Source organism: Oncorhynchus mykiss, chromosome 4 (assembly GCF_057628025.1).
Source record: "Oncorhynchus mykiss isolate SJ-2025 chromosome 4, ASM5762802v1, whole genome shotgun sequence".
In the NCBI taxonomy this organism is placed as follows: domain Eukaryota; kingdom Metazoa; phylum Chordata; class Actinopteri; order Salmoniformes; family Salmonidae; genus Oncorhynchus; species Oncorhynchus mykiss.
This window is the reverse complement of record NC_143025.1, coordinates 7,662,857-7,734,338: the sequence shown is the minus strand read 5'-3', so window position 1 is coordinate 7,734,338 and position 71,482 is coordinate 7,662,857. Positions and strand designations below refer to the sequence as shown.

Here is a 71,482-nt window from a genome sequence, read left to right as displayed (position 1 = left end):
ATTGATCTTGGTTTCATAATAAAGTGTATTCTTTTTGTTGAGTTTAGTCACATCATTTCTCAATTTGCAGTAAGTCAGCCAGTCAGATGTGCAGCCAGACTTATTAGCCACTCCTTTTGCCACATCTCTTTCAACCATACAGTTTTTCAATTCCTCATCAATCCATGGAGCCTTAATAGTTCCAACAGTCAGTTTCTTAAATCAAATCAAATTTATTTATATAGCCCTTTGTACATCAGCTGATATCTCAAAGTGCTGTACAGAAACCCAGCCTAAAACCCCAAACAGCAAGCAATGCAGGTGTAGAAGCACATAGTTCTTCCTAGGCCAAAACCTAGGAAGAAACCTAGAGAGGAACCAGGCTATGTGGGGTGGCCAGTCCTCTTCTGGCTGTGCCGGGTGGAGATTATAACAGAACATGGCCAAGATGTTCAAATGTTCATAAATTACCAGCATGGTCCAATAATAATAAGGCAGAACAGTTGAAACTGGAGCAGCAGCACGACCAGGTGGACTGGGGACAGCAAGGAGTCATCATGTCAGGTAGTCCTGAGGCATGGTCCTAGGGCTCAGGTCCTCCGAGAGAGAGAAAGAAAGAGAGAATTAGAGAGAGCACACTTAAATTCACACAGGACACCGAATAGGACAGGAGAAGTACTCCAGATATAACAAACTGACCCTAGCCCCCCGACACATAAACTACTGCAGCATAAATACTGGAGGCTGAGACAGGAGGGGTCAGGAGACACTGTGGCTCCATCCGAGGACACCCCCGGACAGGGCCAAACAGGAAGGATATAACCCTTCAGGATATACACTGATGCATATATTAATATGAACTATTTTTTCAGCCCTTTCCTGTGTAGCTTATCAGAGATAATATGTAAAAGAGCAGAGCCTATGCAGGCCCCACTACACCTGACCCTCAACTCTATACAGACATTCCCATTGTCTTTATTTCCAGGAGGAGGAAAAACTTATTAAAAAGGAACTGGAGTCTATCAAGGAGCAGGTAGCATCTCCCAACACCACCATGGTAAGTCTCACTTCGTCACCCCTTCACACAGAGCAACACAAAGAGAGAGAGGCATTGCAATGTGTCCGTAAAAAAACGATAGACACTCACTTTGTTTTTAACGACATGAATCTGTCATCACTGAGGCGGATTTATAGATGTGTTTACTTGTATTATACGTGGAGTGTGTTACCCTGGCAACGGCTTTCTTAATAATTCCACCAGAGGGGAACCAAAACACGGTATTTTAACGCCTGTGTTGAATATTTGGACATTATTCTCAGTCGAATGGTTGCCGTATGATGATGTCATTTCAGCGTCAGATGAAGGAAATAATGGTGAGAGCCATCTACTGTGAGATGCTGGGTTACCAGGCGTCCTTCAGTTACATTCACGCCATCAAGCTGGCCCAGCAGGGCAGTGTCCTGGAGAAGAGAGTGGGTACGTTCCATAGACACACACATTCACAGGATGGGTGCGTTCCATAGACACACACATTCACAGGATGGGTACGTTCCATAGACACACACATTCACAGGATGGGTGCGTTCCATACACATACACATTCACAGGGTGGGTACGTTCCATAGACATACACATTCACAGGATGGGTGCGTTCCATAGACACACACATTCACAGGATGGGTACGTTCCATACACACACACACATTCACAGGATGGGTACGTTCCATAGACACACATAGGATGGGTACGTTCCATAGACACACACAGGATGGGTACGTTCCATACACACACATTCATAGGATGGGTACGTTCCATAGACATACACATTCACAGGATGGGTACGTTCCATAGACACACACATTCATAGGATGGATACGTTCCATAGACACACATTCATAGGATGGGTACGTTCCATACACATAGGATGGGTACGTTCCATAGACACACACATTCAGAGGATGGGTACGTTCCATATTCAGAGGATGGGTACGTTCCATATTCATAGGATGGGTACGTTCCATACTCATAGGATGGGTACGTTCCATACTCATAGGATGGGTACGTTCCATAGACACACACATTCACAGGATGGGTTCGTTCCATACACATAGGATGGGTACGTTCCATAGACACACACATTCACAGGATGGGTACGTTCCATACACACACACACATTCATAGGATGGGTGCGTTCCATAGACACACACATTCACAGGATGGGTACGTTCCATACACACACACACATTCATCGGATGGGTGCGTTCCATACACACACACACATTCATAGGATGGGTACGTTCCATAGACATAGGATGGGTACGTTCCATAGACACACAGTACCAGTCAAAAGTTTGGACACGCCTACTTATTCAAGGGTTTTTCTTTATTTTTACTATTTTCTACATTGTAGAATAATAGTGAAGACATCAAAACTATGAAATAACACATATGGAATCATGTAGTAACCAAAAAAGTGTTAAACAAATCTAAATATATTTTATATTTAAGATTATTCAAAGTAGCCACCCTTTGCCTTGATGACAGCTTTGCACACTCTTGGCATTCTCTCAACCAGCTTCACCTTAAATGCTTTTCCAACAGTCTTGAAGAAGTTCCCACATATGCTGAGCACGTGTTGGCTGCTGTCGTTTCTCTTTGCTTATTTGAGCTGTTCTTGCCATAATATGGACTTGGTTGTTTACCAAATAGGGCTATCTTCTGCATACCACCCCGACCTTGTCACCACACAACTGATTGGCTCAAACGCATTAAGAAGGAAAGAAATTCCACAAATTAACTTTGGAAATGGCACACTTAATTAATTGTTAATTGAAATGCATTCCAGGTGACTACCTCATGAAACTGGTTGAGAGAATGCCAAGAGTGTGCAAATCTGTCGTTTAAGGCAAAGGGTGGCTACTTTGAAGAATCTCAAATATAAAATATATTTTGATTTGTTTAACACTTTTTTGTTTACTACATGATTCCATATGTGTTATTTCATAGTTTGATGTCTTCATTATTATTCTACAATGTAGAAAATTGTGAAAAATAAAGAAAAGCCCCTTGAATGAGTAAGTGTGTCCAAACGTTTTACTGGTACTGTACATATTCATAGGATGTTATGTGTTCATATGATATTTTATATAAATAATCAGTATGATATATTCTCCCGGAATGATCATTTTGATTTGGTAACGATTCAGAAAGCCTAGCTTTACTGTAACACATTTGATTAAAATTCTAAGTATTTAATTTTTTTCTCCTAATGTGTCCAATAGTTCTGTTGATTTAATCTGTGTCTCCAGGTTACCTCGCTGTATCGTTGTTCCTTAATGAAACCGATGAGTTTCTGCTACTCCTGGTGAACACAGTCCTAAAGGTGCATTTTCAACCCTGATTTTGTTGTCCTTGGGTTTCCACATGCAGTAGTTGAATGAATATTGCAAGACGTTGTTGTTGTTGTTGTTGTTTTTATAGACTTGGTGGTGTTGTTGTTTTGACAGGATCTGCAGAGTACCAACCTGATCGAGGTGTGCATGGCTCTAACTGTCGTCAGTCAGATGTTTCCCAAAGATATGATACCTGCCATTCTACCGGTGGTGGAGGAGAAACTCACACATCCAAAGTAAGGACTTGAATATTACATACAGATCCTTATACTTTGCTCAGTCTCACTTTATGGGCAAATGTGACTTGAAGTGCAGGTGAGTGAAGTCATTCGTTTTGGTGTGTAATCTCTGTAGGCATTGAACCCACAACATCGCTGTTGCCTGTGTTATGACAACGCTCCGACCCATTTTCAGAACCCTTTTCAGAGCCCTTTTCAGAACCCTTTTCAGAGCCCTTTTCAGAACCCATTTTCAGAACTCTTTTCAGAGCCCTTTTCAGAGCCCTTTTCAGAACCCTTTTCAAAGCCCTTTTCAGAGCCCTTTTCAAAGCCCTTTTCAGAGCCCTTTTCAGAGCCCTTTTCAGAGCCCTTTTCAGAACCCTTTTCAGAGCCCTTTTCAGAGCCCTTTTCAGAACCCTTTTCAGAGCCCTTTTCAGAGCCCTTTTCAGAGCCCTTTTCAGAGCCCTTTTCAGAACCCTTTTCAGAGCCCTTTTCAGAGCCCTTTTCAGAGCCCTTTTCAGAGCCCTTTTCAGAGCCCTTTTCAGAACCCTTTTCAGAGCCCTTTTCAGAGCCCTTTTCAGAGCCCATTTTCAGAACCCATTTTCAGAGCCCTTTTCAGAACCCTTTTCAAAGCCCTTTTCAGAACCCTTTTCAGAGCCCTTTTCAGAGCCCTTTTCAGAGCCCTTTTCAGAACCCTTTTCAGAGCCCTTTTCAGAGCCCTTTTCAGAACCCTTTTCAAAGCCCTTTTCAGAACCCTTTTCAGAACCCATTTTCAGAGCCCTTTTCAGAACCCTTTTCAGAGCCCTTTTCAGAACCCTTTTCAGAGCCCTTTTTTTGGGGGGGGGGGTTCTGAAACGTAATGTCCTCAGAGAGGCAATACATCTTGCAGCAGTCATAAAACATATCACATCTAAAAAATGTTAACTAAATAGCAAAGGATATTTACAATCAAATAGGTGGTAGGGTAAGTGCAGTTTCACAAGGCTAAGAGCAATTAGGACCAACTGTTATCTGTCCACAGGGAGATCATCCGGAGGAAAGCAGTCCTGGCTCTGTACAAGTTCTACCTGATCGCACCTAACCAGGTGCAACACATCCACAGCAAGTTTAGGAAGGCCCTGTGTGACAAAGACCCCGGAGTCATGACAGCCTCTCTACACATCTACCTACAGCTCATCAAGGTACTTCCTGTCATAATGGCATAGTTTCTTCATCCATATCACTGGGGGTAAAAAACACTTGAGATAACTAGGCTCCCGAGTGGCGCAGCGGTCTAAAGGCACTGCATCTCAGTGCAAGAGGTCATCACTACAGTCCCTGGTTTGAATCCGGGCTGTATCACATCTGGCTGTGATTGGGAGTCCCATAGGGCCGCGCACAATTGGCCCAGCGGGTTTGGCCGGGGTAGGCTGTCATTTGTAAATAAGAATGTGTTCTTACATGTTCTTAACTGACTTGCCTAGTTAAATTTAAAAACTAAAAACTTGGGTAATCAAATAGACTAACAGTGGAATTGTTCTACCAATTCATTTTCACATTGATTACATAAATCACAAACATTTTGTTTTTAGTTGTGCCACGTAAGTACAGACTACACTAGCCAATGTGGTATCCTATAAGACTATAAGCAACTTGCTGTTTCCCCAACGTCTCCAGGAGAACCCAGAGAGTTATAAGGATCTGACCGGGAGCATGGTGACCATCCTGAGGCAGGTGGTAGGAGGTAAACTCCCCCTGGACTTCAACTACCACAGTGTTCCTGCTCCCTGGCTTCAGATACAGCTGCTCAGGATACTGGCCTACCTGGGGAAGGAAGACCAGGGGTACAGTAATATATCATATCATTCTAGATATGTCCGTCCACACCCCGCCCCTTCACATTCTGGTGTCACCTGATTGGGTAGAACTCTGGGCCTGTTAGCCCTGAAATAAGAAGTACTTGGTATGTAGATTGTCCATGAAGCTTTTTTAGTTCAGCTGTTGCCTGGGAGACCGGCCCTATAATCGTTGTCTATTTAGGTGAGAGTTTGTCGTAGTCTCAGATGGGCATCTCCGTTTTCTAACTTAAGATGTTCCTCTGGGTTTTTTACAGCACTAGTGAGATGATGTATGATGTACTGGAGGAGTCGTTAAGAAGAGCAGAGATGAATCACAACATTACTTACGGTACGGTATTACTTAAGGTGTCCTCTGCGAGAGTTGTCAGAACACATCTGCCCTGCATGCACAGACATTGTTGCACCCCACCCCCCACCCCCCATTCTTTTGGTTTAACTTCCTTGTTATTTTTCAGCCATTTTATTTGAGTGTGTGAAGACCATCTATACAGTTCATCCAAAGTCACAACTGTTGGAGAAAGCAGCAGAATGTATCGGGAACTTTGTCCTATCGCCTAAGATCAACCTCAAATATCTGGGTAAGATCCCACCATGTTCAGTGTGCTCAGAAGTTGGGCCTAATCCTTTTTTTACATGATGTTAATAGTGATCATAGGACATCCATTAAAACCAGTTTACAAACCACAACTGTTTTGTACTTCCGTTGTATTGACGTAATTGAAAGAACTTGCCTGCTGGACACTCCTATGGTGAGTAATGTGTGTGTGTGTGTGTGTGTGTGTGTGTGTGTGTGTGTGATCTCAGGTCTGAAGGCTCTGACGTACGTGGTGCAGCAGGATGCTAACCTGGCCCTGCCTCACCAGATGACCATCATAGAGTGTCTGGACCACTCTGACGTCATCATTAAGCGCGAGGTGAGTCATCATGGTTTCTGGACCACTCTGACATCATCATTAAGCGCGAGGTCAGTCATAGTGTATGGACCACTGTGACATAATCATTAAGGGCGAGATAAGGCATCATAGTGTCTGGACCATTCTGACATCATCTTTAAGCGCGAGGTCCATCATCATAGTGTCTGGACCACACTGACATCATCATTAAGCGTGAGGTGAGTCAGGCAGGAGATGCCATGGTGTGGCAGGGCTTTGGGCTTTGGCATTTACTGTACTCATAGGTGGGGTTGCAAAATTCTAAACGTTATTCCCAAAGTTCCAAGGTTTTCAATAGATCTCAGTTGGAGGATTCCCGGAATAAGTAGTGAGTGAACTTGGAATCCTCCTACCGGGATTTGTGGGGGAAAACACCTGGGAACTTTGGTAACGTTTCCAGAATTTAACAACCCTTCTTGACGTGTCAATCAATATGCCCCCCCCCCCCCCCTCCCTTCCCCTCCTCTCCCCAACAGACACTAGAGTTACTCTTCCGCATCACCAATGCCCAGAACGTTACAGTGATCGTCGAGAAGATGCTGGAGTTCCTCAGGCTGACCTGTGACGACTACAGCACTATAGACCTCGTGGGGAAAGTAGCAGAACTAGCTGAAAAATATCCTTTCAGTATTGAGTCTTGACCATGGGAACTGACCGTGGGAACTGACCGTGGGAACTGACCGTGGGAACTGACCGTGGGAACTGACCGTGGGAACTGACCGTGGGAACATCATGCTATGGAAATGGGTTTCCTTAGAACTAGTAGCTAGTAGCTACAATCAAAGGCGTTCATGATATTGCTGTTGGGTTTCTCTCTGTTGATTGCAGGCCTGGCTAACAAGTGTATCAGTGAGATCTGGAGAAACCCAGAACTGCTGGACCTGAGACTATGATGATGATAATGGGACAGACAGTTTTGTATCTGTTCTTTTTTTTGGTGTGTAATTGTACCCCATTTTTCTCCCCGATTTCATGATATCCAATTGCGATCCAATTACGATCTTGTTTCATCTCCCGGGCACGGGAGAGGCGAAGGTCGAGTTCATGCGTCATCCAAAAACATAACCCTCAAGCTGCGCTTCTTAACACCCTCTCACTTAACCCGGAAGCCAGCCTCCCCAATTTGTTAGAGGGAACACCGTTCCCCCTCCTCCTCCTGGGATTGAACCGCAGGCTGTAGTGACGTCTCAAGCACTGCGCCACTCGGGAGGCCAGTTTGTATCTGTTCTGTTGTCTGCTCTTTTATTCATGGCCCCAATCCCAATGGTCTGTTGTTCCTATAAACACTCTACGTATGCCCCAGACAATGTCTGGTTCATCCAGACTATGAACTCTGTGTTCTCTCTGGGGGGAGACGTGATGCAGCCTGACATCCCTAACAACTTCCTGAGACTACTGGCTGAAGGTAAATCAACCAATGGACACGCTGAACCTGGTTCGTTGTGGTTTCAGGTGGTACTAGTGATTGACATTTAATTCCATTTGTGTCAGGTTGAGGTCTTGTCCATTTCAATTCAGGAAGCAAACTGACATTTTACGTTTTTCACATAAAAAATGTAGGAAAATTAGAATTTAAATGTGAGTTTACTTCCCAAATGGCCTTAATTGAATGGAATTGACCCCATCCATGGTTTTACATGCCGTAATTGATTCCAGGTGTTAATGCCTGCCTCTGCTGCTCCAGGTGTTGATAATGTGGAGGACAGGCAGCTGAGGCTATTTGCTGTGGACTCCTACGTGTCCTTACTACAGGGGGAGACGGCCAAGCTGCCCCAACGCTTCCTACAGGTCATCAGCTGGGTCAGTACACTGTCCTGTCCTGGATACTGCTAAAATGATTTAACTCTGTTTCCAGTTTCAATGGATGACATTTAAAGAGGCATTTTATTTAGATTGTTTCTTAAATGAATCAGGGTTGTGATTTATTCCTGACGAATAATTAATTCCTACTTTCTGATATCAACATTCAAATAGACTTACCCCAAACCACAGAAATGTAACTTCCTGATCACCTCTGTGATTTTCCCTGGTCCCTACTGTAGGTGCTGGGTGAGTATTCCTACCTGAGAGAGGAGGAATCAGACCCGGGCAGCGTGATGAGACTGCTGGCCAGACTACTGGACCAGAGACACACCTCCACTGAGACCAGGAGCTGGGTACTGGGGGCCATGACCAAGCTGTGCTCCAGCCCAGTGTCTGTGGCCCTGGCCAGGGATGTGTGTGAGAGGTACTTGTCTTCCCTGTGTCCCACAGTCTGTTCGGGCTAACATTCCACTCGGTGTCACATTTTGAGATTTTAGTCATTTAGCAGACGCTCTTATCCAGAGCGATCACGTGCCTTGCTCAAGGGCACATCGGCATGTTTTTTGTGTGTTTTTTTTAACCTTGTCAGCTCAGGGATTCGAACCAGCGACCTTTCGGTTACTGGCCCAACGCTCTAATTTCTAGGCTACCTGCCACCTCTATATGACACAGAGTAGGTAGTGGGATGTTAGCACAAAACCGGGCTGAATTTCAGGCTTATTTCCTACGCTCACACTTCTCACTAGCTGGTTTTGCTTGTAGTGGATCTTCTGAAGATGTCAGAAGATTCTTGTAATGTGATATGTGTTTTTGACCTGCTTTAGATGAATGCGCTAACTAAGTCTGTAATTTGATGTAAATGCAGGTACTCTGGGTCTCTGAATACGGTGCTCCGGCAAAAGGCCCAGGAACTGATGATCCTTAGCCAGGATGCAAAGCTCCGAGCCAGGGTACTGCCAGCCGAGGGCAGGCTAGAAAGCCTGGAGGTACACCGTCATCTCTTGGCAAAACTTGCACTGCTACCCCACGGAACGTCACTGGCTCTATAAAACAAAATGTTTATCCTCCTTATTTAAACTTTATTCAACCAGGTTGTCTCTCTGGCCAAGAGCAGACATCCCAATGTATTGAACTACTTTAATATTATATAAGTTGATCTAATCATTTCCTGTCTGAGTGGTGCATAATTTCCTGTCTGAGTTGGCTGTGGTGTTCGTTTCATTCCTCAGGTAGACTCGTCCCTGTCCTTCCTGGATGGCTATGTGTCGGAGGCGTTGGCTGCTGGGGCAGCTCCTTACAAATCGCCTCATCAGAGGCAGGAGGACCTGGTCCAGGAGAAAGGTAACAAGTTGACATCCTCCACTTTTGTTGTTTTACTATGAAAAATATTTGTAATTATTTACAATTTTTATAATTACTTCCTGTGATCATATGTTGGTAAAATAGCTGGCTGACTGTGGCTAGCTGACTAAGTCGCTTTGGAAAAAGTGTCTGCTAAATGGAGTGTGTGTGTAATATATATATATATCAATAGTTTCATGCTGTTTCGTTTTTTGACACAAAAGACATTTCACTACCCAGACACGTCAAATCCAGTCCATTTAACCCTCTACAGTGCCTTGCGAAAGTATTCATTTATTGGATATTTCAAACTTTTTTAACATATCAAAAACTGAAAAATTGGGCGTGCAAAATTATTCAGCCCCCTTAAGTTAATACTTTGTAGCGCCACCTTTTGCTGCGATTACAGCTGTAAGTCGCTTGGGGTATGTCTCTATCAGTTTTGCACATCGAGAGACTGAATTTTTTTCCCATTCCTCCTTGCAAAACAGCTCGAGCTCAGTGAGGTTGGATGGAGAGCATTTGTGAACAGCAGTTTTCAGTTCTTTCCACAGATTCTCGATTGGATTCAGGTCTGGACTTTGACTTGGCCATTCTAACACCTGGATATGTTTATTTTTGAACCATTCCATTGTAGATTTTGCTTTATGTTTTGGATCATTGTCTTGTTGGAAGACAAATCTCCGTCCCAGTCTCAGGTCTTTTGCAGACTCCATCAGGTTTTCCAGAATGGTCCTGTATTTGGCTCCATCCATCTTCCCATCAATTTTAACCATCTTCCCTGTCCCTGCTGAAGAAAAGCAGGCCCAAACCATGATGCTGCCACCACCATGTTTGACAGTGGGGATGGTGTGTTCAGCTGTGTTGCTTTTACGCCAAACATAATGTTTTGCATTGTTGCCAAAAAGTTCAATTTTGGTTTCATCTGACCAGAGCACCTTCTTCCACATGTTTGGTGTGTCTCCCAGGTGGCTTGTGGCAAACTTTAAACAACACTTTTTATGGATATCTTTAAGAAATGGCTTTCTTCTTGCCACTCTTCCATAAAGGCCAGATTTGTGCAATATACAAAGATTGTTGTCCTATGGACAGAGTCTCCCACCTTAGCTGTAGATCTCTGCAGTTCATCCAGAGTGATCATGGGTCTCTTGGCTGCATCTCTGATCAGTCTTCTCCTTGTATGAGCTGAAAGTTTAGAGGGACGGCCAGGTCTTGGTAGATTTGCAGTGGTCTGATACTCCTTCCATTTCAATATTATCGCTTGCACAGTGCTCCTTGGGATGTTTAAAGCTTGGGAAATCTTTTTGTATCCAAATCCGGCTTTAAACTTCTTCACAACAGTATCTCGGACCTGCCTGGTGTGTTCCTTGTTCTTCATGATGCTCTCTGCGCTTTTAACGGACCTCTGAGACTATCACAGTGCAGGTGCATTTATACGGAGACTTGATTACACACAGGTGGATTGTATTTATCATCATTAGTCATTTAGGTCAACATTGGATCATTCAGAGATCCTCACTGAACTTCTGGAGAGAGTTTGCTGCACTGAAAGTAAAGGGGCTGAATAATTTTGCACGCCCAATTTTTTTTTGTTAAAAAAGTTTGAAATATCCAATAAATGTCGTTCCACTTCATGATTGTGTCCCACTTGTTGTTGATTCTTCACAAAAAAATACAGTTTTATATCTTTATGTTTGAAGCCTGAAATGTGGCAAAAGGTTGCAAAGTTCAAGGGGGCCGACTACTTTCGCAAGGCACTGTACATATTCATTGTTATTGTCTGGTGTTTTTTAACATGGCTGCTGGTAACAATGGCTGCTGGTAACAATGGCTGCTGGTAACAATGGCTGCTGGTAACAATGGCTGCTGGTAACAATGGCTGCTGGTAACAATGGCTGCTGGTAACATTGGCTGCTGGTAACAATGGCTGCTGGTAACAATGGCTGCTGGTAACAATGGCTGCTGGTAACAATGGCTGCTGGTAACATTGGCTGCTGGTAACAATGGCTGCTGGTAACAATGGCTGCTGGTAACAATGGCTGCTGTATGACAAATTACTTCTCTTGAGGATACATAAAGTGTCTTCCCATCTCTTTCTCAGCTCTGAGCCTGGAGCCCTATGGTCTGTCCCTGCCGGTCAGTCTGTCGTCCTGCAGCATCACAGACAGACTGACAGACAGACGGTCTCCTACTCTGCTCTCCATGAGCTCAGGCCTGTCTGGAAATAGCACTGAGCTATCTCACCAAGAAGGGTATGTTCTCATCACTCTCAGTGTCCACTAATGATGATGAAATAAGACAACTGAATTTGGCTTCAACTATGCAAAAAAAAAAACACAAGTCTCTATGGTTGTCAGTGTGTAACTCAGACGGACTAACTCACCTTCGGGGCTTTGGGTTATATTAGTACGCCATGTTATTTTAACCAATAAGTAGCATATACACTGAGTCTACAAAACATTAGGAACACCACCTTCCTAATATAGTGTTGCACCACCTTGTGCTCTCTGAACAGCCTCAATTTGTCGGGGTCATGAACTCTACAAGATGTCGAAAGCCACTGGGATAGTGGCCCATGTTGACTCCAGTGCTTCCCACAGTTGTGTCAAGTTGGCTGGATGTCCTCTGGTTGGTGACCCATTGTTGATACACACAGGAAACTGTTGAGCGTGAAAAAACCCCAGCAGTGTTGCAGTTCTTGACTATAGAATATTGATGATTTGTTAAAGTAGTAAAAAAAAAAGCTTCCTTACCTCAGGCTGCACACCCTCTTCTCTCATCAACTGATCATATTTACACCCGTCAGACTATTCTCAATTTAATCTTGTATGTAAAATTAGTTCCGATTTTTAGAATGGGCCCATTTTATCAAATGAACAGGAACAGGAACGGGAGGAAAAAGCATGAATAGCGAAGGGAGGTCGCGCAGTCCGTTTTGTAGGCTACTTTGGTTTTATAGCGGAGCATGTGCTTAATATGAACAGCCTGAGAAATAAATACAATAAAACCCTTATTTCACTCCACGATCCAACCCCCTTTTTATGAAGAGGATGCTCTCGCTGGCGCGACAGGTGATATTTCACCCCAAACTCTGTATGCCATGGGCTCTCAAACCTTATTCCTGCAGCTACCCAGTGCTTAACTTGAGAAACCCAAGTGAAATCTGTTCGAGAACATCGATAGTAAGATGTTTTTGCAAAACAAAACATATTTCACTAAAATAAAACTGAGGAGCCTAATGTGCTTAATATGAGCAGCTGAGAAATAAATAGAATAAAACCCTTATTTCACTCCACGACCCAACCCCCTTTTTTATGAAGAGGATGCTCTCGCCGGCGCAACATGCTCAACCGTTTTATCTCACTAAACTGTTGACAAGCCCGTCTGCGCGCTCTAGGAAGGAATGGAGGGGAGAGAGGAGGTGATTGAAAAGCATGGTGGTGAGGTATTCTGGAGCTAAAGGTAACGTGCGTCACCCAATTTAATTATTAAAAACAATATTCATTTTACCTGGCTATTCAACATCAAGTACAGAAATTCACTTTATTTGTAGGCTAACTCTGTAAACCGCCCGGCACAATCAAAGAACCAACTACAGCGCTTTGGCCTATACGTTCTACAATTAGTTTTAATTTTGGAGTATAGGCTAAACCAATTAAGTACCAAAGACATCTTGAGTCAGTTTTGTATAATATGCGCTTAGGCTATTTATGGTATAAAAGGCACAATCATAATATTTGGACTCGGGCTCTTAAGCCTATGCATCAGCTCTAATATGGTTGTTTTTGAGTTAATCGATCACCTTTAGAAAGCGCTGTCCATTTCGTTGTTGTTAGGCTTTGAAACCACATCCACAATAACCATGTTTTACACTGTTTCAACCTGCTGTTGAACTTCTTTCTTCAAATTGATCATCACAGTGAGGTGAGTTTTAACAGTAAGATAGGCCAACTGTTTCAATGATAAGTTTTAGATGTGATTTTCGATTGCATTTCCACTTATGTCAGAGTGGTTAGAGGGACAATAGAGCCCTGAGTACCAGGCCATTAGGACCTGATGGAGGGACAGTAGAGCCCTGAGTACCAGGCCATTAGGACCTGATGGAGGGACAGTAGAGCCCTGAGTACAAGGCCATTAGGACCTGATGGAGGGACAGTAGAGCCCTGAGTACCAGGCCATTAGGACCTGATGGAGGGACAGTAGAGCCCTGAGTACCAGGCCATTAGGACCTGATGGAGGGACAGTAGAGCCCTGAGTACCAGGCCTTTATGACCTGATGGAGGGACAGTAGAGCCCTGAGTACCAGGCCATTAGGACCTGATGGAGGGACAGTAGAGCCCTGAGTACCATGACCTGATGGTCATAATGGTCACCGCAACAGCCCTAGACTCAGTGTATAATGAGAACAGTATTGGTCCAAGAACAGAGCCTTGAAGAACGTCGACATTTACCGTAGATTGTCAGAGGAATTTAAACCAGACTGATGACATGTTCTTTGATATAATCTTGTAGAAGACCCAGGTTAGTATCCCAATGTTATTTCAGCTCTACCACTCTGAAGTTGGAGGGGGTGAAGAGGGTGTGGGGGAAGGACGGGTACCTGGCCCAGCAGCAGAGTGCAGGTGAGACCCCAACCCCCCTAGTGGAGCTGCCCAATCCCCTGCTGTCCCCTCAGAGCCCACCCTCCCAGACACAGAAACCATCCTCCGGACTTGAGCCTGACCAGGAGAAACGGCAGCTGGCCTCGTCGCTCTTTGTTGGCCTGGGGTCCCACAACTCTGTGTGTCTGGTGAGATTACCTTCTACTGTTTGGTTGTTCATTAAGCATTGCCAATCAGCCAATCAATCAAATGTATTTAAGGCTTTATTTAAACCCTTTAACATCAATAGTTGTCAAAGTGCTTTACGGTAACCTGGCCTAGACTTCAAAGCAGAAACATACAGGTGCTTTAGCTATCAGCTCACGTCGGAGTACTTTTTTATTTTTTATTTAACCTTTATTTAACTAGGTAAGTCAGTTAAGAACAAATTCGTATTTGTTGCCTGAGTGCTGTTAAATATCGGCTGGTACTCTCCCCAACAGATGGGCCGAGCCGAGACGGCGCCCCGACACTTCAGAAGGAAACCCAGAGGGGAGTCATCATCAGGCGCCAGCGAAGGCTCCTCTAACTCCTCCCACTCGTCTTGCAGCGCTGCCGTTGACAACCTTCTGCTTAGCAACCTACTGGACTCGACCACTGTGGCCTCAGAGGGGGGTGCTGCTACCACCACCACACCTCAACAGACCTCCCAAAGAACACTGGACCATACCACTAGCAACGGTAACCCCCATGTAGAGGGGACGGAGCAGAGAGTAGAGGCAGGAGGACCTCTCTCTCTAATCAGGGGAAATGGCATGGTGGCTGTTGTACCGCCCACACACACACAGACAGACCCACAAACACAACAAGATCTACACCCAGCTCCAGCCCTAGAGAGACCCAGGGACCTCCCTCTCGCCTCCCACCTGCCAGCAGAGCTCTCTGGGCTGGCCCGCTCTGAGTTCACCCCCCTCTGCTCGGACCAGGACTCCAGCCTGGCTCTGTCAGCCTGTAGAGTGTATAAAGAGGATGCCTTAGTGTTGCTGGTCTTCATTTCCAACAACAATGACTCAGCGCTCCACCAGATGGTGCTGCAACTCACCTGCAAAGAACTGGAGGTATATATTTTTCAGACTGGCCTTAACAACAAAGTTCCCTTCTCTTTTTTCAGAAATCCTGGTTGGAAGATCCCGGAATCAAGACAGAAATACCAGGGGATCCTCCAACCGGGATTTAAAAAAAACACAGATCTTTTGTGAAAGTTTCAGGAATTCTTGCAGCTCGTAAATCATGTCAGACTGATTACTCTCATGTTGTTTTCCCCCTCAGATCTCCTGTATCTCAGGTAGTCCGTTAAAGGAGGTTAAGGGTCACAGCGTGTCGGTTTGTCTGCACACTGTTGTCATGAAGAGAGCCTCAGTCCAGGTGGAGCTGGCTGGGTTACTGTCCTACCAGAGACCCCTGGGCCAGCCCCAGGCAGCACAGTTCTCACTGAGCCTCTCTCTGAAACACTTCCTCAGGTAAAATTACTGCTATCTGTAACTATCAGCACTGTCTTACAGGTTACCCTGGATCCTAACCTCTCACGGGCAGACTATGTGAACAGGAATGGTACTGTAGAGCTGTCATAATGCAACAGCGAAGTGGGAAAACATTTCAGCGCTCAGTCACTACTCTAAAGTCCTTCTGGATAAGAGCGTCTGCTAAATGACTCGAATATAACGACAGGGATACGTGAGAACTAGCAGCATTAGTTCCGGTGCTTTGGACAAATCACGATTTCTCAGGTGTTGGCATCTTTTGAATTTCTGAAGCGGAGGGGACAGTTAGGCCCCTAGACTTGTCCGTAACTTGTAAAGAGAGAGAGAGGTCGGAGCACTTTGTTCTGGTTCCGATCCCAGTTCTATCTCTCCTCTTAACACGTATGGACCCATAACTGGAGCATCTGACCAATAACATGAGACTTCTTAGTCCTGGGTTAACTGGTCAACAGGTCCACCCCTACTTTCACAGGTCCACCCCTACTTTCACAGGTCAACTCCTACTTCACAGGTCAACTCGTCCCCTACTTCACAGGTCCACTCGTCCCCTACTTCACAGGTCTACTGCTACTTCACAGGTCAACTTCTACTTCACAGGTCCACTCCTACTTCACAGGTCCACTCCTACTCCTACTTCACAGGTCCACTCCTACTCCTACTTCACAGGTCCACTCCTACTCCTACTTCACAGGTCCACTCCTACTCCTACTTCACAGGTCCACTCCTACTCCTACTTCACAGGTCAACTTCTACTTCACAGGTCCACTCCTACTTCACAGGTCCACTCCTACTCCTACTTCACAGGTCCACTCCTACTCCTACTTCACAGGTCCACTCCTACTTCACAGGTCCACTCCTACTTTACAGGTCAACTTCTACTTCACAGGTCCACTCCTACTCATACTTCACAGGTCCACTTCTACTTCACAGGTCCACTTCTACTTCACAGGTCCACTCCTACTTCACAGGTCAACTCGTCCCCTGCTTCACAGGTCAACTCCTACTTCACAGGTCAACTCGTCCCCTACTTCACAGGTCAACTCGTCCCCTACTTCACAGGTCCACTCGTCCCCTACTTCACAGGTCAACTCCTACTTCACAGGTCCACTCCTACTCCTACTTCACAGGTCCACTCCTACTTCACAGGTCAACTCCTACTTCACAGGTCAACTCCTTCCCCTACTTCACAGGTCAACTCTTGCTCCTACTTCATAGGCACTATGGCAACAATTCCATCTGGCCTATCATAGGGGAAGATGGAGCTACCACCCTATTGCTTACATCTCAGATCTACACCTAGTGACTAGGGGGGCCTCTGTTAGCCACTACTACTTCCTGTGTGTGCACACTGTTGACATTCTACTTCCTGTTTGTGTTTATGCAGGCCGTTGACTGTGTCCACAGGAGATTATGGGAAAATGTGGTTGTCTTTCTCTCATGACTTGAAGCAGAACCTTCGACTGGTAACAACAGAACACCAAGAACCTCTGACGGCCACACTGGACGCGCTGAAGGGCAAACTACACCTCCACGTTGTCGACATCATAGGTCAGCAGGTGGCACGCTCTCATCTTAACGTTTTAACCCAGCCCTGGCCATTTTAGAAAATCTCATGCCTATCATAATACTGTTATTGTACATCTTACTGTCATACACGGTTGTTAATGCCACTTCATCAGGAAGTGGGTAATGGTAGTTTATTACTTTTGACCTTTTCCCTTTAGGGTCGGAGGGCATCGTGGCGTGCCGGCTGCTTCAGGGTCCAGGTCAGGGTCAGCCATGTCTGCTTCACTGTCGTGTCAACGCTGACTCTCTGGCCGTGTGGCTGCGCTCCCCTGTCCCTGAGCTGCCGGACTCCCTCCTCTACCACTGTCAGAAAGCCCTGACGGAGACCTGAGCCGGGCCGTGTCTCATTCCAGGAAGTTGTTCCCTTCCTTCAGCCTTCGTTCACCTCACTGATCATTTTTTTTAGAAGTTAAATGGCAGGGACTAAGGATGCGCTTAGACAGGCAGCCCAATTCTGATTAAAAAAACACTAATCGGTCTAATCCAATCAGCTCTGAAGATCTGATGTGATTGGTCAAAAGATCAATTAGTAGAGAGAAGAAAAAAAAGAGAATTGGACTGCCTGTCTTTGGTTTACACCTGACCAGTTGTTTGTCTCATCGGTAAAGGAGAGTCGACAAGGACAAAGGGGAGGAAACCACTTTATGGAATGAAGTGCAGCCCTGCGCTCACAGGCCCCAAGCACCACCACTGAGGGGCCAACGGAAGTACATAGAATCTCCTCATTGAAGCAATCACACAGAGACATACAGTGGAAAGCAGCTGATGTTATGTGTCCTTGTCTTTGCAGTACAGTGTTTGCTATATATTTTTCTCAAGTGATTTCACGTGGTTTCATTAAAAAAATAAAATAAATTATGCTCATGTATTTAATGCGTTTTTAACGGGAACAACTCATTGTTCTTATCGCTTCACATAGCTCTTTGTGAAAACGTGAGCTGTGAACCTCAGAAGGAACTAGAAGGAAAGCGTGCTCTGTATTAGACGCTCTCTAGAAATAAACACTTATTAAATGAGGAGTTCAGTGGTCTCTCAGTTCTACCAGCTTTGACTTGACTTAATAAGCTTCACTATCTGTGTGAGAAGGAAGCCCAGGATGTCTAGAAGTCATTGGATTCTTGGCCATGTTTCCCATTTGATCTTTTACCTGATCATTGGTCTTATTGGTCTCCTTGACTGTTTTTGACTTGACTCTTTCTCCTCTCGCTCTCTCCCTCCTCTCTTTCTCCTCTCGCTCTCTTCCTCCTGTCTCCCTCTCTATTCCTCCTCTCTCCCTCTCTCTTTCTCCTCTCGCTCTCTCCCTCCCTCTCTCTTCCTCCTTTCTCCTCTCGCTCTCTCCCTCCTCTCTTCCTTCTTTCTCCCTCCTCTCCCTCTCTCCTCTCGCTCTCTTCCTCCTCTCTCCCTCTCTATTCCTCTTCTCTCTTTCTCCTCTCGCTCTCTTCCTCCTCTCTCCTCCTCTCTCCCTCTCTCTTGTAGCTATGACACTGGTTGAGCTGCTGTCGAATGGCTCACAAAAGCTTCAGTAGTTAATTACATGATCTATATTCAGAAAGGTATTATCAAGGCAGAAATGTTTCAGTTTAACAGTACATGTTATACTGAACTGTCATTGTCCTGCATGTTACGTTCTCCAGACGCTGCATCTAATCATTTCATGATCTACTAACAGTATGCATTTGGTTGAATTTCAATACACAGTCAAGAGCTGAAACCCAGAAGTCATCGATGATTATATTTTTATAACAATGCAGCATTTCAAACTTATTTATTAGATATTCTTATAGAATATATTTGGTTATCTTGTAAAATACAAGATAAAAGAGCTTTAAGTCAAAACATTTTTGCTTCATGTGTTCCCCTCGGATATCAGTTAGTTAGTCTAACGTTAATCTATTCCACGACACACGTCCTCCTCATGCTTGCTGTGCGCCATAGCCAGGGGACGAAGTTCATCTGTTCGTTTTCAATGTGTGTTCAGATGCAAATTATTTTTTTTGCCTTTTCATTTTGTAAAAGCTTCAGTGCTAAAAGTGGATACATTTTCTGTATGGAACTGAAGAGTTGTATGTAACTTGAATGCTAACACAAAGATAACCAACCAAAAACACCTTACGTTCTGATGCCAAGGAGACATGTTCATGTTGTGCCTGTAGTACAAAGAGACCAGTGTACTTTAGTGCCTGTCTGCAATTCTGCTTACTTTAGTTAATAAACCTGACATTTAACCTTTTACTCGTCTATTTAGGTAATCATTCATTACTTTGAACATGCAACACCAGTAACCATGTGAAAAGAAGTTTAAGATTCAAGACTTGTATAAAGAATTGTTTGTATCGTGTGCATAACTACTGTAACCATTTACTCAGTAAAATAAGAATTGTGTATACATTTATTTGTAAAAACTAGAAATTGTAAGTGTACAATAAAACAAGAGTGTATGCTTCAGCTGTGAACTTATTTTTTATTGTAGTGGAAGGACTTTAAATGTTTTAAAACAGTTTAAAAAACAACAGACTAATGTTAAAATGTAGTCTAGTGTAGCAGTAATGTATTACAGTTGTAGGATAATAGCCTTTAAACAGGAGAAGTAGTGACTATTCATAGTTGTGGGATAGTAGCGACTGTATCTCTGCGTTACCTGGTTCCATGTTTTTGTTTGTGTAAAATACTATATGTAAGGGCCTAATTTAATCAACCAACGACCTTGTTAAGAAAGTGAGAAGCAATCACTTCATTTCACTCTTACTATCATTACAACAGGTTGGTGATTGCTGTCATATGCTAAAAATCACACTTCCTGTTTCCCTCAAATTGGCTGGTAAAATCACACTTCCTGATTCCCTGAAAATGGGGGTTGGTAAATCGCTTTTAGGAGTTCTGTATGGATAGCATAGAAGTTTCTCATCAACATTTCCATGACTTGTTCAACTCTGATTTCTCAACTTCTGGATTTAGACTGACCTCCTGTGGCTATTCTAAAACTGCAGAGTTGCATGTAAGTTTCACGAGAAAGAGCACTAAAATACACAAGCCCTCCCTTTACTGTGCTTTGTCATCTTTACTTTCGTAATGGTTCATACCAATAAATGTATTTAACCTAGAAATAAACGATACAAGCCCAGGTGTTCTGACCACGTTCCCAACCCCCCCCCAGACTTCACACCTTAAGAAACTAAATGGATCTCTGGTGCCACCAGGTGGCCATTACAGGGTACTCCAGTTAATTTGTGGCAGCAGTGCTACCACATATATTTTATGTAAGGTAATCATTTCTGGCAATACAATTATCTCCAAATTTCACAGAATGTGTACTTATTTGATAGGTTATTCTTCCAACTTAGCTCTTAATCTGATTTTATTTATAATTTCCAATTGGCGGCAGGATGACCAGGTGAATTTGGTCGTTGGTTACCGTCAAAAGTGGTAATTTCCACCAATGTTTTTAAAACATTAGCTTTGCTATTTGGTGGAAAGCAAACAGAGCATATTTTGGTGTACGGGGCAGGAGAGGATTTGGAGGTAGATAGGTCAAGTGTTTTATTGGCAAGGGCTGTGCAGGGATTTTAAACTGACTGACTGTTTTAAAACCCTGCATCCAAGAGAGGAGGGCTTCACCTGGACCAGTGGTGACGGCACCAGAGCCTCTCGCATCGACTATCTGTTCACCCGGGACTGTCCCCCAACTGATGCTAGAATAACCCCCGGCTTTCTTCTCAGATCACGTAATGCTGTACCCTTTCACTGACCTCGGGTGTCACTGTGGGAAGAGGGCCCTGGAAATGGAACTGTTCCCATCTAGAAGATGATAAGAGTAGTTAGTCAGTACAGAGAGCAGTTCAGCTAGAGGACTTCTTTAGAGAGATAGGAACCCTTCTAGAAGATGATAGAGTAGTTAGTCAGTACAGGGAGCAGTTCAGCTAGAGGACTTCTTTAGAGAGATAGGAACCCTTCTAGAAGATGATAAGAGTAGTTAGTCAGTACAGAGAGCAGTTCAGCTAGAGGACTTCTTTAGAGAGATAGGAACCCTTCTAGAAGATGATAGAGTAGTTAGTCAGTACAGGGAGCAGTTCAGCTAGAGGACTTCTTTAGAGAGATAGGAACCCTTCTAGAAGATGATAGAGTAGTTAGTCAGTACAGGGAGCAGTTCAGCTAGAGGACTTCTTTAGAGAGATAGGAACCCTTCTAGAAGACGATAGAGTAGTTAGTCAATACAGGAGCAGTTCGACCGACCGACCGACCTACTTCTCATGTAATGTGTTCATCATTGCGTGACTTAACAGTTTATTGCAACTTATGCAATACATTTACAATGCAATACTTACGCAATACAGTGAAGCTGCCACAGCATGAGGAGCACTATGAAGACGGGAACCTGTGGGAGGATGTATCCTGGGATGACGAGGAGAACATCGACCTTCTGAGATCCAGACAGCGACTCTCCTGTTTTGCTCACTCCCTACAGCTAGTGATGGAATGACATAAGTAATGGGTATTTTCGTTAGTCATCGCCAATACATCAAGGTTCCGGCAGCAAATGCCACTCGCTGGAATAGCACGTTCAAACAACTGCAGGCCCTTACAGCTCTTGACCACAGAAATGTGCAGCATGGACTTCGAGATTTTTTTTTTTTTTTTACCCCTCGTGAATGAAACCAACTGAAAGAGTTAAGTGGAGTTCTTGCACCTTTATCTGTGACAATGGAGCTTACAGAAGAAGAGACGTCTGTCACCATCAAATCAAATGTTATTTGTCACATGCGCGGAATACAACAGGTGTAGAACTTAACTGTATTGGATCTGAACACTCACCTGCTCCAGATGGTGGAGTCAAGAAGTCAGTGCTGTTATGGGTGTAAGATGGCACAGTGATGCCATCTGTTGGTAAATGTTCATCACTGCAACTCTTGTGTTTTACGGGGGTGCTTGAGATACCCGAACAAGACTGGTTACTCGCGTCAATGCCTCTGTCTCGTCATTTAACATTCAAACAAGTACCACCTCTACTAAAAAGATTCTCAGAGGTCTTTTGTGAGAAGGAAAATGGCCAAGGAGAGTGAGGGAGAGGAACCTTGTGGCCATGGCATCCTGGAGCCACAGTTCGGCCTCAGCTGTGTTGATCTAAATGTTACCAACAATGGGAATGCAGAAGAATGATCTGAAGAAGACCCAAACGGGTAAGTATATTCTTTTATCCCATGACTTTATCTCGATTGTAGACTTATTTTGTGCCCTAGAAAATCAAAAACGTTAATCTCGAGTGGACAATCCCTTTAAATGTATTCAGCAGGAAGTCACTCATTTTCAGTAGTTAGATGCTGGACTCATCTTCTGGGCTAAAAACAAAAACCGATTCCCACAGGCACACACATTGTCAATGTTGGTCTTGTCAATCCCTGCCTCCTCAGCAGAGATGTTTTTTAGCAGAGGGGGGCTCAACATGAAACCCCATCGCGCTCGTTTAGGTCATAGAATGGTCACTGCACTTGCGTTTCTAAAATGCAGTCACGCCCTCTGGAAAGAGCCACAACCCCTCCATTCACTACTCAAGCAATTCAAATGATGGGCACGACAACTTGACCGGGTAGGAAATGACTTCATTGAAACTGGTGATGTGATTTGAAAAGCCAGCAGTATGTATGTACAGTATAACTTTAGACCGTCCCCTCGCCCCCCGGGTATGCACACATCAATGCACACATGCACACATCAACAACAGTCACCAACAAAGCATCGTTACCCATCGCTCCACAAAAGCCGAGCCAGGGGAACTACTGCTTCAAGGTCTCAGAGCAAGTGACGTCACCGATTGAAACGTTATTTAGCGCGCACCGCTAACTTTGCTAGCCGTTTCACATCCGTTACGTACAGTCCTGTGGAATGAATGAAAACATTGGCCTTAATGACAAGATATGAGATCAATTGAATATTTTGAGTCGGTGTTGAAATAACCTGATTAAATCTTTTTCCACGTGTGTGTTTTATTAATCGTTAACGATAAGTCATAGTAGTTCCTTATAAATCCCTTCTCCACGTTTACAATCATTAATGTTTTGAAGTTGTGACAATAAGTATGTCCTGTGAAAGGGAAAGATTGGATTTATGATTTGAATATATTACAAATTACATATTAGCTATTTATACCAGTAGTATATACCACAAGCACTGGTAATAACATTTAATAGCCTACATTGTAGTAGCCATTTTGGCTTGCCTGGCTATGTAATTTAATGTGTTGGGTATGTTGTCTGTCTAGGGATGTTTTAACTTGTTTTGTACACTAGATGGCGCTGTTGGGTCACTGGTCACACGTATGTAGGTCTGCGTTCACACAGGCGGACCAATTATGATACGTATTCCACTAATTGTTCTTTTGACCAATCACATCAGATATTTTTTCTGTGCTGATCTGATTGGTCAAAAGACCAATTAGCGGGGTAAAAAAATAACAGAATTGGGCTGCTTGTCGAAATGCAGCCTAGGTAGCACAGAAGTCTGGTGTGACTTTTATCCACACACCAGGTGCCAATGGAGTCCTGATGAGGAAATGATATGTCTGTACTGACACAGGTTGAGAGCAGGGCATGATGCAAGTCAGTCATGAAATGCACTTTTTTAAAATTTTTTTAGATAAAAGGATTGGCTTCTGTCATTTAGTAAATAATCCAGATTAAGGGGATTTAGTGTCTAAATAATCCATATGTTTTTTTGGAAATATTAACACAGGAATAATGTTAATTTAGATGTCTAATTATGGTCTTAATATGGTGGTGATCTGACAATCACAATATTGTTGTGACTACAACTACAGAGGTGAAGTGGCTACTTTCAGCAAGCAAGTAGCACATTTACACCAAGCTACTGGGGAATGCACGCCCGGCAACTTTCTTGTTCTCTTTGACTCCAGTAGCTGGACGCAGCTCTGGCCTGGTGGGAGTGTCGCCACCGTGTCGTCTCTCCACAGCTGACTGGCCAGTGCTCTGCTGGGATCTCCCCGTGTTGAGATTGGGTCCGGAGGTAGCTGCTCCTTCGCCTTCTGTTCTGTCTCCCTCTACGGTGGCTTCTACCTAGGGTTCAGATCTTTAGAGCTGCCCCCATTTGACCTCAAAGGTGTCTGAGACTCCGGGCCCCTTCATCAGCCACGGTGGATTCTACGGCTGGCTCGGGTCCACCGTTCCCCTCCTCCAATCGGTCATCGAGGGGTCTTCTAAACCATTTGAGGCGAAAGACTGTCCGGACCTCCTAAGCCATTTCACAAGCTGTCATCATCGACAGCTATATAATAAGAAACATCTTGGTTCCCAGGGCAAAAACCCTGTACTCTCCTGGAGCACGAGTACAGGATATTACACGGCTGCTTCCTGCCGTTCTACAACAGCTGCCGGGGGACCTTATATAGACAGGTGTGCGCCTTTACAAATCAAGTCCAATCAATTGAATTTACCACAGGTGGAGTCCAATAAAGTTGTAGAATCATCTCAAGGACGATGAACAGAAACAGGATGCACTTTGAGCTTTAATTTCGAGTCTCATTGCAAAAGGGTCTGAATATGTATGTAAATAAAGGTATTTCTGTTTTTATTTTTTATAAATTTACAAACATTTCTAAAAACCTGTTTTTGCTTTGTCATTATGGGGTATTGTGATGTCATTATGGGGTATTGTGATGTCATTATGGGGTATTGTGATGTCATTATGGGGTATTGTGATGTCATTATGGGGTATTGTGTGTGTAGATTGATGAGGATAAAACAATGTTATCCATTTTAGAATAAGGCTGTAACGTAACAAAATGCTGTAAAAGTGAAGGGGTCTGAGTACTTTCTGAATGCACTGTAAGGAACTTAATTTATGACCCTCTTAACTCCTCTGTGAATCCTACAGCTATTCTATGCAGTAATCATGTGCCTAACCTGAGTTATATGGTTAGCACTGAGGCGGTTTGCCCTATTAGGAAATGCACTGTGTGCAGCTCACCCTGCACTATGAGCTCAAACATAAATATCACTGTCATGCCTACTTTTTGATAAGCCTCCAAGTAAAGCAATAAAAACATTCCCAGAAAAGTGCTAAAAATAGCCCACATTAACATATGTAGCCTAAGAAACAAGGTTCATGAAATAGATAACTTGCTGGCAACAGATAACATTCATATACTGACTATCTCTGAAAACTCCCTTACATAATACCTTTGATGATACATTCGTAGCAATGTATGGTTTCAACATCTTCAGAAGTGACAGGAATGCCATTGGTGCAGGTGTTGCCATTTATGTTCAGAGTCTCTCCAACATAATCCAGGTAGAGTCAGGCATTCCGCAGGGCAGCTGTTTAGGCCCTTTACTTTTTAAAATATTTACTAATGACCTGCGACTGGCTAGGAGTAAAGCCTGTGTGTATGTATGCTGATGACTCAACACTATGCACGTCAGCTACCACAGCGATTGTAATCACTGCAACACAACGAGTTACAGTCAGTTTCAGAATGGGTAGCAAGAAATAAGTTAGTCCAAAATATTTAAAAAACTACAGTAAAAGCAATGTATTTGGGGCAAATCATAACCTAAACCTCAACTAAATCTTGTAATGAATAATGTGGAAATTGAGAAAGTTGAGGAGACTAAACTGCTTGGATAACCCTGGATTGTAAACTGTTGATGCAACAGTAGCTAAGATGGGGAGAGGTCTATCCACAATAAAGCGCTGCTCTACCTTAACAACGCTATCAACAAGGCAGGTCCTACAGGCCCTAGTTTTGCGGCACTTGGACTGAGTGATTGAATTCATCACTTCATGTATTTGTGAGAAGTATTGACATGTTGAATGCACCAAGCTGTCTGTTTTAAAATACTAGCACATAGCTCCGACACCTATTCATACCCCACCAGACAGCAGAGGTCTCGTCACAGTCTCCAATTCCAGAACAAACTATAGAGTACCACAATATGAGCCACAATACACATAAAACCTAGTGGTCAAACAGGGAAATGGTTCCAATCGTTTTTCCACCAATCATTTTTCCCATAGAGGATTTTAGAAACACTTCAAATAAGGGCCGTGTTTCGTATAGGTTTACCCTGGCATGACATTTGATAACCATGTAAATCTCTCTAGGACTAGGTGACTTTTATCTATATATTCGCTTGAATTGCTGGAGCCCAGGAAGGGTAAGCCTACACGAAACACAGCCCTTATTTTAAGTGTTTCTAAAATCCTCTATGGGAAAAATGATTGGTAGAAAAACAATTGGAACCATTTCCCTGTTTGACTGCTAGGTTTCATGGGTATTATTACACTTCCATCGTGGGGCTCTATGGGAGGCACACAGTACTACATGGAGCCATGTGTAGTACTATTCTACATCAAGTAACTCATGCAAGCAGTAAAATCTGATTATTTAAAAAAAAACTGATAGACTGTTGTGAAATCTAATGTAATGTTTTCAATTGTATATAACTGCCTTAATTTTTGCCAGACCCGAGGAAGAGTAGCTGCTGCCTTGGTAGGAACTAATGGGGATCCATAATAAACCCCAGGAAGAGTAGCTGCTGCCTTGGTAGGAACTAATGGGGATCCATAATAAACCCCAGGAAGAGTAGCTGCTGCCTTGGTAGGAACTAATGGGGATCCATAATAAACCCCAGGAAGAGTAGCTGCTGCCTTGGCAGGAACTAATGGGGATCCATAATAAACCCCAGGAAGAGTAGCTGCTGCCTTGGCAGGAACTAATGGGGATCCATAATAAACCCCAGGAAGAGTAGCTGCTGCCTTGGTAGGAACTAATGGGGATCCATAATAAACCCCAGGAAGAGTAGCTGCTGCCTTGGCAGGAACTAATGGGGATCCATAATAAACCCCAGGAAGAGTAGCTGCTGCCTTGGCAGGAACTAATGGGGATCCATAATAAACCCCAGGAAGAGTAGCTTCTGCCTTGGCAGGAACTAATGGGGATCCATAATAAACCCCAGGAAGAGTAGCTGCTGCCTTGGTAGGAACTAATGGGGATCCATAATAAACCCCAGGAAGAGTAGCTGCTGCCTTGGCAGGAACTAATGGGGATCCATAATAAGCCCCAGGAAGAGTAGCTTCTGCCTTGGTAGGAACTAATGGGGATCCATAATAAACCCCAGGAAGAGTAGCTGCTGTCTTGGTAGGAACTAATGGGGATCCATAATAAACCCCAGGAAGAGTAGCTGCTGCCTTGGCAGGAACTAATGGGGATCCATAATAAACCCCAGGAAGAGTATCTGCTGCCTTGGTAGGAACTAATGGGGATCCATAATAAACCCCAGGAAGAGTATCTGCTGCCTTGGTAGGAACTAATGGGGATCCATAATAAACCCCAGGAAGAGTATCTGCTGCCTTGGCAGGAACTAATGGGGATCCATTATAAACCCCAGGAAGAGTAGCTGCTGCCTTGGTAGGAACTAATGGGGATCCGTAATAAACCCCAGGAAGAGTAGCTGCTGCCTTGGCAGGAACTAATGGGGATCCATAATAAACCCCAGGAAGAGTAGCTGCTGCCTTGGTAGGAACTAATGGGGATCCATAATAAACCCCAGGAAGAGTAGCTGCTGCCTTGGCAGGAACTAATGGGGATCCATAATAAACCCCAGGAAGAGTAGCTGCTGCCTTGGTAGGAACTAATGGGGATCCGTAATAAACCCCAGGAAGAGTAGCTGCTGCCTTGGCAGTAACTAATGGGGATCCATAATAAACCACAGGAAGAGTAGCTGCTGCCTTGACAGGAACTAATGGGGATCCATAATAAATACACATACAAGTGTTAGCTAACTCTGGAACTGACGTTAGCGTGAGCTAGCTAATGTCAGTGGGCGGTAGTAAAATTAGCTTACCTTTGTTTCCATCGTCCAGAAATGGTGTGGATTGGTAGCTTAACGTTATATAGTACAACCTTCTACTTAAGTTAGTTAACTAACGTTAGCCTAACAATAGCCTACAAGTATAACGTAACCTAACATTAAGTTAGCGTATCCTACACAGTTAAACTAGCTTAAATCAGCTTAAAACTAGCTAGATAACTCTTATACCTACTATGTTAAACACTATATTAAAACAATATATTTATATATACACTACAAATCCTAATATATACACTTGACAAAAAAACTAAACAGGCTAACATCAGGTAGCTAGCTAACAGCTAATGTTAGCTAACTTTTAACCGAACCATAACCTAACAGCACTAACAAATACTTACTTAACAAAAACAAACTATGCTAATTGACTATACTAAATTGGAAAAACTAAAGATAGTTGTAAATGACTAAAAAGGCAGTCAGAAGCTGAGGTGAAGACGTTGAAGAGGTGCAGCTAGTAACTGACAAATGGCGCTACGCTGGACCTGATACAGCTAGCTAGTTAATATTCTCGCTCGCACTGACAATTTGCATTGAATATGCACGGATGTGTAGTGTCGTCTATATAGAATAGATCGACTGGGAAATGGTAACATTGTTGATGGATGACATGAATATTGCCATTGTATTAATGGTGATGTCTGATCATGTATTGAGTAAACCTGAGGTTAATCACTTTGTCATTGGAAGCCTGAATACAGGGCAATTCTCCAGAACAGGAGTTGGTGAGTCTTAGCATTAGATTACTGATCATATGTAACTGTGTTTGTTTTGCGATTGGCAGGGACCGTGCTCCATTTGTGTTCACCTCCAGCCACACCGGGTCAGTCGACCTCTTCAGTAAACAGGTCAGTGCCGTTGGAAAAAATGGTCAGCATGACCGCACAGAGTACAGGCCATATGGATTTTCTAAAAGCTCTCAAAAAGAGTCAGTCCGTCAACATTAAACTCAAGAGTATTGAGGTAACTGGGTAACGATCCAGGGTTTCGACTAACTTCTTTAGCAGGTAGTGGAGATACTCACCGGGACCCACCCCAGGCACCCATTAGATCCACCCAGGCACCCATTAGATCCACCCCAGGCACCCATTAGATCCACCCAGGCACCCATTAGATCCACCCCAGGCACCCATTAGATCCACCCCAGGCACCCATTAGATCCACCCCAGGCACCCATTAGATCCACCCCAGGCACCCATTAGATCCACCCCAGGCACCTATTAGATCCACCCCAGGCACCCATTAGATCCACCCCAGGCACCTATTAGATCCACCCCAGGCACCCATTAGATCCACCCCAGGCACCCATTAGATCCACCCCAGGCACCCATTAGATCCACCCCAGGCACCCATTAGATCCACCCCAGGCACCTATTAGATCCACCCCAGGCACCCATTAGATCCACCCCAGGCACCCATTAGATCCACCCCAGGCACCCATTAGATTCACCCCAGGCACCTATTAGATCCACCCCAGGCACCTATTAGATCCACCCCAGGCACCCATTAGATCCACCCCAGGCACCCATTAGATCCACCCCAGGCACCCATTAGATCCACCCCAGGCACCCATTAGATCCATCCCAGGCACCCATTAGATCCACCCCAGGCACCCATTAGATCCACCCCAGGCACCTATTAGATCCACCCCAGGCACCCATTAGATCCACCCCAGGCACATATTAGACCCACCCCAGGCACCCATTAGATCCACCCCAGGCACCCATTAGATCCACCCCAGGCACCCATTAGATCCACCCCAGGCACCTATTAGATCCACCCCAGGCACCCATTAGATCCACCCCAGGCACCCATTAGATCCACCCCAGGCACCTATTAGATCCACCCCAGGCACCCATTAGATCCACCCCAGGCACCTATTAGATCCACCCCAGGCACCCATTAGATCCACCCCAGGCACCCATTAGATCCACCCCAGGCACCCATTAGATCCACCCCAGGCACCTATTAGATCCACCCCAGGCACATATTAGATCCACCCCAGGCACCTATTAGATCCACCCCAGGCACCCATTAGATCCACCCCAGGCACCCATTAGATCCACCCCAGGCACCCATTAGATCCACCCCAGGCACCCATTAGATCCACCCCAGGCACCTATTAGATCCACCCCAGGCACCCATTAGATCCACCCCAGGCACCTATTAGATCCACCCCAGGCACCCATTAGATCCACCCCAGGCACCTATTAGATCCACCCCAGGCACCCATTAGATCCACCCCAGGCACCTATTAGATCCACCCCAGGCACCTATTAGATCCACCCCAGGCACCCATTAGATCCACCCCAGGCACCTATTAGATCCACCCCAGGCACCTATTAGATCCACCCCAGGCACCTATTAGATCCACCCCAGGCACCCATTAGATCCACCCCAGGCACCCATTAGATCCACCCCAGGCACCCATTAGACCCACCCCAGGCACCCATTAGACCCACCCCAGGCACCCATTAGATCCACCCCAGGCACCTATTAGACCCACCCCAGGCACCCATTAGATCCACCCCAGGCACCTATTAGATCCACCCCAGGCACCCATTAGATCCACCCCAGGCACGCATTAGATCCACCCCAGGCACCTATTAGATCCACCCCAGGCACCCATTAGATCCACCCCAGGCACCCATTAGATCCACCCCAGGCACCTATTAGATCCACCCCAGGCACCTATTAGATCCACCCCAGGCACCCATTAGACCCACCCCAGGCACCCATTAGACCCACCCCAGGCACCCATTAGATCCACCCCAGGCACCTATTAGACCCACCCCAGGCACCTATTAGATCCACCCCAGGCACCCATTAGATCCACCCCAGGCACCTATTAGATCCACCCCAGGCACCTATTAGATCCACCCCAGGCACCTATTAGATCCACCCCAGGCACCCATTAGATCCACCCCAGGCACCTATTAGATCCACCCCAGGCACCTATTAGATCCACCCCAGGCACCCATTAGATCCACCCCAGGCACCTATTAGATCCACCCCAGGCACCTATTAGATCCACCCCAGGCACCCATTAGATCCACCCCAGGCACCTATTAGATCCACCCCAGGCACCTATTAGATCCACCCCAGGCACCTATTAGATCCACCCCAGGCACCTATTAGATCCACCCCGGCACCTATTAGATCCACCCCGGCACCTATTAGATCCACCCCCTTGGACATACCCCTTTTCTCTTCATTTTCTAGAAGTTGAACTCTTTCTTTCTCCATCCTTCTCATCTTTCTCTCTCTCTCTCTCTCTCTCTCTCTCTCTCTCTCTCTCCCTTTCTTTCTCCCTCTCTCTCTCTCTCTCTCTCTCTCTCTCTCTCCCTTTCTTTCTCCATCTCTCTCTCTCCTTCTCTTTCTCATCTCTCTCTCCCTCTTTCTCCATCTCTCTCTCTCTCTCTCTCTCTCCCTTTCTTTCTCCATCTCCCTCTCTTTCTCATCTCCCTCTTTCTCCATCTCTCTCTCTCTCTCTCTCTCTCCCTTTCTTTCTCCATCTCCCTCTCTTTCTCATCTCTCTCTTTCTCCATCTCTCTCTCTCCCTCTCTTTCTCATCTCTCTCTCCCTTTCTTTCTCCATCTCTCTCTCTCCCTCTTTCTCATCTCTCTCTCATCTTTCTCTCTCTTAACATTGTCAAAGCAAGTGAAGTAGATTAATATACAAAAGCAAAATTAACAATAAAAATGAACAGTAAACATTACACTCACAGAAGTTCCAAAATAATAAATACATTACAAATGTCATATTATGTAATGATGTGCAAATGATTAAAGTACAAAAGGGAAAATAAATAAACATGCATTTGGGTTGTATTTACAATGGTGTTAGTTCTTCACTGGTTGCCCTTTTCTAGCTCTCCCTCTATTTCTCCATCTCTATCTCTCTCTCTCTCTCTTTCTCCATCTCTCTTTCCCTCTATTTCTCCATCTCTATCTCTCTCTCTCTCTCTTTCTCCATCTCTCTCTCCCTCTCTCACATCCGGGCCGTGATTGGGAGTCCCACAGGGCGGCGCACAACTGGCCCAGCGTCATTAGTGTTTGGCCGGGGTAGGCCGTCACTGTAAATAATAATTTGTTCTTAACTGACTTGCCTAGTTAAATAAAGGTTCAATAAAAAAAATCGTTAAAAATATATATATATATATATATACAGTGCCTTGCGAAAGTATTCGGCCCCCTTGAACTTTGCGACCTTTTGCCACATTTCAGGCTTCAAACATAAAGATATATAACTGTATTTTTTTGTGAAGAATCAACAACAAGTGGGACACAATCATGAAGTGGAAATACATTAATTGGATATTTCAAACTTTTTTAACAAATCAAAAACTGAAAAATTGGGCGTGCAAAATTATTCAGCCCCTTTACTTTCAGTGCAGCAAACTCTCTCCAGAAGTTCAGTGAGGATCTCTGAATGATCCAATGTTGACCTAAATGACTAATGATGATAAATACAATCCACCTGTGTGTAATCAAGTCTCCGTATAAATGCACCTGCACTGTGATAGTCTCAGAGGTCCGTCAAAAGCGCAGAGAGCATCATGAAGAACAAGGAACACACCAGGCAGGTCCGAGATACTGTTGTGAAGAAGTTTAAAGCCGGATTTGGATACAAAAAGATTTCCCAAGCTTTAAACATCCCAAGGAGCACTGTGCAAGCGATAATATTGAAATGGAAGGAGTATCAGACCACTGCAAATCTACCAAGACCTGGCCGTCCCTCTAAACTTTCAGCTCATACAAGGAGAAGACTGATCAGAGATGCAGCCAAGAGGCCCATGATCACTCTGGATGAACTGCAGAGATCTACAGCTGAGGTGGGAGACTCTGTCCATAGGACAACAATCAGTCGTATATTGCACAAATCTGGCCTTTATGGAAGAGTGGCAAGAAGAAAGCCATTTCTTAAAGATATCCATAAAAAGTGTTGTTTAAAGTTTGCCACAAGCCACCTGGGAGACACACCAAACATGTGGAAGAAGGTGCTCTGGTCAGATGAAACCAAAATTGAACTTTTTGGCAACAATGCAAAACGTTATGTTTGGCGTAAAAGCAACACAGCTGAACACACCATCCCCACTGTCAAACACGGTGGTGGCAGCATCATGGTTTGGGCCTGCTTTTCTTCAGCAGGGACAGGGAAGATGGTTAAAATTGATGGGAAGATGGATGGAGCCAAATACAGGACCATTCTGGAAGAAAACCTGATGGAGTCTGCAAAAGACCTGAGACTGGGACGGAGATTTGTCTTCCAACAAGACAATGATCCAAAACATAAAGCAAAATCTACAATGGAATGGTTCAAAAATAAACATATCCAGGTGTTAGAATGGCCAAGTCAAAGTCCAGACCTGAATCCAATCGAGAATCTGTGGAAAGAACTGAAAACTGCTGTTCACAAATGCTCTCCATCCAACCTCACTGAGCTCGAGCTGTTTTGCAAGGAGGAATGGGAAAAAATGTCAGTCTCTCGATGTGCAAAACTGATAGACATACCCCAAGCGACTTACAGCTGTAATCGCAGCAAAAGGTGGCGCTACAAAGTATTAACTTAAGAGGGCTGAATAATTTTGCACGCCCAATTTTTCAGTTTTTGATTTGTTAAAAAAGTTTGAAATATCCAATAAATGTCGTTCCACTTCATGATTGTGTCCCACTTGTTGTTGATTCTTCACAAAAAAATACAGTTTTATATCTTTATGTTTGAAGCCTGAAATGTGGCAAAAGGTTGCAAAGTTAAAGGGGGCCGAATACTTTCGCAAGGCACTGTATATAAATACAGCTGCTGATTCCAGAGATATGGCTGGCCACTCAACAAGGATCAGCAGCTGTGGAAAGACTAGACGATGTTTACCAGGAACAACACAGGGACGTCCTAATTCATCACGGATTTGCTGTCAGGTGGGGAAGTTTCAGGGGTATTGCAGGAGTAGCCCCTTGTTCCCAGTAAACATTATCAGGTGAGAAATGCGTGGCGCAATGTCAACGTCAAGAGGACTCTGAAAGAATCCCATTATCTGTGTACACTTGTGGAAATTGGCCTATTTGGATAGGGTTAAATAGAAAAGTTCTAGCAGAAGGTACACGAGAAGCATATAAAAATGGTGGCAATTGTAAAGGGAACACTTTGGAGAATATTGGGAAATTATCAGACCAAAGGTGAGGACACAACAGTTCACCTGATACAATACTGAATTCAAACATTACACTGTTGATTTTATGTGCATTCTACATTTACTTTACTTTTTTGCAGCATTTGCCAATAAGAAAATCTGAAAATACTCTGGATACATTCAGTAACATAAGAATATTCACAGTAAATTTTGGGGGTAGGTGCAACAAGACTAAAACAATGACAAAGGATTGAGTAAAAAGGTCGAACTGTTGTCTTTGCTTCTAGGACGTCAAAGCAGTATTTATTATAATTACTCATCATCTCATCTTTTCCGAACACATCGACTCATCTTGATTTACAGGATTTATCTCAATCAACCAAATATTTGCAAAAGTAGCCCGATTAGCGGGAGGGACGGGTACATCTTCTTTTTGTTAAATATATTTTTTAAAGTCTGTATGTTTTATTGGATCGGAGAGACAGGATTTTAGGCCAATTTAGGCGCTTATCAGTGACCAAATATGGCACTTTTTCAATCTGTATCCAGGATGTGTGTAAAGGATTACCATATCGTGAGACATCTGGCCATTCTTTACACTGTGAACACAACACTTGTGCTGACAGACTGCACGTGAACAGTCTGTCAGCACAACTTTCTTCTTCAAATATGTATTGTTGGATAGCAACCAACTGAAAGGACGCGTACATCGCCACCTACTCTTCTGGAGTGTGAATTCATTGCACTTTGTGACACATAAAGGGAAGACAAATGTCCCCAACGATTAACCCTACACCCATTAAAACCTCACCACTGTACCAACTAACCATACACCCATTAAAACCTCACCACTATACCAACTAACCCTACACCCATTAAAACCTCACCACTATACCAACTAACCCTACACCCATTAAAACCTCACCACTATACCAACTAACCCTACACCCATTAACACCTCACCACTATACCAACTAACCCCACACCCATTAAAACCTCACCACTATACCAACTAACCATGTACCCATTAAAACCTCACCACTATACCAACTAACCATGTACCCATTAAAACCTCACCACTATACCAACTAACCATACACCCATTAAAACCTCACCACTATAACAACTAACCCTACACCCATTAAAACCTCACCACCATACCAACTAACCCCACACCCATTAAAACCTCACCACTATATCAACTAACCCTACACCCATTAAAACCTCCCCACTATACCAACTAACCCTACACCCATTAAAACCTCACCACTATACCAACTAACCCTACACCCATTAAAACCTCCCCACTATACCAACTAACCCTACATCCATTAAAACCTCACCACTATACCAACTAACCCTACACCCATTAAAACCTCACCACTATACCAACTAACCCCACACCCATTAAAACCTCACCACTATACCAACTAACCCTACACCCATTAAAACCTCCCCACTATACCAACTAACCCTACACCCATTAAAACCTCACCACTATACCAACTAACCCTACACCCATTAAAACCTCCCCACTATACCAACTAACCCTACACCCATTAAAACCTCCCCACTATACCAACTAACCCTACACCCATTAAAACCTCACCACTATACCAACTAACCCTACACCCATTAAAACCTCACCACTATACCAACTAACCCTACACCCATTAAAACCTCCCCACTATACCAACTAACCCTACACCCATTGAAACCTCACCACTATACCAACTAACCCTACACCCATTAAAACCTCACCACTATACCAACTAACCCCACACCCATTAAAACCTCCCCACTATATCAACTAACCCTACACCCATTAAAACCTCACCACTATACCAACTAACCCTACACCCATTAAAACCTCACCACTATACCAACTAACCCCACACCCATTAAAACCTCCCCACTATATCAACTAACCCCACACCCATTAAAACCTCCCCACTATATCAACTAACCCTACACCCATTAAAACCTCCCCACTATACCAACTAACCCTACACCCATTAAAACCTCACCACTATACCAACTAACCCTACACCCATTAAAACCTCCCCACTATACCAACTAACCCTACACCCATTAAAACCTCCCCACTATACCAACTAACCCTACACCCATTAAAACCTCACCACTATACCAACTAACCCTACACCCATTAAAACCTCACCACTATACCAACTAACCCTACACCCATTAAAACCTCCCCACTATACCAACTAACCCTACACCCATTGAAACCTCACCACTATACCAACTAACCCTACACCCATTAAAACCTCACCACTATACCAACTAACCCCACACCCATTAAAACCTCCCCACTATATCAACTAACCCTACACCCATTAAAACCTCACCACGATACCAACTAACCCTACACCCATTAAAACCTCACCACTATACCAACTAACCCTACACCCATTAAAACCTCACCACTATTCCACTACTTGGCCCTAACTGATTCTACTCCAAGCTGGCAGACTGGGAGGACGGAACACTATTGTTCAACACACCTTGTAACTAATGAAGTAAAATCTCGTAGACCCAGGTATTTTCTGTGATTTACGTTCCATTTCTGCGGTATAGTTCATAACCAACACTTCTGATCTCCAGCACCATGGGTACCCCTACAAACAGTGGAAGCTGCTGAGGTGAGGACGGCTCATAATAATGTTTGGAACGGAGCAAATGGAATGGTATCAATGTATTTGATACAATTCCACTGATTCCGCTCCAGCCATTACCACAAGCCTGTTCTCCCCAATTGTCACGCCCTGACCATAGAGGGCTGTTTATTCTCTATGTTGGTTAGGTCGGGGTGTGATTAAGGGTGGGTTATCTAGGGGAATTATATATCTATGTTGGCCTGGTATGGTTCCCAATCAGAGGCAGCTGTTTATCGTTGTCTCTGATTGGGGATCATATTTAGGTAGCCATTTCCCCATTGTGATTTGTGGGATCTTGACTATGTATAGGTAGGTGCCTGTGAGCACTATGTTAGCGGCACGTTTCGGTTTGTTATTTATTGTTTTGTTTTGCTGAGAGTTTCACCTAGTAATAAAAAGATGTGGAACCCAGATCACGGTCCAATTATTGGTCCAGTTATTATGATGAACGTGACACCAATGAAGGTGCCACCAACCTCCTGTGCCCTACAGTTAACACCCCCCCCCCCCCACCCACCCCACACACTACACATTCCTTTGTCTCATGCCCTACTGCACACTTCTCACATCTAGGAATTTCCCTCCTACACACAGCTGCAACATGACAATAAGCTTGGCACCTAAAACACCGCAATGAGCTCGGGACAAAATCTCTGCAAGCACTAAAGATCTACAAGTATTTATGAAATTTCTCCTTCCAGTTATTGATAAACATGACCCTATTAAGAAACGGACTGTTAGATCTGCCAAGGTGCCGTGGATTGATGAGGAACTGAAAAAAGCTGTATGGTTGAGAGAGATGACGCAAAAAGAGTGGCTAATAATAAATCTGTCTGCACATCTGATTGGCAAACCTACTGTAAATTGAGAAATGATGTGACTAAACTGAACAAAAATAAGAAGAAACTGTATTATGAATCTAAGATAAATTATATAAAATATGACGGAAAAAATGCTTTGGAGAACTTTTTATCAACTATAAGGGGTTCCGGGTCTGCCAAGAGAACCACACAGCACCACCGGGTGAGAGCGAAGGAGACACCGACAGAGACACACAGCACCACCGGGTGAGAGTCGAAGGAGACACCGACAGAGACACACAGCACCACAAGGTTTGAGCGAAGGAGACACCGACAGAGACACACAGCACCACCGGGTGAGAGTCGAAGGAGACACCGACAGAGACACACAGCACCACAGGGTGAGAGCGATGGAGACACCGACAGAGACACACAGCACCACCGGGTGAGAGCGAAGGAGACACCGACAGAGACACACAGCACCACCGGGTGAGAGTCGAAGGAGACACCGACAGAGACACACAGCACCACAGGGTGAGAGCGATGGAGACACCGACAGAGACACACAGCACCACCGGGTGAGAGCGAAGGAGACACCGACAGAGACACACAGCATCACCGGGTGAGAGCGATGGAGACACCGACAGAGACACACAGCACCACCGGGTGAGAGCGAAGGAGACACCGACAGAGACACACAGCACCACCGGGTGAGAGCGAAGGAGACACCGACAGAGACACACAGCACCACCGGGTGAGAGCGAAGGAGACACCGACAGAGACACACAGCACCACCGGGTGAGAGTCGAAGGAGACACCGACAGAGACACACAGCACCACCGGGTGAGAGTCGAAGGAGACACCGACAGAGACACACAGCACCACCGGGTGAGAGCGATGGAGACACCGACAGAGACACACAGCACCACCGGTTGAGAGCGAAGGAGACACCGACAGAGACACACAGCACCACCGGGTGAGAGCGATGGAGACACCGACAGAGACACACAGCACCACCGGGTGAGAGCGATGGAGACACCGACAGAGACACACAGCACCACCGGTTGAAAGCGAAGGAGACACCGACAGAGACACACAGCACCACCAGGTGAGAGCGATGGAGACACCGACAGAGACACACAGCACCACCGGGTGAGAGCGATGGAGACACCGACAGAGACACACAGCACCACCGGGTGAGAGCGATGGAGACACCGACAGAGACACACAGAGACTCACCCAACCTTCACCAGACTACTGATCCACACCTGCAGCCGGGCTATCACTTTCAAGGCTCTTTCTCTTGGACTCCTCTTTCCTCTCTCTCTCCATCTGTAATTCATCTGAAATTATGGGCAGAAAGACTAATTCAAAACCATCATTTATTGAAGCAGATGACTCATTCATCACCAACCCCTTTGATGTAAGACAATCAATGTCAATGCACAGTAATACTGTATACAGAGCCACGATAGCATGGAACTCCCTCCCATCTCAAATCACTCAAGCAAGCAGCAACATTAGCTTCATAAAACAACTAATACAACATCACTGCACAGCACAATGCCTCTGACCTAAATAGCTGTAGCATATCCCTCGCTCACATCGGATGTTTGGGTTAAAGTTCAAGATTAGATGTGCCCTTGGCAACAGGACATCAAGGGGCCTGTTCAGAGAAAGCATTCGTAAGCAAAGCCTCAGTAGATTAGCGAGGTACTGCTCCATGTGATATGGTAGTCTGGTCATCTCACTTGATGTTAGTCAGTAGAGCAAAGTGCTATTGAAGTGTATGAAAGTGTATTTTTATTTTGTGTGTGACTGGTGGATGCTTCTGGAGAGTGTGGTGTGGGAAATAAACATGGAAATGCATAAACAACTCCATAAGAGAACCGGACGAAATTCCATATCAAGGGGACTTTTTTCACGTTATGAATAAGTCCAAAGGCCACACACTACGCCTTAGCTAAACCGTTACACTATGCCTTAGCTAAACCGTTACACTATGCCTTAGCTAAACCGTTACACTATGCCTTAGCTAAACCGTCACACTATGCCTTAGCTAAACCGTCACACTATGCCTTAGCTAAACCGTCACACTATGCCTTAGCTAAACCGTCACACTATGCCTTAGCTAAACCGTCACACTATGCCTTAGCTAAACCGTTACACTATGCCTTAGCTAAACCGTCACACTATGCCTTAGCTAAACCGTTACACTATGCCTTAGCTAAACCGTCACACTATGCCTTAGCTAAACCGTTACACTATGCCTTAGCTAAACCGTTACACTATGCCTTAGCTAAACCGTTACACTATGCCGTAGCTAAACCGTCACACTATGCCTTAGCTAAACCGTCACACTATGCCTTAGCTAAACCGTTACACTATGCCTTAGCTAAACCGTCACACTATGCCTTAGCTAAACCGTCACACTATGCCTTAGCTAAACCGTCACACTATGCCTTAGCTAAACCGTTACACTATGCCTTAGCTAAACCGTCACACTATGCCTTAGCTAAACCGTTACACTATGCCTTAGCTAAACCGTTACACTATGCCTTAGCTAAACCGTTACACTATGCCTTAGCTAAACCGTCACACTATGCCTTAGCTAAACCGTCACACTATGCCTTAGCTAAACCGTTACACTATGCCTTAGCTAAACCGTTACACTATGCCTTAGCTAAACCGTTACACTTCACCGTAGCTAACCCTTTACGGTTGATAGACTACAAACCGTTACACTAGCTAACCCTTTACGGTTGATAGACTACAAACTGTTACACTAGCTAACCCTTTACGGTTGATAGACTACAAACTGTTACACTAGCTAACTCTTTACAGGTGGAAGACTGCAAACCATTACACTATTCCTTAGCTAACTCTTTATGGATGGTAGACTGCAAACCGTTACACTATACCTTAGCTAACCCTTTACGTGGCAATAGACTGTAAACCGTTATACTAGCTAACTCTTTACGGATGGTATACTGTAACTCCGAAAATGTTTGGTTCAGTTCCTTTCTATACAGTAGACAGGACGTAAGTGAAACCCATCTGATGATAATGATGACTCATTTATGTACGTTTTGCCTAAAATCTGTTCGCATGCCCCCTTGCAGCGATGTTTTTCTCCAACTGTGTGTGTTTGTTATTTTGTATTTGAGATCACTGAATGCAATGATCTAGCAGAAAGGGTATTGTTGAACTCGTTTTCAGGAACATGGAGTTAGCAGCCTTGTTGTTATGGTTTATGGCGATTCACCTGGCCCAAAGTTTCCAAGGTCATCCCCCATACGCAATCAACACTGATCCGCTACAGTAGGGAGTTTCTTCCCCAAATGGAATCATCTCCCAAATGCAAATCCTCCCTCAGATCTAATCAACCTCGATGTGCTTTGATCATAATGAAGTTGAAAGGATTATATGAGCAGGCTACACTGTAAGGTGAGGAAGAGGTAGCCTAGTGGTTAGAGCGTTGGGCCTGTAACTGAAAAGTTGCTGGGATCAAATCCTTGAGGGGACAAAGTAAAAATCTGTTGTTCTCCCCCTGAACAGGGCAGTTAACCCACTGTACCCTGGTAGGCTGTCATTATAAGTAAAATTTAACGAGGGGTGGAGTCCGGGAACACGCTTCAGCATTTTCCTACCCATTCCCCGTTTCTTCGTAACAAAAACTGATGAAGCACAAGCCCATGTTCATTTCCAACAGGAATTCAGAGATGCCTGTATTTTGGCTCTCACGGAGACATGGTTTAAGAGTAGGGACTTGGACGCTGAGCTTATGATTGACGGTTTTGAGGCACCTATAGGCTTGAACTGAGATGCTGAGGTTACTGGTGGAGTATGTGTCTATGTGAATGGTGCAAAACTCTACCGGTTTGCACGAAGGATGTTGAACTGTTATCTGTGTCATTGTGCCCCCACTATCTACCTTGTGAATTTCCTCAAGTAATTGTCACTGTGTTCACGGCCATTTGCATTAATTAGAGGTGTACTCACTTTTGTTGCCAGCGGTTTAGACATTAATGGCTGTGTGTCGAGTTATTTTGAGGGGACAGCAAATGTACACTGTTATACAAGCTGTACACTCACTACTTTACATTGTAGCAAAGTGTCATTTCTTCAGTGTTGTCACATGAAAAGATATACTCAAATATTTACAAAAATGTGAGGGGTGTACTCATTTGTGTGATATACTGTATACTCGGGACCGATATGGAGATGGTTTCAAAACGTTGTCCCGCGCCTACACATCCCTGATGAGCTGAAATGGTCAAATCATACAGACACCGTGGTGAAGAAGGCACAACAGCGACTCTTCAACCTCAGGAAGCTGAAGAAATGTGTGCTGTCCCCGACAGCCCTCACAGTGTTTTACAGGAGCACCATTAAAGAGCATACTGTCGGGCTGCATCACGCCGCAAGGCTGTACAGAGGGTGGTACGTTCAGCCGAACGCACCATTGGGTGTTCACTGCCTACCCTCCAGGACACCTACAACACAGAGGTGTTGCAGGAATACCAATAAGATCACCAAGAAGCTCAGCCAACTGAGCCACGTCCTGTTCACCCCACTTCCATCACTCAGACACAGAATTCTAGTATCATCGCAAAAACTCTCAGACTTATCAATAGCTTCTAACCCCCAGATCATCAGGCTTCTGAATAGCCACTAGGCAGCTACCTGGTCCTTGTGCCCACCTCCTTCCCCCCCCCCCCCCCCCCCCACACACACACAGATACTTACCCTTCACCACCCCCACAATGAACATTTATCATGGCTACAGTTGTACATTTGCACATATATATTTTTTAAATTGTATTTATTTATTATTATCTCATTAACTGCACTGCTGGAGCTCGGAGCTGTAACCTGCAATTTCATCTGTGCATGTGACCATCAAACTCATCTAATCTAATCTAAAAAAATAAATAAATAAAAACACTATCATCAAGGTTCAGGTGGTAGACACTGTCGACAACCCTCACGTATCTGTCGACAACCCTCACGTATCTTGGCACAACGACTGATAATAAATTGAACTTTGACATATTGTGTAAGAAGTTACCAGCAACACCCTTTTTTCTGGTCTCCAGAAACTGGCAAAATTCCAGGTAGACAGGACCTTGATGACTCTGTTTTACATGTCCTACATAGAGTCTGTCTTAACAGTCTCTTTGATGTGTTGGTATGGCAACCTTTATGTCGAAGCTAAAAAAATGTACTAGCTAGAACAGTGAACGTCGTCAGTAAACATCACGGGAGTCCAGCAGAGTAGTCTGTCTGACCTGAAACAACAGACGAGTGGTGAGGAGAGGTAGAATCCATCCTGTCTGACCTGTAACAACAGACGAGTGGTGAGGAGAGGTAGAATCCATCCTGTCTGACTTGTAACAACAGACGAGTGGTGAGGAGAGGTAGAATCCATCCTGTCTGACCTGTAACAACAGACGAGTGGTGAGGAGAGGTAGAATCCATCCTGTCTGACTTGTAACAACAGACGAGTGGTGAGGAGAGGTTGAATCCATCCTGTCTGATTATGCCCACTGTCACACTCTGACCATTATTTGCGTTGTTTGTTTCTATGTTTTGTTTGGTAAAGGTGTGATATGAGTGGGCATTTTATGTTGCATATCTAGTTAGTCTGTTTCTATGTGTTTTGGCCTGATATGGTTCTCAATCAGTGGCAGGTGTTTGTCGATGTCTCTGATTGGGAAACATATTTAGGTAGCCTGTTTTGTATTGTGGTTCTTGGGTTATTGTCTATGTGATGTTGCATGTTTGCACTCAGTTTTGATAGCGTGTGTGTGTGTGCGCGTGTGTGTGCGCGTGTGTGTGTGCGCGTGTGTGTGTGCGCGTGTGTGTGTGTGCGCGTGTGCGCGCGCGCGTGTGTGTGTGTGTGTGGTGTTTTTTCGTCTATCATTAAAAGGATGCAATCACACCACACTGCGCTTTGGTCTCCTCAATACGACGATCGTGACACCCACCCTCTACACCAGGGATGGGCAACTTTGATAGTTGGGGCCACCTCATCATGAGGGGCCATAGTTGCTTGTGGGTTGAAATTCCACGTTGTGTATTCTACTTATCTAACATGCAACAGTAAGTTGAGAACCGACTTAAGTTTTTATTTTTTACGTGGGGGGGGGTGGGGGGTGGCCCTACACCATGACTTCCAGGTCCTACCATCTTGCTCCCGGTTTATATTCCCCACTGTTAAGACTAACAGGCACAAGCTTTTAAATACAGGGAAGAAGGAGGTAGGTTAGGGGTGATGATGAGGAAGATGATGGTAACATGTTGTTGACGATTATTATTATTTTTTTTTTTTAATTCGGGAACATTTATGATATGTTGTTTACGAGATGATGTACAGTGCCTTGCGAAAGTATTCGGCCCCCTTGAACTTTGTGACCTTTTGCCACATTTCAGGCTTCAAACATAAAGATATAAAACTGTATTTTTTTGTGAAGAATCAACAACAAGTGGGACACAATCATGAAGTGGAACGACATTTATTGGATATTTCAAACTTTTTTAACAATTCAAAAACGGAAAAATTGGGCGTGCAAAATTATTCAGCCCCCTTAAGTTAATACTTTGTAGCGCCACCTTTTGCTGTGATTACAGCTGTAAGTCGCTTGGGGTATGTCTCTATCAGTTTTGCACATCGAGAGACTGAAATTTTTTCCCATTCCTCCTTGCAAAACAGCTCGAGCTCAGTGAGGTTGGATGGAGAGCATTTGTGAACAGCAGTTTTCAGTTCTTTCCACAGATTCTCGATTGGATTCAGGTCTGGACTTTGACTTGGCCATTCTAACACCTGGATATGTTTATTTTTGAACCATTCCATTGTAGATTTTGCTTTATGTTTTGGATCATTGTCTTGTTGGAAGACAAATCTCCGTCCCAGTTTCAGGTCTTTTGCAGACTCCATCAGGTTTTCTTCCAGAATGGTCCTGTATTTGGCTCCATCCATCTTCCCATCAATTTTAACCATCTTCCCTGTCCCTGCTGAAGAAAAGCAGGCCCAAACCATGATGCTGCCACCACCATGTTTGACAGTGGGGATGGTGTGTTCAGCTGTGTTGCTTTTACGCCAAACATAACATTTTGCATTGTTGCCAAAAAGTTCAATTTTGGTTTCATCTGACCAGAGCACCTTCTTCCACATGTTTGGTGTGTCTCCCAGGTGGCTTGTGGCAAACTTTAAACAACACTTTTTTATGGATATCTTTAAGAAATGGCTTTCTTCTTGCCACTCTTCCATAAAGGCCAGATTTGTGCAATATACGACTGATTGTTGTCCTATGGACAGTCTCCCACCTCAGCTGTAGATCTCTGCAGTTCATCTAGAGTGATCATGGGCCTCTTGCCTGCATCTCTGATCAGTCTTCTCCTTGTATAAGCTGAAAGTTTAGAGGGACGGCCAGGTCTTGGTAGATTTGCAGTGGTCTGATACTCCTTCCATTTCAATATTATCGCTTGCACAGTGCTCCTTGGGAGGTTTAAAGCTTGGGAAATCTTTTTGTATCCAAATCCGGCTTTAAACTTCTTCACAACAGTATCTCGGACCTGCCTGGTGTGTTCCTTGTTCTTCATGATGCTCTCTGCGCTTTTAACGGACCTCTGAGACTATCACAGTGCAGGTGCATTTATACGGAGACTTGATTACACACATGTGGATTGTATTTATCATCATTAGTCATTTAGGTCAACATTGGATCATTCAGAGATCCTCACTGAACTTCTGGAGAGAGTTTGCTGCACTGAAAGTAAAGGGGCTGAATAATTTTGCATGCCAAATTCTTCAGTTTTTGATTTGTTAAAAAAGTTTGAAATATCCAATAAATGTTGTTCCACTTCATGATTGTGTCCCACTTGTTGTTGATTCTTCACAAAAAAATACAGTTTTATATCTTTATGTTTGAAGCCTGAAATGTGGCAAAAGGTCGCAAAGTTCAAGGGGGCCGAATACTTTCGCAAGGCACTGCAAGAATACACAGGGCACCTGAATTATTAGGCAACTATGGCTTGCTGTACTTCAGTGCTGCTGCTAATGTCAATCACTGGTAGGTCTACTGTCTCTAGTAGTATTGATGTCTGTCAGCCCTATGACTTAGGTGTATTAGCTAGATCATTGTATTTACTATAACTGTGTCTCATTGTGAGCCGTGTGGATTTTAAACATGTTCAATGTTGTTGTTTTTTTTTTTTTATGCTCTTTTTGCTGCAAAACCGTTCTCTCCCAAATCTCTAGTCAGGTCGACACCGAGCTCAGACAGTCTGTGTTTAAAACACAATAAAGACATATTGTTTTACCCTAATTCTGACTAGGACTACACATTTATTGATTATGATTTTATACATTCTAATCAATTCCATACAATTATATGTTTCAGGGCGGAATATTCTAATCATTCAATTAACAGACAATCCTCACCTATCACTCTACCTTCTTGCCCTTTGTGCTGTTGTCTTGTGCCCAATAATGTTTGTCCTATGTTTTGTGCTGCTACCATGTTGTGTTGCTACCATGTTGTGTTGCTACCATGTTGTTGTCACGTTGTGTCGCTAACACGCTGTGTTTTCATGTGTTGCTGCCATGCTATGTTGTTGTCTTAGGTCTCTCTTTATGTAGTGTTGTGGTGTCTCTCTTTATGTAGTGTTGTGGTGTCTCTCTTTATGTAGTGTTGTGGAGTCTCTATGTAGTGTTGTCTCTCTTTATGTAGTGTTGTGTTGTCTCTCTTTATGTAGTGTTGTCTCTCTTTATGTAGTGTTGTGTTGTCTCTCTTTATGTAGTGTTGTGTTGTCTCTCTTTATGTAGTGTTGTCTCTCTTTATGTAGTGTTGTGTTGTCTCTCTTTATGTAGTGTTGTCTCTCTTTATGTAGTGTAGTGTTGTCTCTCTTTATGTAGTGTTGTGTTGTCTCTCTTTATGTAGTGTTGTCTCTCTTTATGTAGTGTTGTCTTAGGTCTCTCTTTATGTAGTGTTGTGTTGTCTCTCTTTATGTAGTGTTGTCTTAGGTCTCTCTTTATGTAGTGTTGTCTCTCTTTATGTAGTGCTGTGTTGTCTCTCTTTATGTAGTGTTGTGGTGTCTCTCTTTATGTAGTGTTGTGGTGTCTCTCTTTATGTAGTGTTGTGGTGTCTCTCTTTATGTAGTGTTGTGTTGTCTCTCTTTATGTAGTGTTGTGGTGTCTTTCTTTATGTAGTGTTGTGGTGTCTCTCTTTATGTAGTGTTGTGGTGTCTCTCTTGTCGTGATGTATGCTTTGTCCTATATTTTTATTTTATTCATTTTTAATCCTAGCCCTCATCTCCACAGGAGGCTTTTTGGTAGGCCATCATTGTAAATACGAATTTGTTCTTAACTGACTTGCCTAGTTAAATAAAGGTTAAAATATTTATTATGTCATGCTTTATGTTTTGTATACACCCCAGGAAGACCCCTAACAACATACTACATACTAAAGCATCAAGGGGGCTGTTCTTCTTCTTGAGACAACGTGTAGACACGCACTTAGCCGATGTGTCAGGGGTGGGGCCCTGGAGTGCATCCAAGCGTTCTGATTGGTTGAAATGTGTGGATGATTGACAGACCTGAAGGGCTTTTTTTAACCAATTGCAGATATGCCAGGGGTCTATTGAAATAATCCCATTGGACTAGAGACCCTCGAATGATCGGTTTGGTATTGTATAGTGAACGAGCGGGTGAATGACTGATTGAGCTATAGGGCGTTATGGAACGAGAGATAGGCCTACCTTTAATGGCCGACTGATGATTTGATTGGATAAATGACGAGACTGGTGATCAGAATGAAGTTCATGTATTTTTATGAATAAGAAGGAACGAGCAGTCAAGAATGTGAGGATTGGACATCTGGGAATATTGGTGAGTGCGTCTATTCTATTCATTCTGTATTCGAATCATCATTGTATAATTGCGTTCTATTGTTGATAGTAATATAGCCTTATTTAATGTAACATAATCTAGGTTTTTATTTTAGGGCTGACACACCAATGGACTACTCGATTTTATAATTTGATAGTCTACATGCCTATCATTATATGCATACATTAAAATTAAACACTCAATGGTTTGTACTGTGTCATATAAAACTCGGCAAACATGTGCGGAACGGAAGAGGAGTCCATACCCAAACAATGGCGCATCTCTGTTTTCTTTGTAATTTATTGATGAGAACATTCCAATGCTCTTTGTCTCTATTCTAATAAAGTGTTACAAATAAACATCGCGGTAAATTGCATCGATGCTTAACATATTAGAATAGAAACTCCACACAGAATGCTCAGATATTAGTCATTCGATATTTTCACCAAATTTAATTGAGAACATCTCTCTACCCTCTGGCAGAAGAATTGCAGGTTAGCGTTTTTTTTTTTGTTGTCATGACTCATGTTCTGGAGGCAGCTCTGCAGGATGGTCACTAGCTGGCACAGCACAAAGACATCAAATATAACCCTAACCTTAACCACATTGAGAATCCTAACCTTAAATTAAGACCAAAAAGTGCATTTTTGTTTTCATTATTTTTTACAATATAGCCTATTTTCACTTACTTTGCAGCTGGCCCATCAAACAGAAATCTCCCAGTTCTGCCTCTAGGACTAGACTCATCCCAATAAACATCAAACTGTAGAAGAGTCACACCATTTCACCACGTAGGTGTGACTTGGCTCAGACAGCATGATCTGATTCTGATTGCATTCCCTAACTTCCTCTCTGTACGTTGCATTTGACTGGTCCTCAGTGTGTTTCAGTTGGACGGACTGGACAGAGCGCAGCCGACACAGCGACGGTGTGAGTGGAGCAGAGAGAACCGAGGATGGGGGGCGGAGGTCAACAGACGGAGTCAAGCGAGCCGGCCAAGGGTGACGGGGTTGGGCCCGATGGAGGGCGAGGTGGCAGTGCAGTCTACACCTGGGAAGAGGTCCAGAAGCACTGCCACAGAAGCGACAAGTGGTTGGTCATCGACAGGAAGGTCTATAATATTACCCAGTGGGCGAAGAGACACCCGGGGGGCATCAGGGTCATCAGTCACTTTGCTGGAGAAGATGCCACGGTCAGTAGCCTAACTATGGAAGTTGTTGGTAAAATGTTCTCAAGTTATTCCAATGTGACTGTTGATCTTCATCCAGGCCTATGCACATGTTTAATGTTGTAAATTTAGACACGTTTAGTAGCCTGTCATTGTATGACATGTCCAGGGCCGGATTAAGAAGTCACAGCTCTGATCTCAGTTTGTCAGTCAATCTGGTCTTGAATTCAAACAAACAATAGCCCAGGCCAATGAAGCATCTTACAGATTGTACAATATTTGGAGGATACTGTATATATATACCCGCGTAAAACTGACCATCCTACCGATCCTCGACTTCGGTGATGTCATCTATAAAATAGCCTCCAACACTCTACTCAACAAACTGGATGCAGTCTATCACAGTGCCATCCGTTTTGTCACCAAAGCCCCATACACTACCCACCATTGCGACCTGTACGCTCTCGTTGGTTGGCCCTCGCTTCATACTCATCGCCAAACCCACTGGCTAAAGGTTATCTACAAGTCTCTGCTAGGTAAAGCCCCACCTTATCTCAGCTCACTGGTCACCATAGCAGCACCCACTCGTAGCACGCGCTCCAGCAGGTATATCTCACTGGTCACCCCCAAAGCCAATTCCTCTTTTGGTCGTCTTTCCTTCCAGTTCTCTGCTGCCAATGACTGGAACGAACTGCAAAAATCACTGAAGCTGGAGACTCATATCTCCCTCACTAGCTTTAAGCACCAGCTGTCAGAGCAGCTCACAGATCACTGCACCTGTACATAGATGGGCTGTTTACAGATGGGCTATCTACCTCATCCACATACTGTTAGTTATTTATTTATCTTGCTCCTTTGCACCCCAGTATCTCTACTTGCACTTTCATATTCTGCACATCTACCATTCCAGTGTGTAATTGCTATATTGTAATTACTTTGCCAATATAGCCTATTTATTACCTTAACCTCCTTATCTTACCTCATTTGCACTCGCTGTACATACAGTGCCTTGCGAAAGTATTTGGCCCCCTTGAACTTTGCGACCTTTTGCCACATTTCAGGCTTCAAACATAAAGATATGAAACTGTATTTTTTTGTGACGAATCAACAACAAGTGGGACACAATCATGAAGTGGAACGACATTTATTGGATATTTCAAACTTTTTTAACAAATCAAAAACTGAAAAATTGGGCGTGCAAAATTATTCAGCCCCCTTAAGTTAATACTTTGTAGCGCCACCTTTTGCTGCGATTACAGCTGTAAGTCGCTTGGGGTATGTCTCTATCAGTTTTGCACATCGAGAGACTGAAATTTTTTCCCATTCCTCCTTGCAAAACAGCTCGAGCTCAGTGAGGTTGGATGGAGAGCATTTGTGAACAGCAGTTTTCAGTTCTTTCCACAGATTCTCGATTGGATTCAGGTCTGGACTTTGACTTGGCCATTCTAACACCTGGATATGTTTATTTTTGAACCATTCCATTGTAGATTTTGCTTTATGTTTTGGATCATTGTTTTGTTGGAAGACAAATCTCCGTCCCAGTCTCAGGTCTTTTGCAGACTCCATCCGGTTTTCTTCCAGAATGGTCCTGTATTTGGCTCCATCCATCTTCCCATCAATTTTAACCATCTTCCCTGTCCCTGCTGAAGAAAAGCAGGCCCAAACCATGATGCTGCCACCACCATGTTTGACAGTGGGGATGGTGTGTTCAGCTGTGTTGCTTTTACGCCAAACATAACATTTTGCATTGTTGCCAAAAAGTTCAATTTTGGTTTCATCTGACCAGAGCACCTTCTTCCACATGTTTGGTGTGTCTCCCAGGTGGCTTGTGGCAAACTTTAAACAACACTTTTTATGGATATCTTTAAGAAATGGCTTTCTTCTTGCCACTCTTCCATAAAGGCCAGATTTGTGCAATATACAACTGATTGTTGTCCTATGGACAGAGTCTCCCACCTCAGCTGTAGATCTCTGCAGTTCATCCAGAGTGATCATGGGCCTCTTGGCTGCATCTCTGATCAGTCTTCTCCTTGTATGAGCTGAAAGTTTAGAGGGACGGCCAGGTCTTGGTAGATTTGCAGTGGTCTGATACTCCTTCCATTTCAACATTTCAATATTATCGCTTGCACAGTGCTCCTTGGGATGTTTAAAGCTTGGGAAATCTTTTTGTATCCAAATCCGGCTTTAAACTTCTTCACAACAGTATCTCGGACCTGCCTGGTGTGTTCCTTGTTCTTCATGATGCTCTTTGCGCTTTTAACGGACCTCTGAGACTATCACAGTGCAGGTGCATTTATACGGAGACTTGATTACACACAGGTGGATTGTATTTATCATCATTAGTCATTTAGGTCAACATTGGATCATTCAGAGATCCTCACTGAGCTTCTGGAGAGAGTTTGCTGCACTGAAAGTAAAGGGGCTGAATAATTTTGCACGCCCAATTTTTCAGTTTTTGATTTGTTAAAAAAGTTTGAAATATCCAATAAATGTCGTTCCACTTCATGATTGTGTCCCACTTGTTGTTGATTCTTCACAAAAAATACAGTTTTATATCTTTATGTTTGAAGCCTGAAATGTGGCAAAAGGTCGCAAAGTTCAAGGGGGCCGAATACTTTCGCAAGGCACTGTAGACTTTTTGTTTTCTTTTGTTCTACTGTATTATTGACTGTATGTTTTGTTTATCCCATGTGTAACTTTGTGTTGTTGTGTGTGTCGAATTGCTATGCTTTATCTTGGCCAGGTCGCAGTTGCAAATGAGAACTTGTTCTCAACTTGTTCTCAACTAGTCTACCTAGTTAAATAAAGGTGAAATATATATATATATATATATATATATATATATATATTTTTAAATTGCCGTCAATTAGTCTAACAGTAGCTTCTAAAGCCATGACATCATTTTCTAGAATTTTCCAAGCTGTTTAAAGGCACAGTCAACTTCTGATCCACTGCAATTGTGATACAGTGAATTATAATGAAATAATCTGTAAACAATTGTTGGAAAAATGACTTGTGTCGTGCACAAAATAGATGTTCTAACCGACTTACCAAAACTATAGTTTATTTACAAGAAATTTGTGGAGTGGTTGAAAAACAAGTTTTAATGACTCCAATTTAAGTGTATGTAAACTTCCGACCTCAACTGTATATATATATATATATATATCTCTCTATCTATATCTCTCATAAGCTACAGTAGGCAACCAAGTAAAATGTCCAGTGGCACACTGACTCGCCTAATGATGAAGATGAAGCCATAGGTTACTCACGGTGATGGCCGATGCGCTTGTGGTCGCTTGTCGCAGTAGCCTATCTCAAGATGAGCTATGAAAAACAGTGTTGATGTGAGCAAAAAAAAAAAACTTTGTTTCTATTAGTTCTTCAGACTGTCTAGTCTTCTGTTTTCAGTGAGAGCCATTTGCTTTCCAAACTGTACATTTTTTTCCCCGCGATTGTATTTTGAAATTGGCAAAAACGCAAACCGATAGCTGCAACCAATCATAGAAATATAATCCATAGATGGCAGTTTCCGGTCAAGTCATGACTGGTATCCATTGCTAGTGTAGCCATGAGTTTTAACTGTCAAATTGCCAGGTTAAGAGGTTCCAAGACCACTTCTATGGATTATATGTCTATGGCCCCAACAAGCTGCATGTATGGTGCACATGCTGCCCAAACTGCGGCCAAACCAGACTGTAGGCAACTGCCAAAATAAAGGAAACACTTGCGTTAACGAGGGATGCAAAGTATATGTTATGGTGTGGGGTGCATTTTCCTGGCATGGTTTAGGTCCACTTGTAGAAGCAATGTCAAGGTGCATTGAAGCTGTTCTGGCAGCTCGTGGTGGCCCAACTCACTTTAAGAGACTTTATGTTGGTGTTTCCTTTATTTTGGCAGTTACCTTTATGTGCTTGTGATAAAACTTAATCCAGTTATTTAAAAAAAAAAAACTGTTGATCCCCTGTGGCGAAATGATGCTCTCTGGTATATTTTGAAATTTGAGAGATTTGATTGGATAAAAAATTATATAAAGAAAAACTTTTTTATTTTATTTAATTTTGTAATTTTTTTTGCCTCTTGGACTCCCTATGGGCTTGGGCCCCTGACAATTTACCAGCCACATTTATTATGCTGTTTTATTTGTATTTTTTCTTAATCAGTTACCCAATCAAGACAGGGCCTCACAAGTTACTCACGTGGGCACTCCACCTTCTCTCTTTCCACCATCTGACGATTAGCAGAGTAGCAGCAGGCTGTCTACACTCAAATCCTCCTGTGGTTGCAGGTTGCAGTGAAGAAAAGACTATATATATATATATATATATATATATATATATATATATATTAGTTTTTTTTTTTGCTTCCTCTTGGGTCCACCACTATGGGCCTGGGCACAGGGGCTTCAGCCCCAGTAAACCCCTGTTAGTACATTGTGACTGTATTACATATTAGACTTGTTGTTAGGGGATTGTACATTGTTGAATCCTAAAATCGTGATCACCTCTTAACTAATCTCATTAATCTATATCTCTGATTTGTAGGATGCATTTGTCGCATTCCATCCCGATCCTAATTTTGTCAGGAAGTTTCTGAAGCCGTTGCTGATTGGAGAGCTGGCAACGACAGAGCCCAGCCAGGACCATGGGAAAAACGTGAGGAGGCCCATCTTTATCTCTCTCCCTCTATAGCGTCACACCCATAACATACATCGTTGTAGGCTACATAATGAAACATATTGTGAAGCCTACAGCATCTCTCCCTCTGACATAGCATCACTCCCACTCTAACATACTGTAGGTTTAGGTAGGGACCCGGGGACCAACGTGAGGCCTGTCTTTCTCTGGCTGATAGGGAATTACATGCTTCTCAGACTGAATGCTGTGCAGAATGATACTTTCTACAATGTGTCAGAGTGTGGTAAGAGCAGGTGTGATGTCTAAATATCTCCATCCACAAGATTTACCTCCTAGAAAAGTAGTCTGTCATCTACTATAACTAGGGCACATTATACCAGCCTGTCTATGTGCCCAGATGCCCCTATAACTAGATCACATTATACCAGCCTGTCTATGTGCCCAGATGTCCCTATAACTAGGGCACATTATACCAGCCTGTCTATATGCCCAGATGCCCCTATAACTAGGGCACATTATACCAGCCTGTCTATATTCCCAGATGCCCCTATAACTAGGGCACATTATACCAGCCTGTCTATATGCCCAGATGCCCCTATAACTAGATCACATTATACCAGCCTGTCTATATGCCCAGATGTCCCTATAACTAGGGCACATTATACCAGCCTGTCTATATGCCCAGATGCCCCTATAACTAGGGCACATTATACCAGTCTGTCTATGTGCCCAGATATCCCACTGCCTGCTGTCTGTTTACCTATTCAGGAGTCTTACATCTTTCTGTTACTCCTATTTCCTTACTCATCATTTCTTCTTCTCTTCAGGTTTCTCTTCTCAATTTACACTGTCCTCATCCCCCTCCTGTCCTCCTCCTCCACTCCCTCAATTCATCATCCCTTTCAACATCATCCATCCTCTTGGTTCATCTACTTGGCTCTATCACAGTTTGTCTTTCTGCTATCTCCTCGCCTCCTGAAATCAAGGACAGATTAATTGAGATAGACTTCATACGTCTGTATTGATTATTGATCACCTCTAATCCATACAGGCAGTACTGGTACAGGACTTCCAGGCCCTGCGTGACCGTGTGGAGAGGGAGGGTCTCCTCCGTGCCCGCCCCCTGTTCTTCAGCCTCTACCTGGGCCACATCCTGCTACTAGAGGCCCTGGCTTTGGGCCTGCTCTGGGTCTGGGGGACCAGCTGGAGCCTCACACTGCTCTGTTCCCTCATGCTGGCCACATCTCAGGTACCATTACACTATTATTAGGGAGTACAAGAAGATATTTGACAGGCATAGGGATCTAAGGTTAGGGTTAGGTTTAGGATTAAGGTTAGAATTAGAGGATTAGGTTCGGGTTAGGATTAAGTTTAGGGGTGGTGAGGTTAGGTTATGGTGAGGGTTTATGTTAGCCATAGGGTTACCAAACCACCTTTCAGACACCGTTCAAATTCTGCCTTTCTTTTTCCCTCTCAGTCCCAGGCTGGCTGGCTGCAGCATGACTACGGCCACCTGTCAGTCTGCAAGACATCCAGCTGGAATCACGTACTGCACAAGTTTGTCATTGGACACCTAAAGGTAGGCTACTGGACAATGGTTGGACATTTGACAATACTGTTTCTTTATGCCGATCTTCTGCTACTCTTTGGTTAAGTTAACCGGACACAGTTTAAACCTAGTTCTAGACTGAAAACCATTCTCAATGGATAATCTCCTTTGAAAGTACAAGTTTAATCTGTGTTCATGGAAACGGTCCTTTTCACTTTCCTACATTCACCAGAGCAGTGTTACATTTCAAAGTTCACTGTTATACATTAGCCTTATTTTGTGTAGTGTCCAACAGGTGTAAGTTACAGTAACTGTAATTGTGTGTACCATTACTAAGTAACAGTAGCTGTGTGTTTCCAGGGTGCCTCTGCTAACTGGTGGAACCATCGTCACTTCCAGCACCACGCTAAGCCCAACGTGTTTAGTAAAGATCCTGATGTCAACTCACTGCATGTCTTCGTCCTGGGAGACAAACAGCCTGTAGAGGTAGTTATCACTATAATATATTTGTGTATGTGATCCTTGCAGGAACCAACAGCCTTAGTGCTTTATGACCCATCTGACTTCATGTCATATTTGCATAATAATCTAAATATTCATGAAATATTCAAATACCCATGTAATAGTTCATTAATTTAATGTAATATTCATGAAATACCCATGTAATATTCAAATACCCATGTAATAGCTCATTAATTTAATGTAATATTCATGAAATAACCATGTAATAATATCCATGTAAGGGTTTGTCTCAGTCGTGTTAAAACGGTATTAGTGTTTCTGTGTAAGATCCATCTGTCTCCTCGTCTCTGTCTATTGCAGTATGGTATAAAGAAGTTGAAGTACATGCCCTACCATCACCAACACCAGTACTTCTTCCTCAGTAAGTTGCTGAACACGTTTCATGGATTTCTGTATAGAATCACATCAACTTCCATTGAACACATCAAAGCAATGTGTGTAATACCAATGTTTTCCTTCTGTCTCTCAGTTGGACCTCCACTAGTTATTCCAGTGTTTTTCACCATCCAGATATTCCAGACCATGTTTTCACAACGGAACTGGGTGGTGAGATATCATACCAATTCAATTTAGACTTAATCCTCTTCCTTCCTATGTGGAACCCAAGGCTTCCATGAGAGAGAGAGAGAGAGAGGGAGAGACACCTGTAATTATATGACTATGCGAACACCTGGGGGCACTAAATCCTTGTTTGTTGCTCACTAAAGCTAGCGAGCAATAATATTGCACCACCAACAACACACTGACTGTACCATCAGAAATGTCTAGCTTCCTAATCAACAGTGATAATTGTTGCTTTGCTAGGAACCCCAGACGTGGTCATGTCTGTCCGTAATGCTTCCTAATCAACAGTGATAATTGTTGCTTTGCTAGGAACCCCAGATGTGATAATCTCTGTCCGTAATACCAATCTTTGTCTCCTGTGAAGGATCTGGCGTGGGCGATGACTTTCTACCTTCGCTTCTTCTGCTGTTACTATCCCTTCTTTGGTTTCTTTGGCTCCGTAGCATTGATCAGCTTCGTCAGGTAAAGTATGAAATGAGAGGGAGCTCAAAGATGAACTCATTCATTCGTTGTATTCAAACTATCTACAGTATTAGAAAACAACACAATGCTGTGCTTGATGTAATATAATATTGTGGCTGAATAATTATATTGTACTGTATATATAGGTTTTTGGAAAGCCACTGGTTTGTATGGGTGACCCAGATGAATCATCTTCCTATGGAGATAGATCACGAGAGACACCAGGACTGGCTCACCATGCAGGTAACATGTCATTACTAGACAACTGGGTCTTGTCTTGGAGTAGGAGGGCTGATCTAGGATCAGGTCCCCCCCCTGTCCATACATTCCTATTCATTATCATCTTAAAAGATTAAACTGATCCTAGAACAGCACTCCTACACTGAATCTTAGTGAATACAGGCCCTGGTGTGTTTTTTGGGGTTGTGCCATCTGCATTTGTATTTATTATGGATCCCCATTAGTTCCTGCCAAGGCAGCAGCTACTCTTCCTGGGGTTTATTATGGATCCCCATTAGTTCCTGCCAAGGAAGCAGATACTCTTCTTGGGGTTTATTATGGATCCCCATTAGTTCCTGCCAAGGTAGCAGCTATTCTTCCTGGGGTTTATTATGGATCCCCATTAGTTCCTGCCAAGGCAGCAGCTACTCTTCCTGGGGTTTATTATGGATCCCCATTAGTTCCTGCCAAGGTAGCAGCTACTCTTCCTGGGGTTTATTATGGATCCCCATTAGTTCCTGCCAAGGTAGCATTTAAAATATTACATGACATTATATTTCATAACACTTTACCCAATACATTTAGTGTGTTCCCTCATGCCACATCTATAGTTCTCCAGCAGAGGGAGCTATAACGTGTCTCTTTCTCTGGTCTTAGTTGAGTGCTACTTGCAACATTGAACAGTCAACCTTCAACGACTGGTTCAGTGGACACCTCAACTTTCAGATTGAACACCAGTAAGTGAAACAAATATCCCACCTTACTGTTGTCTGTCAAACAGTATATACTGTATTTATATGGTCATTTATAAAGTCATTCAGATGCTAAAGTAGGTTATAGTTTAGGCAGTATTCAGCTTTATTTGATCTTAAATATAACTTAAGTTGTTTGTACTAATTACTTGTACTAATGAATTATGAATAGTGTTTAGATACAACATTTATACAATCCTACTCAGAAACTGAGGTTTCTCTGAGAAACTCTAATACCCTTTCTCTCTCACCCCCCCCCCCCCCTCTCTCTGCCTCTCTTTCTCTACCCCCACTCTCTCTCTGCCTCTCTTTCTCTGCCTCTCTTTCTCTGCCTCTCTTTCTCTACCCCCACTCTCTCTCTGCCTCTCTTTCTCTACCCCCACTCTCTCTCTCTGCCTCTCTTTCTCTACCCCCACTCTCTCTCTGCCTCTCTTTCTCCGTCTCTCAGTCTGTTTCCTACCATGCCCCGTCATAACTACCACATGGTGGCTCCTCTGGTCCGTGCTTTGTGTGAGAAACATGGACTTCCCTATCAGGTCAAGACTTTGCAGAAAGCCATCATTGATGTTGTCGGGTAAGTGGTAACATCACACATACCACTACTTATCCACGGGTATGCAATAGTTTCAGACAAATAGCTACTCAGTTTAAAAAAATAAAATATAAACATATTTTAATGAATACTTGTATAGTGCTATTCCTCTGGGAATAGATTGTACATCATAAGGTGATACCTGCTGCTCTCAGTCTCCTATGTGATTTACCTGGTTCTTTATCCACCTCTGTTCTTCTCCAGGTCTCTGAAGAAGTCAGGGGATCTGTGGCTGGATGCGTATCTCCATAAATAAATCCCTTCCTGACTCTGGACGGGATTTAATCCATCGCAGATTAACCACCTGCGAACAGAGATAGTTTCCCCAGACGTTTGTGTCGGATGCTGTATTTTGTTGTGACGTAATTGTTTTAATCATTTTTTGGACCCCAGGAAGAGTAGCTGCTGTCTAATGGGGGATCCAAAGCAACAAATCAGGGTTTATATTAGGGCTTTCAGAGTTAATCAGTTAACTTTTTAAAATGTTAGTGCATACATTTTTTTTTTTTTTAATCGCATTGTCTGAAAGTGTTGAATACACTGAAAATATCCAAAACACATCATGTATACAACTAAAATCTATAATGCCATGTAAAAATAAATTGAGGTTAAATAAAGTTTGCTTTCTCAGTTTACCTAATTTTGCTAACATTTTCTTTAGAAAACGTTTTGGTATGAAAAATCTTAAATTACAGCTCACGTTGAGCAAATTAGCAAATCCTGCTAGTTAACTCGATTTGAAAAAAATGCAATTGTTTGATAGCCTTATTAGTTGGTGTTGGTTTTCTTTTATGGCATTTCAAGCATTATCCACTGGGCTTGCTGCAGGCAGAAAACCCTAGGAAATGCTCTTTAATTGACACAAGCTGTCTCCAATCAATCGTTCAATGTCTGGTTGTATGTGAGTGTTTTGGGGGGGGTCTCTTAAACTAGGGGAGGCGCAGCATACGAAACGTAATCGCACTAAGCCTATTAATTTAGCATGGACGACTATTTGTAGATCAGCGATTAAAAAAAAAAAAAATTTTTACCTCACTTTGCTTAAACTGATCCCCTCTAACAGACTCTGTACCTGATCATCGGAGGTTTAGAAAACATTCAGTGTTATTAACAACAATTAGAACAGTTAAAAGGGAGAGATTATGAATCCAACAAGAAAATATATAAAAATGTAAAACCATAATATAGTTAGTTATATATAAGCGCGGCGCCAATACACTGGTGGGACGCTTTGGAGATGACAACAATATATTCTGCACAATCTGCAATTTAGCATTTAGATTATAATACGGTAAGACAAGATACACAGCCTTCTGAAAGGAAATAAACACCTTACGCTTTCTCAGAAGAATGCTTCTATGCAAGACATTTTAGCTAGACAGCGGGTGGTGAAGGATGTAGAGAAACGGTCTCATCCTTACAGAACAAGAACCTCAACAACATTTCACAAAGTATTTGTTGTCTGTTCTTAACATATGAGTATGATAAGTCTACATTTTCTGATATAAAAATGCCTGTTTTCATTTGCTACAGAAATAACCCAACTTCGCTGACTCTATGACCTCAGTATTTGAAGAGAGATGCTTTTCACAGCTTAATAAAGAGGTCAGGTAGGGTACTAAGGGGGGTAACATAAACAATGTCTAATTGCTGACACGCAAAATAAATGTTTGGAAAACAAATTGGTACGTGGATGAAGGTTATGCTTAGGCAAATAAACTATAAATGGCTACAATTTACACTTTTGTTTGTTATTTAATGGAATGTATTTATACATTTTTGCAAATGTATAAAATATTAAACTGAAATATATTTAAATACAGTACAAAGTTTGGACACACCTACACATTAAAGGGTTCTTCTGCATGATAGAATAATAGTGAAGACGTCAAAACTATGAAATAACACACATGGAATCATGTAGTAACCAAAAAAAAGTGTTAAGCAAATCATAATATATTTTATATTTGAGATTCTTCAAAGAAGCTACCCTTTGCCTTGATGACAGCTTTGCACACTCTTTGAATTCTCTCAACCAGCTTCATGAGGTAGTCACCTGGAATGCATTTCAATTAACAGGTGTGCCTTAAAAGTTTATTTGTGGAATTTATTTCCTTCTTAATGCCAATCAGTTGGTATATAAAAGGCAGAACTATTTGTTAAAATACCAAGTCCATATTATGGCAAAACAGCTCAAATATGCAAAGAGAAACGACAGTCCATCATTACTTTAAGACATGAAGATCAGTCAATACAGAACATTTCCAGAACTTTGAAAGTTTCTTCAAGTGCAGTCGCAAAAATCATCAAACGCTATTATGAAACTGGATCTCATGAGGACCGCCACAGGAAAGGAGGACCCAGAGTTACCTCTGCTGCAGAGGATAAGTTCATTGAGGCAAGAGACCCAGTATTTATTATATATATTTTCTACCTTTATTTAACTAGGAAAGTCAGTTTAGAACAAATTCTTATTTTCAATGACGGCCTACCGGGGAACAGTGGGTTAACTGCCTTGTTCAGGGGAACAGTGGGTTAACTGCCTTGTTCAGAGGAACAGTGGGTTAACTGCCTTGTTCAGGGGAACAGTGGGTTAACTGCCTTGTTCAGAGGAACAGTGGGTTAACTGCCTTGTTCAGAGGAACAGTGGGTTAACTGCCTTGTTCAGGGGAACAGTGGGTTAACTGCCTTGTTCAGGGGAACAGTGGGTTAACTGCCTTGTTCAGAGGAACAGTGGGTTAACTACCTTGTTCAGGGGAACAGTGTTTTTTTTTTTTTTACCTTTATTTAACTAGGCAAGTCAGTTAAGAACAAATTCTTATTTACAATAACGGCCTAGGAACAGTGGGTTAACTGCCTGTTCAGGGGCAGAACAACAGATTTTTACCTTGTCAGCTCGGTGATTTGAACTTGAAACCTTGCTAGTCCAATGCTCTAACCACTAGGCTACCCTGCCGCCCCGTGAGTATGAGGCAAAGGGTGACTACTTTGTAAAATCTTGAAATTTTAAATATATTTTGATTTGTTTAACACTTTTTTTTGGTTACTACATGATTCCAACTGTGTTATTTCATAGTGTTGATGTCTTCACTATTATTCTACAATGTAGAAAATAGTACAAATAAAGAAAAACCTTGAATGAGTAGGTGTGTCCAAACTTTTGACTGGTACTGTACGTAGTGCTCTAGTATAGGTATTCAGACACAAGACAGTATGTCCCATTTCTGCTACCACCATTAACCATATCAAACCATATCAATTAACCATATCAATGAACCATATCAAACCATATCAATTAACCATATCGATTAACCATATCAATTAACCATATCAAAAGAGGTTTAAGATTCAAGACCTGAGGATAACAATTGTTTTACAAAGATATTTATTACACAATTGTAATTTTATTGAGTAAATGTTTACAGTAGTTATGCACATGATACAAACTATTCCTTATACATTTTTAATGACATGGTTTTAAAAACAACTAGAAATTGTAATTTTTACAACAAGAAAATAAGTTTTAAAAAAAATGCACAGACTAGTGTTGAAAATGTAGTCTAGTGTAGCAATACTGTATTATAGTTGTGGGATAGTAGCCTTTAAACAGGAGAAGTATTGACTATAGCCCAGCGGTAGTAGTACCTGGTCCCATATCTGTTTGTACAGTCTTGGTAACTCATGTATTTACATGTATATGGTCAGTGCTAGGTGTGTCTCAGCTGTTGTGATCAAGTGGCCAGTAAAATGTGTGATCATTCTGGGCAGGGTCAGGCTGTGTTCATCCTCCACCTGTCAGGTCAGTGTGGTTGGCGTTGGTTGTGGTGAGGTCACTTTGGTCAGTGTTGGTTGTGGTCAGATTATTGATGGTTGTGATCAGTCCTGGTTATGGTCAGAGGTAAAAGTCAGTGTTGGTTGTGGTCATTCTCCTCCACCGACCAGGTCAGTGGATATGGTCAGTGGTGGCTGGTTGCGGTCAGTGGAGGCTGGTTGTGGTCAGTGGTGGCTGGTTATGATCAGTGGAGGCCGCTTGTGGTCAGTGGTGGCTGGTTGTGGTCAGTGGAGGCTGGTTGTGGTCAGTGGAGGCTGGTTGTGGTCAGTGGTGGCTGGTTATGATCAGTGGAGGCCGCTTGTGGTCAGTGGTGGCTGGTTGTGGTCAGTGGAGGCTGGTTGTGGTCAGTGGTGGCTGGTTATGATCAGTGGAGGCCGCTTGTGGTCAGTGGTGGCTGGTTGCGGTCAGTGGAGGCTGGTTGTGGTCAGTGGAGGCCGCTTGTGGTCAGTGGTGGCTGGTTGTGGTCAGTGGAGGCTGGTTGTGGTCAGTGGAGGCTGGTTGTGGCCAACGGAGGCCGGTTGTGGTCAGTGGTGGCTGGTTATGATCAGTGAAGGCCGGTTGTGGTCAGTGGAGGCCGGCTGTGGTCAGTGGGGGCTGGTTGTGATCAGTGGAGGCTGGTTGTGGTCAGTGGAGGCTGGTGGCTGGTTGTGGTCAGTGGTGGCTGGTTGTGGTTGTGGTCAGTGGTGGCTGGTTGTGGTCAGTGGAGGCTGGTTGTGGTCAGTGGAGGCTGGTTGTGGCCAACGGAGGCCGGTTGTGGTCAGTGGTGGCTGGTTATGATCAGTGAAGGCCGGTTGTGGTCAGTGGAGGCCGGCTGTGGTCAGTGGGGGCTGGTTGTGATCAGTGGAGGCTGGTTGTGGTCAGTGGAGGCTGGTTGTGGTTGTGGTCAGTGGAGGCTGGTTGTGGTCAGTGGAGGCTGGTTGTGGTCAGTGGTGGCTGGTTGTGGTTGTGGTCAGTGGAGGCTGGTTGTGGTCAGTGGAGGCTGGTTGTGGTCAGTGGAGGCTGGTTCTAGGTCAGTGGTGACTGGTTGTGGTCAGTGGTGCTGGTTGAGGTCAGTGGAGGCTGGTTTTGGTCAGTGGAGGCCGGCTGTGGTCAGTGGGGGCTGGTTGTGATCAGTGGAGGCTGGTTGTGGTCAGTGGAGGCTGGTGGCTGGTTGTGGTCAGTGGTGGCTGGTTGTGGTTGTGGTCAGTGGTGGCTGGTTGTGGTCAGTGGAGGCTGGTTGTGGTCAGTGGAGGCTGGTTGTGGCCAACGGAGGCCGGTTGTGGTCAGTGGTGGCTGGTTATGATCAGTGAAGGCCGGTTGTGGTCAGTGGAGGCCGGCTGTGGTCAGTGGGGGCTGGTTGTGATCAGTGGAGGCTGGTTGTGGTCAGTGGAGGCTGGTTGTGGTTGTGGTCAGTGGAGGCTGGTTGTGGTCAGTGGAGGCTGGTTGTGGTCAGTGGTGGCTGGTTGTGGTTGTGGTCAGTGGAGGCTGGTTGTGGTCAGTGGAGGCTGGTTGTGGTCAGTGGAGGCTGGTTCTAGGTCAGTGGTGACTGGTTGTGGTCAGTGGTGCTGGTTGAGGTCAGTGGAGGCTGGTTTTGGTCAGTGGAGGCTGGTTCTAGGTCAGTGGAGGCTGGTTGTGGTCAGTGGTAACTGGCCGGTTGTGGTCAGTGGCGGCTGGTTGTGGTCATTGGTGGCTGGTGGCTGGTTGTGGTCAGTGGTAGCTAGTTGTGGTCAGTGGTGGCTAGTTGTGGTCAGTGGAGGCTGGTTGTGGTCAGTGGAGTCTGGTTGTGGTCAGTGGAGGCTGGTGACTGGTTGTGGTCAGTGGTGGCTGGTTGTGGTCAGTGGAGGCTGGTTGTGGTCAGTGGAGGCTGGTGACTGGTTGTGGTCAGTGGTGACTGGTTGTGGTCAGTGGTGGCTGGTTGTGGTCAGTGGTGGCTGGTTGTGGTCAGTGGAGGCTGGTTGTGGTCAGTGGAGGCTGGTTGTGGTCAGTGGTGGCTGGTGGCTGGTTGTGGTTAGTAGTGACCGGTTGTGGTCAGTGGAGGCTGGTTGTGGTCAGTGGAGGCTGGTTGTGGTCAGTGGAGGCTGGTTGTGGTCAGTGGAGGCTGGTTGTGGTCAGTGGTGGCTGGTTGTGGTCAGTGGTGGCTGGAGGCTGGTTGTGGTCAGTGGAGGCTGGTTGTGGTCAGTGGAGGCTGCTTGTGTCATTCTGGGTATGACCCTCATGGTCAGGCTGTGTTCATGTTCATTCTCAACAGGTTGCTGTGACAGGTTTTTGGATCAGGACAGGTTATATTGGTTGTAGTGGTCAGTAGTGGTTGTGGTCAGTAGTGGCTGTGGTCAGTAGTGGTGGTTGTGGTCAGTAGTGGTGGTTGTGGTCAGTAGTGGTGGTGGTGGTCAGTAGTGGTTGTGGTCAATAGTGGTTGTGGTCAATAGTGGTTGTGGTCAGTAGTGGTGGTGGTCAGTAGTGGTTGTGGTTAGGTTATGGTCATCTGTCTTGGTATGAACCTCATTGCCAGACTGTGTTCATCCTCCACAGGTTGCTGTGACAGGTTGTTTGTCTGCCTGATGCTGCTCAGTGTGTTGCCATGACGAGGACACACCGTGTACCGCGACAACAGCGTCACCAGGACAGCCTTCATCATCATCATGGCAATGTGTTTACCCACACAGGAGCGGGGGCCACAGCCGAACGGCTGGAAGAAACGACTGGGCACCTGATGGAAAAAAGGAGAGGTCAAACATAGCCTGGTACCAGATCGTTTTGTGCTGTCTTGCAAACTCCTACGGTCGTTATAATGTTCGGCATGAATCAATGGAGTTAGCAAGACAACACAAACAGATCTGGAACCAGGTAAACCACATGCTACTTCTGAATAATTTCACAGACCTGTCCATCAATTATGACAACAGTTTGCAATGCAATGCTTTTAAGCAATTAGGACCACCCCAACTCTCACTTACAGTTTTGTCAAAGTTTTCCAAGCTGAATTCGTTGGGTTTGGGGAAGAACTCAGTTTTGTGCATGAGCCCTATGTTGAGGATGATGTTGGTTCCCTTGGAAACCTTGGTCCCATCGATGACGTCATCTTCCAGCGCCTTCCTCATGGTGAAGTCTACCACAGGATGGAACCTCATGGACTCATTGATAAAACTCTCCAGCACTCTGAAGTTCTGGAAGTCAACTGTCATTACATCATTCTCTCCTGTGGATAGAAGTGAACATGAGATTGTCAGCACGGTGTGCCTAAAAGATATCATTTGTCATCCGTGAGATATTTGTCTCAATTATTAGTCAAGGGTGGCTCAGAGAGCAAGAGTATGGTGCCAGCAAGATTGTGGGTCCCGCAGAGATCATTAACACATACTAAAAATAGATGCACTCACTGTACTGTAAGTTGCTGTCGCTTTGGATAAAATCGTCTGCTATGTGGCATATATTATATATTATTAGAAATTCCACCTAACTGTTGAAACCCCCTTTATTTGAAAGGTGTGAGCATAGTCACCCATGAGAGTGCTGATCTCCTCTACAATCCTCATCTCCACCTCAGGGTTCTGCTTCAGCAGCATGAGCATGAAGAACAGACTGATGGACAGAGTGTCTGGGGCTGCTATCACCATCTCCAACACACACTGTCTCACGTCGTCCGCTGACAGCTCTCCATGGTTCTGGTCAACACACACACACACACACACACACCGAGAGAGTATAAGATCGACAGGTTTCTCTTAGTGACACCCTATACAATGATATGATTTACATAAATCAGCAGAACAGACCTGGGCGAAGATGAGTTCTGAGGTGAAGTCAATATCATCATCCAGTTTTTCAGCTTCACTGATAATTCTTCTTTTGGTTTCGATAAGGCTTTCCATCACGTCCTGTAGCTCCTTGCTAGAGACAAGACGTCAAAACACTTGATTAAACTACACACCTTCTACAAAACTACTACACACCTTCATTTACGCAACCCCCCCCTCCGACGAGTGACCATCACCAGTGACCATCACCAATCACCACATAGAGACTTTAAGTGCACGTGTGAACTTACGCTGCTTGTTGATGCCTCTTGTACATCCATCCACATTTGAAGAAGATATCAGGCTTGATCAGAACCGTTTGCCAGGTGTCAAAGTAGTGTTGAATCTTCAATAGCAGCTCTTTCTCTGAGTTACATAAAGTACAAGGCACACAGTCAAAGCTTGGCATAATTCAATGTGTTAAGGATGTCCATTTACATTACATTGACAGTAGTGAGTCATTTAGCAGACTCTTATCCAGAGCTACTTACAGTATTGAGTAGTTTAACAGACTCTCTTATCCAGAGAGAGTTACAGTAGTGAGTCGTTTAGCAGACTCTTATCCAGAGCTACTTACAGTAGTGAGTAATTTAACAGACTCTTACCCAGAGGTACTTACAGTAGTGAGTCATTTAACATACTCTCTTATCCTGAGCCACTAACAGTTAATGTATTCATCTTAACATAGCCAGGTGGGACAACCACATATCACAGTTATAGTATGTACACTTTTCCTCAATAAAGTAGCTATCAGCAGTCAGAACTAGTAAAGGGGTGGGGGGGATTGATGTGAGAAGGGGGGGGGGGGTGATATTATTTAAGTTACTCTTTGAAGAGGTAGGGTTTCAGATGTTTCTGGAAGATGGGCAGGGACTCTGCTGTCCTAGCTTCAGGGGGAAGCTGATTCCACCATTGGGGTGCCAGGACAGAGAACAGACGTCCCCACATGCATGCAGGCACACCCACACAGACAAAACCCCTCCCCCGCACACACACACACACACACCCTGCCACTGACCGTTGAGAGGCACCCTGAGGAACAGTTTGTTAGAAATGTCCACTACGATGCATCTCAGCAGGTTGAGAACATCTACGTGTCCAGAGGGGTCAGTCATCTCCTGCAGACGCTCCAGGTGCCTGTCTGTTGCACTCACACAGATCCCTACTGTCCGCTGCAGACCAGGCCCTGTCAGAGCTGACACACACAACACCAAGGATGGGCTCAATTCCATTTCAATTCAGACAATTCAGTAAGAATTCCATTGAGTGAATTGAAATCACCCTATACAATTAATAAAAATGGGCACCGGACTATTTTACATGAAATAGTACCCGCAAAACACCAGTCTCAACGTCAACAGTGAAGAGGCGACTCCAGGATGCTGGCCTTCTAGGCAGAGTTGCAAAGAAAAAGCCATATCTCAGACTGGCCATTAAAAATAAAAGATTACGATGGGCAAAAGAACACAGCCACTAGACAGAGTAACTGTCTAGAAGGCCAGCATCCTGGAGTCGCCTCTTCACGGTTGAAGTTGAGGCTGATGTTTTGCGGGTACTTTTTAATGAAGCTGCCAGTTGAGGACTTGTGAGGCGTCTGTTTCTCAAACTAGACACTCTAATGTACTTGTCCTCTAATGTACTTGTCCTCTTGTCCTCACATGTAATAGCCTTCATTTTTCAAAACAAGAAAAGACTGAAGATTTTCAGAAGAAAGTTATTTGTTTTTTGATATTTTGAGCCTGTAATCGAACCCACAAATGCTGATGCTCCAGATACTCAACTAGTCTAAAGAAGGACAGTTTTATTGCTTCTTTAATCAGAACAACAGTTTTCAGCTGTGCTAACGTAATTGTAAAAGGGTTTTCTATTGATAAATCAGCCTTTTAAAATGATAAACTTGGATTAGCTAACACAACGTGCCATTGGACCACAGGAGTGATGGTTGCTGATAATGGGCCTCTGTACTCCTATGTAGATATTCCATTTTAAAAAATCTGCCGTTTCCAGCTACAATAGTAAATTACAACATTAACAATGTCTACACTGTATTTCTGATCAATTTGATGTTATGTTAATAGACAAAAAATGTGCTTTTCTTTCAAAAACAAGGACATTTCTAAGTGACCCCAAACTTTTGAACGGTAGAGTATCGACTAACCTGTACCACCACACATTAACTCTGTACCGGTACCCCCTGTATATAGCCTCCACATTGACTCTGTACTGGTACCCCCTGTATATAGCCTCCACATTGACTCTGTACCGGTACCCCCTGTATATAGCCTCCACATTAACTCTGTACCGGTACACCCTGTATATAGCCTCCACATTGACTCTGTACCGTAATACCCTGTATATAGCCTCCACATTGACTCTGTACCGGTACCCCCTGTATATATCCTCCACATTGACTCAGTACTGGTACCCCCTGTATATAGCCTCCACATTGACTCTGTACCGGTACACCCTGTATATAGCCTCCACATTGACTCTGTACCGGTACCCCCCCTGTATATAGCCTCCACATTGACTCTGTACCGGTACCCCCCCTGTATACAGCCTCCACATTGACTCTGTACCGGTACCCCCTGTATATAGCCTCCACATTGACTCTGTACCGGTACCCCCTGTATATAGCCTCCACATTGACTCTGTACTGGTACCCCCTGCATACAGCCTTGTTATTGTTATTTTATTGTGTTATTTTTATTACTTTTTACTTTAGTTTATTTGGTAAATATTTTCTTAACTCTTTCTTGAACTGCATTGTTGGTTAAGGGCTTGTAAGTAAGTATTTCACGGTAAGGTCTGTTGTAATTCAGCGCATATGACAAAGACAATATGATTTGATTTTTAAATGGAATTGATCCCAACCCTGTATCAGACCAGAACATAACTTAATTTGACATCTAGTAAGAGTGAGTAAAATGTTAGTGAGTTAGATAATCATGTAATAAATAAACTTCAAGTCTCTGTCGTATACCTTTCGCAAAATATGTCCTCATTTTTTTCCAGAGTGGGATGTCACTGTTGAAGATGATACCTCTCCCGTCCATCCCGATACACTGCAGTCCTCGTTTACTGGCGAACCGGGCTGTGTAGTGGGCACTCTTCAGGACATGGTAGACAGCAGAGGACCTGCAGCGAGAGTGAGAGACCAAGAGTGTCATAAATAGAGAGTCTCAAACGAGTAGTGCTGATCTTGGATCCGTTTTGACTTTTTCAATGATAATGAACGGACATGGGAGGTAGAGGATCTTAGATCTACTCTGAGACGCTTGATGAATATCACCCCCTACCCCCACCGAACTGAATGAGTGGAGTATTTTCCAATTCCATTTCAACAGAACTTACTTGCTAAGAATGAGAGTCTCTTCTCCGTTGATCCAGACCCGAACCATACTCCCATATCTCTTGTTGTAATAGTTACAAGCTGTTCCTATCCCGCTCCAGATGAACCGAGAGTAGGACAGGATTGGACCCAGACCAGCCCAGAAGAAAGGACCTGCCATAGAGGCACGTACAGTAGAGACGCAGGTTAGGACAGGATTGGACCCAGACCAGCCCAGAAGAAAGGACCTGCCATAGAGGCACGTACAGTAGAGACGCAGGTTAGTACAGGATTGCTACTTGCCACTGTTTTACAGTAATAACTGTTATATTAGATGCATAGCCAAGGTCTTTCTAGTGAACTATTGGCTGTCAACTTTTATATGAGATATTAGAGATACAATTCCAAAATGTATTAAACCCCCCCCCCCGTAGACACATTCACACATCATTCATACATCATTGGTCTTACCTGGTATGTGTGAGGCGTTAGTGAGGCACCAGGCCGTGATGAGCAGGAGACAGAGCAGCAGCAGCAGGACTCCAGACACGCTAGTGTCATCCACTATACTGGTAGCCATTACAGTGAGGAGGTCTGGAGGCTGCTGTGTTATGATGACAGCTGGAGCACTCTGCTATTTATTACTCTCCTTCCAAGTTTTATCTCCCCCCCCCCCCAGGGAAAAAGGTCTTCTGACTTACTTCAAGGAGACAACCTGGTTAAATATTTTAAAAAGTAAAAACATGTCCCACTGATTATAGAGTAGACCTGGTCTCTCAAGTATGACCGTAGGTCTTTCATTGTGATTGCAACAGGCTCACTTATCCTTCAAAAAGAAAGCGAACCACCGTATAATTCATCATCTGAAGAAAGAAAGAACATCTGCTAACCATGTGTGTATGTGACAAATAAAACATTTGATTTGATTTGCACCTCACCGAAGTAGTTGTCGCTTATCTATTGGGACAGCCGAAGAAAAAAGGCTTCTGAGAGTTTACGGTGTATGTATTGAATCACCCTGAATTTCCAGAATCAAATTACACCCAATGTAGTGGACACTTAATTTTTTTTTTTTTTTTTTACCAGAACCCCATAGGTCCTGGTTAAAAGTAGTGCACTAAATAGGGAATAGGGTGCTATAGGTCCTGGTTAAAAGTAGTGCACTAAATAGGGAATAGGGTGCTATAGGTCCTGGTTAAAAGTAGTGCACTAAATAGGGAATAGGGTGCTATAGGTCCTGGTTAAAAGTAGTGCACTAAATAGGGAATAGGGTGCTATAGGTCCTGGTTAAAAGTAGTGCACTAAATAGGGAATAGGGTGCTATAGGTCCTGGTTAAAAGTAGTGCACTAAATAGGGAATAGGGTGCCATTTGGGACGTAGACATTGCGAATCAAATTGTCAAAACAAAAGCCTTAAACTCCGTGACAACCCTTGCTCTCTTTTCATCCCCTTTTAAATATTTCTCCTGTCCTTGTCCTATGGGGTTGGTACAACAGGTGAACACGGTAACCATAACACAACCAACGAAAGCTTTTTAAGTTGACCAGTTGTACTATTTGCTATGTACAGTTCCAGATGTCTTACCAAGGCTAGAGTTTAGTAAATTAGACATCAAAGATGTTAGAACCTTCTGAAACCAGAGGGGAAGGCTGAGGTGTCTGTCATTTTATCAGAATGTACTAATGCTGTTGTTTCTTTATCTATCGGAGAAACTGGGTCATCTTTGTTCTCGTCATCGTCCCCTCTAGAAGACACGGTTTGTTTGCTGTAACATTGTATAATACAGAATTCTTTTTTTTTATGTTTAAAATCGTACAAATTTCAATGATATTCTGTTATAGGCCTCTTTTCAAGAATATCCCTCTTGGCACTTCTTGTTCCTCAGAGAGAAAACAATTCCCTCTAGTTAATTAGAACATACAGACAAAAAGTTCCCCCTTATATATAGAATTGTCATTATGTAGGAAAAGGATAATACCCACCGTTCTCATCCTGGACTGCCCCAGAGTAGTCTGCCGCTAGCCTGGCTACAGTTTGTGTCCGTCTCCTGTGTAGCCACTGCTGTGCCCCTTGTTTCTGCTCCTGGTTGGTTTTAAAGATGATCAGTATTCTTTTATCTGATAAATCACAGGCATCCAAGCTGTTGAATATCAACTTACCGGTTGCTTGGTTACACTACCAATTTAGGCCCTCAAGTGCCCGTTAAATGCATGAACCTCTCACCAAAAAGACTGCCAAAGCAAAACAATAGAGCTATAGTGAAGGGCCTTGGCTACCTTTTAACTGGAAAAGTTGAACACAAAAAAAAAGACTTCATTTTGGAGATTATAGAGTAGACCTGGTCTCTCAAGTATGACCGTAGGTCTTTCATTTTGATTGAAACAGGCTCACTTAACCAATCAAAAAGAAAGCGAACCACCGTACAATTCATCATCTGAAGAAAGAAATAATATTAAACAGGTCAGACTGACCCAGCTAATTTGAGGATAAGAATAGGGCTTTTATATAGCAA

At 43.7% G+C, this 71,482-nt stretch overlaps 3 protein-coding genes and 1 long non-coding RNA gene across 10 annotated transcripts in view; 3 read left to right on the top strand and 1 right to left on the bottom strand.

The window, feature by feature from the left end:
• Positions 1–18,206, top strand: part of ap4e1 (adaptor related protein complex 4 subunit epsilon 1) — a 21,284-nt gene extending 3,078 nt beyond the window's left edge. The window contains exons 2-22 of the mRNA XM_036968849.2: positions 965–1,036; positions 1,333–1,456; positions 3,289–3,362; positions 3,487–3,608; positions 4,612–4,771; positions 5,247–5,413; positions 5,683–5,756; positions 5,884–6,006; positions 6,233–6,342; positions 6,837–6,976; positions 7,653–7,765; positions 8,045–8,160; positions 8,403–8,587; positions 9,029–9,149; positions 9,393–9,504; positions 11,606–11,756; positions 14,050–14,293; positions 14,588–15,202; positions 15,414–15,604; positions 17,010–17,173; positions 17,350–18,206. Coding sequence (XP_036824744.2) covers positions 965–1,036; positions 1,333–1,456; positions 3,289–3,362; positions 3,487–3,608; positions 4,612–4,771; positions 5,247–5,413; positions 5,683–5,756; positions 5,884–6,006; positions 6,233–6,342; positions 6,837–6,976; positions 7,653–7,765; positions 8,045–8,160; positions 8,403–8,587; positions 9,029–9,149; positions 9,393–9,504; positions 11,606–11,756; positions 14,050–14,293; positions 14,588–15,202; positions 15,414–15,604; positions 17,010–17,173; positions 17,350–17,522 — 3,351 coding nt within the window. The 3' untranslated portion in view covers positions 17,523–18,206. The remainder of the gene's footprint in view (positions 1–964; positions 1,037–1,332; positions 1,457–3,288; positions 3,363–3,486; positions 3,609–4,611; positions 4,772–5,246; positions 5,414–5,682; positions 5,757–5,883; positions 6,007–6,232; positions 6,343–6,836; positions 6,977–7,652; positions 7,766–8,044; positions 8,161–8,402; positions 8,588–9,028; positions 9,150–9,392; positions 9,505–11,605; positions 11,757–14,049; positions 14,294–14,587; positions 15,203–15,413; positions 15,605–17,009; positions 17,174–17,349) is intronic.
• Positions 18,207–23,655: 5,449 nt separating this feature from the next.
• On the top strand, positions 23,656–24,800 carry LOC118945802 (uncharacterized). The gene is made up of 2 exons (XR_005040935.2): positions 23,656–23,742; positions 24,096–24,800. It is a non-coding gene; the product is annotated as an uncharacterized LOC118945802 (long non-coding RNA).
• Positions 24,801–47,211: 22,411 nt separating this feature from the next.
• fd6d (delta 6-desaturase-like) lies at positions 47,212–58,668 on the top strand. Of its 4 annotated transcripts, none has more exons than XM_036968395.2 (14): positions 47,320–47,568; positions 48,265–48,359; positions 48,449–48,760; positions 53,281–53,391; positions 54,425–54,622; positions 54,851–54,952; positions 55,283–55,408; positions 55,745–55,805; positions 55,914–55,990; positions 56,373–56,470; positions 56,617–56,713; positions 57,347–57,426; positions 57,890–58,015; positions 58,238–58,668. In XM_036968395.2, exons 3-14 carry the CDS (start codon positions 48,524–48,526, stop codon positions 58,287–58,289), a joined length of 1,365 nt encoding a protein of 454 aa, XP_036824290.2. In that variant the 5' UTR covers positions 47,320–47,568; positions 48,265–48,359; positions 48,449–48,523; the 3' UTR covers positions 58,290–58,668.
• Positions 58,669–61,417: 2,749 nt separating this feature from the next.
• Positions 61,418–71,137, bottom strand: cyp19a1b (cytochrome P450 family 19 subfamily A member 1b). Of its 4 annotated transcripts, none has more exons than XM_090231019.1 (10): positions 70,953–71,137; positions 69,441–69,684; positions 68,993–69,143; positions 68,622–68,776; positions 66,657–66,833; positions 65,890–66,004; positions 65,618–65,732; positions 65,344–65,506; positions 64,799–65,040; positions 61,418–64,551 (listed from the first exon to the last, which is right to left on the bottom strand). In XM_090231019.1, exons 2-10 carry the CDS (start codon positions 69,547–69,549, stop codon positions 64,312–64,314), a joined length of 1,467 nt encoding a protein of 488 aa, XP_090087145.1. In that variant the 5' UTR covers positions 69,550–69,684; positions 70,953–71,137; the 3' UTR covers positions 61,418–64,311. The 4 variants fall into 4 exon arrangements, with proteins under 4 accessions (XP_090087145.1, XP_036824876.2, XP_036824874.2 ...); XM_036968981.2 differs by having other exon boundaries at positions 69,441–69,590; positions 70,953–71,086; XM_036968979.2 differs by having other exon boundaries at positions 69,441–69,570; positions 70,953–71,070.
• Between the last annotated feature and the right edge of the window lie 345 nt (positions 71,138–71,482).

Excerpts from the sequence above, each read along its gene's own strand:
- fd6d (XM_036968396.2), top strand. The coding sequence starts at position 48,524 with ATGGGGGGCGGAGGTCAACAGACGGAGTCAAGCGAGCCGGCCAAGGGT. Across the intron at positions 54,623-54,850 it reads TCATGCTGGCCACATCTCAG|TCCCAGGCTGGCTGGCTGCA; the intron begins GTACCATTACAC and ends TTTCCCTCTCAG. Across the intron at positions 57,427-57,889 it reads AACTTTCAGATTGAACACCA|TCTGTTTCCTACCATGCCCC; the intron begins GTAAGTGAAACA and ends TCCGTCTCTCAG.
- cyp19a1b (XM_036968979.2), bottom strand. Across the intron at positions 65,507-65,617 it reads CAGAACTCATCTTCGCCCAG|AACCATGGAGAGCTGTCAGC; the intron begins GTCTGTTCTGCT and ends TGTGTTGACCAG. Across the intron at positions 64,552-64,798 it reads TGGAAAACTTTGACAAAACT|GTGCCCAGTCGTTTCTTCCA; the intron begins GTAAGTGAGAGT and ends TTTTTCCATCAG.